The 72089-nt window shown below is 44.5% G+C and overlaps 1 long non-coding RNA gene across 1 annotated transcript; it reads right to left on the bottom strand.

Moving 5' to 3' along the window:
- Positions 1–55280: 55280 nt before the first annotated feature.
- LOC130369505 (uncharacterized) lies at positions 55281–55678 on the bottom strand. The gene is made up of 2 exons (XR_008892794.1): positions 55630–55678; positions 55281–55536 (listed from the first exon to the last, which is right to left on the bottom strand). It is a non-coding gene; the product is annotated as an uncharacterized LOC130369505 (long non-coding RNA).
- Positions 55679–72089: the final 16411 nt, after the last annotated feature.

Here is a 72089-nt window from a genome sequence, read left to right as displayed (position 1 = left end):
CACCCAACCTGGAGACAGACAGGGAGCGTTTTGTGGAAAAAAAAAAAGCTCTGTTTTTCGATTCCTGGATAACCCCTTAAACCTCTTAAGGACTCACGGCATACCTGTATGCCCTGAGCCCGGTCCCGGTGTGAAAAACGGCCGTGACCCCGCATTACACCGGGTCGGTCCCGGCTGCTAACAATATGCGGGACCCTGGGCTAACAGCGTGCGGCACCGATCGTTGTGCCGCGCACTGTTAACCCTTTAGATGTGGCGATCAAAGTTGATCGCCACGTCTGAAAACGAAAGTAAATGCTTCCCGGCAGCTCAGTCGGGCTGATCGGGACATCGCGATAAAATCGCAATGTTTCGATCAGCTGGGACGCAGGCGGAGGTCTCCTTACCTCTCTCTGCGGTGTCCGATCAGGGTTTCATTGCTCCAAGCCTGAGCTACAGGCTTGAGCAATCTAGCCCCTATCTCGCTGGCTTTGCAGGGATCAGCGTAGGAGATCAGTGTGTGCAGTGTTATAGGTCCCTATGGGAGCAGTTAACAAAGGTCATTTAACCCCCCTTTTCCCATAAAAAAAACTGTGTAAATAAAAATAAAAATTAACATATGTGGTATCGACGCGTGCGTAAATGTCCAAACTATAAAATGATATAATTAATTAAACCGCATGGTCAATGGCGTGCGTGCAAAAAATTCCAAAGTCAAAAATAGCATATGTTTGGTCACTTTTTATATCATAAAAAAATGAATAGAAAGCGATCAAAAAGTCCGATCAACACAAAAATGGTACCAAAAAATGAGCCCTCATAGCCGCCCGTACGCGGAAAAATAAAAAAGTTACAGGGGTCAGAAGATGACAATTTTAAACGTATAAATTTTCCTGCATGTAGTTATGATTTTTTTCAGAAGTGCGACAAAATCAAACCTATATCAGTAGGGTATCGTTTTAACCGTATGGACCTACAGAATAAAGAGAAGGTGTCATTTTGACCAAAAAATGTACTACGTAGAAACTGAAGCCCCCAAAATTACAAAATGAAATTTTTTCTTCAATTTTGTCGCACAATGATTTTTTATTACCGTTTCGCCGTGGATTTTTTGGTAAAATTACTAATTTCACTGCAAAGTAGAATTGGTGGCGCAAGAAATAAGCCATCCTATTGATTTTTAGGTGCAAAATTGAAAGCGTTATGATTTTTAGAAGGTGATGAGGAAAAAATGAAAATGCAAAAATGGAAAAACGCTGAGTCCTTAAGGGATTAACGGGTTAAGCAACATGTGAGTCCTTGTATGTGTTTTTGTTATTGGGTTGTACACCAAAGAGCATGGTTATGTTTTTATTTGAAATACCAATGTGTGCCCATAATGTGATTATGTATTATGCTTTATGTCTCATTTACCTATTGTCCCCTAATCCCTGTCATTCTTGCTATCACAGGTGGGAAAAAGCACATGAAGCAACTCTATCCAGGCTTCGGCCTTGGCAGCTCAATCCTTGTTTTGTTTCAAGGCCGTATCCCATAATATGGAATCAGGCTTTAACCTTCAATTATTATTGAATATCAATTGTGGGCAATATCACAGTATAGTCATGAAGTAAGCCAGATAATCCCCTTTGCAACATCACATCAGGACACATATACAATATAAACATCTCAATTCTGACCATTCTGAGTTTTCCCAAACCAACACTAGAGGGAGTTTATACATTTCAAGACAAAAAAAAAAAAAAAAGTACACAAAAGGTCCAGCTAACACTATAAAACACTTTTTGTATGTTCAAAATAGTAAACAAAAATTTATTTTAACAGATGGATTAGATGGAGGAAAAGTGCTATGAATAAATATATGAATAAATAATATATGTTGCACTACAAATACATTACGTACAGTATACAACTTTTACACTATAGAAAGGATTAGTAGCAGTATATAGATAGCTATACTCACATATTGAATGATCTTGGATACAAAAGATAATGAAAATCCACATGACCACATAGACTTCTACAGGGGAGAAACACCAAGATTTAATGAAAATATGCTATAGTCTCAACATTTTTGAAAAACTGCCCTATGAACATGTAGATAGCATCCAGCTGCCGTATTTGTCACCATAAAAACACTGTGCGCTCATGTAGCTTCTGCTGCTTTTTTTTATTTTTTGCTGTTTTTGCAAATAAAATAAAAAATCCAAATGGAAACAGCCATAGAATTCTACTTGGCAGTTTTTTGGAAAATTGCCACTGCAGTTTTTGAGTCAAAGCCAGAAATGTATTTAAAAGTAATAGGACATATAAAGGAAGGATTAATACCTTATGATGGATTCCCTTTTGGCTTTGGCTCAAAAACTGCAGTGGCCATCTTATAAACTGCCAAGTGGAAACACTTCCAAAGGCTAAGGATTGACTTAAAGCAGTACTCCGCCCCTAGACATATTATCCCCTATCCAAAGAATAGGGAATAAGATGTCTAATGTCTGGAGTCCGGCCTCTGGGACCCATGGGATCTCCATGCGGCACCCAGCGTTCAGAACATTATGTTAGTACATAATATTAGAACGCACGGAGATCACGGAGGTCCCAAAGGCCGGACTCCAGAAATTAAACATCTTATCCTCAATCCTTTGAATAGGGGATACGATGTCTAGGGGCGGAGTACCCCTTTAAGGATTTCTATGTAAGAAATGGGTAAAAAAAAATGTCTGAAAAAATGCCAATGCTAAACTCACTGGGCATTTGTTATGTAATTTTTTTTTCTCCCGCGGACTTCTACGGCAAAGACATGCCAGGATTTTGTAAAAAAAAAAAACGCCATAGTCTAAAATAAACATCCTGAGATTTTGGAATACTGACACTGAGCCCAAAACCTTTCAGTTAAAATCTGCCCACTGCGCTGTTTCAGCAAAAAAAATAATTTGCATAGCATTCATGCTGTCTTTTGGGGTGTTTTTTGCAGAAAAAAATGTAATTAAAGTGGAAACTTTATGGACGGCTTTGATTTTATGTTGGAGGGGTATACCCTTAAAGTTTTTAATAAATCTACGTATCTTCTCTGCTATGGTGTGGCTTCTGTGAAGGCCATTAAAGGGGTACTCCGGTGGAAAAACAATTTTCTTTTTTAAATCAACTGGTGCCAGAAAGTTAAACATATTTGTAAATTACTTCTATTAAAAAATCTTAATCCTTCCAGTACTTATTAGCTGCTGAATGCTACAGAGGAAATTCCTTTCTTTTTGGAACACTGATGACATCACGACCACAGTGCTCTCTGCTGACATCTCTGTCCATTTTAGCAACCGTGCATAGGAGATGTATGCTAAGGATATCATTCAACAACAATAAATACAGACTTATTATTATTAATATAATAACGTCAGCAGAGAGCAGTATGTTCGTGATGTCATCAGAGAGCATTCCAAAAAGAAAATAATTTCCTCTGTAGTATTCAGCAGCTAATAAATACAGGAAGGATTAAGTAATTTGTAATTTACAAATATGTTTAACTTTCTGGCACCAGTTGATTTAAAAAAGAAGAAAAAAAATAGTTTTCCACCAGAGTACCCCTTTAAATCTCCCTTTTCTACTTTCTTGACCAGCACTGTTTGCAGAAAACTTGTGGGGTTTTTGTTGACAGTGCTTTATACTTCTGTGTTTGCCTTTTGAAGGCCCCTATAATAGTTTATAATCTGCGGAGAGTGTTAGATCAGCACTATATTATAGGTAATATTACAGTAACCTGGTGCTGACAACAACATAGCTCAAGGAGCCATGTTTTGTAACCAATCCAGGTCCTATGGTCAAAAGCTTATGTTTATAATGTTTATACAGTATGGGGGGTATTTATCAGTTTTGCCTGTTGACAGTTTCTTTTTACCCTTTTTTTCCACTTTGGTTTTCGTGGACATGCACAAAATCTATCATTTGGTGCAAGTTGTTCGTAATTTTGGCTCAAATGTTGAAATCAGCTGTTCACAGCGCCTTTTACACAGAATTTACCGCCACAGAGGATGCGTATTTTACCCTGTAGAGCAGCCATTTCGGAGTCCCTCCTGCAGTATATCAGCAAGCGATGTGAGTTATTTTCTTTTGTGGGGTTTATAGCCACCATGTGAAATGGATTTTATTTTAAACTTGAGTAGTTATTTTTTTTGTTACTTTAGTGCAGTGGTCTTCAACCTGCGGACCTCCAGATGTTGCAAAACTACAATTCCCAGCATGCCCGGACAGCCGTTGGCTGTCCGGGCATGCTGGGAGTTGTAGTTTTGCAACATCTGGAGGTCCGCAGGTTGGAGACCACTGCTTTAGTGCTTACCTTTCCTGAACCTGTGTGGCCATGTCCAATGCTGGCTCAATGGAGGGTGAAGGTTCCTCAGGATAGTATTGAGCAGCCCTTTTTAATGTATTTTGACGCCTTTACATTTTCTTACATTGCTAAGTGTGTTTTCCAAGTGCAAAATTTCTTGGCGGTGATTTGCGCCCAAAAAACGGGATTCGCGCCAAAATTGATCGATTGGCGTAAATGATGAATTACTGACTAAAGCTGAAATCACACACAGGACCGTGTGATTTTGAGAAAGTTGTAAAAATGACAGTGGAGAAGATGCGCCAAACTTTGGCGCAAAAAGACACTGCGCCAAAGTATTGCGCCAAAGTTATGTTAAAGAAGACACATAAATCCTTTGATAAATACCCCCCTATATGTTTGTAATGTCATTCCAGCTCAATGCTCTAAATGATCTAAGTACAGGTAATAATTTCCACATTAAACTTTGTTATAATAATAAAAATGATGAAGAGGGCCTCATCATACACAGCAGGCTAACACATACTGATAGATTTATTGCTTTGTTAAAAATAACTTTGTTTCCTGTAAAAGGGTTAAAAAGTACGGCTGTTATCTGGTAGTATGACAGATATTTGTGTGACCTCGGACAAAGAGGCACAGCTGCTTAGTCCGAACAGATTTGACGTGGGGTCCCCACTGGGATTGCATTGAATGGGTCTCTACTAGCAGCTGCTTTACATAAGCAAACTAGTATATTGGGAATATCGCAAATAATAAAATATACCCCAAAAAAAGGAAGGATAAAATATGACATGTAGCATGGACATGGTCTAGAAGTCCTTTTAATTTGCAACTGTATAAGCATATAACATTAAAATGTTAGATTTTAAAATAATACATCTGTTATGTCTATGATTAAAAAGTAGCATGATGGCTAAAGCGCAACTTACAAAACAGCCTTCGAGGGCATGTACATCAGTTTTCCAAAGCTAGATATTTTTTTATAGCTTTTTTTAGCCTGCCCATTAGGTCACCACCATAAACTGCCCCTCTATGACCCATGGACCAGTGGGGATCTTATATTTAATGGCCTACCCCTGACTTTTTTAAGTCAAAAACCTGTTGCCCGTATCTGTAACTTAAAAGGGTTAGCCACTTTATGTATTTGAAATAAGAACATGTCTAGATATGGATAGCTATCAGGATTTTGGTCATAACTATTTTTTTCTTCATAGTCCTTTTTTAGTACTTATAAGCCTTTTTGTTTTCATGCAAATAAGGCTTAGTGCTCCAATCACAGCTCAGCTCTCATATATTAGTGAGCTCCGGTAACATGAAAGCTGAGCTGTGATCTGTCCTTCTGGGGAACAATTTACCAAAAATAAGAGACATAGGAGAGTGATCAGATGTTACCATATCCACTATACTGACAGACAGTACTTTAAAGTAGAGAGATCAATGTAGAAAAAATAATCTATTCTAGGCCAGAATAATTGAGCAGGAGAATAAAAGATATAAACCCTTCCAGTCAGGTTATGCACTCACCAAGGGTCAACTAAATTGGCCCACTCCAAGAGCAGGAGCCCCCATGGACATACTTTGTGGGGGCCACTAAGGGACATTATATTGTATGGAGGCACTTAGAGAACAGTACACTGTGTAGGGGAAATATATTGTGTGGGGCACTAAGTGGGAATTAAACTGTATGGGGACACTTAGAGGAAAAAATAATGTGATCTTAAAGTTATGTGGGCACCAAAAATTATCAGCAGCGTACCTACTACAATGTATGAGCACTCTAGATAGCGCTGAAATCCTCTAGTGTTTCACAGTAAGTAATAGTGCATTGTAGTAATGGAGCTTGACTCTGTTTTTGCTACCTGTGGTCCAGGCAGCATGAAACTCCTGACATAGTAACATAGTTCATAAGGTTGAAAAAAGACCATTGCGTTCAACCTATTCAGATCCCCCTTAATTACTTTCAGCACCTTTTATTGCAACCACTCTAGTTTCTCCATCACAGTTGCCTATAATTTTACACCCTGGGGTAGGTTTATTACTTCTTATTAACCTAGCTTAAAACTTGTCAAGGCAGATAGAGTTGCCAAACTTGGTTATAAAACTATGATTTACTCTGAAGCATTTCATGGTCATTTAAAGTTGGTATAATAAGGAAGCTTGTTTATGGTTTGGGCAACATGAAATTCCTGACAGGTTTCCTTTAAAGGGGTACTCCCGTGGAAAACATTTTTTTTTTTTAAATCAACTGGTTCCAGAAAGTTTAAACAGATTTGTAAATTACTTCTATTAAAAAATTCTTAATCCTTCCAGTACTTTTTAGGGGCTATATACTACAAAGGAAATGCTTATATTTTTTGATTTCTCTGATGTCATAACCAAAGTGCTCTCTGCTGACCTCTGCTGTCCATTTTTGGAACTGTCCAGAGCAGGAGAAAATCCCCATAGCAAACATATTCTGCTCTGGACAGGTCCAAAAATGGACAGCAGAGGTCAGCAGAGAGCACTGTGGTCGTGAGATCCTAGAAATCCAAAAAGAAAAGCATTTCCTCTGTAGTGTACAGCCCATGAAATGTATTGGAAGGATTAAGATTTTTTAATAGAAGTAATTTACAAATCTCGCAAAAAGGATATGGATACTGCTCTCACCAGCGCTGGAAACCTCACACACCTGTGCAGCGGACTGCCGGCAACGCCTCCGGCAACTCCTTATACTAGAAAAGAACTCCGTCCGGCACCAAAGTATGGGGTAAAAGGCTTGTCTTTATTTATTCAACAGCAGGATACATACAGATCAAGATGTCTGACGTGTTTCGCCCTTCACAGGGCTTAATCGTGAGTCTACGATTAAGCCCTGTAAAGGGCGAAACACGTCAGACATCTTGATCTGTATGTATCCTGCTGTGGAATAAATAAAGACAAGCCTTTTACCCCATACTTTGGTGCCGGACGGAGTTGTTTTCTAATTTACAAATCTGTTTAACTTTCTTGCACCAGTTGATTTAAAAAAAAGTTTTCCACGGGAGTACCCCTTTAAGGTAAGGGTGGATTGTGGTACCAAGACAGGTTACCAAACTTGGGGTTATTACGTTTGGTTAAAAGATGGTTTAGAGGTTCTCTTTTACCCATAAGTGTTCTTTTTTTTTTTAAAGTAACTTTCCAATAGAGGGCCCTATTACATGGAGTGATTATTGGCTGAATAGGTAGACCTTGCACTGTGTAATGGGGCCAGCAACCCCTTAAAAGATCAATGCTCATTGGCTGTACATCTCTCCATGTAATAAGGGACATGCAGCCAACCAGTGATGGCTGCTACAAGATAGCTGCTCGTATACAGCAAGCATCAAGCCATCTTATAGATTACTAGTATACTGTACCTTAGTCATTGGTCGAGAAGAATTGAGCAGCTGGTATCAATCCTGCAGTGAAAAGGGGTGTAAGAAATGGACACATGGCTCAATTCTGTCTTTGTCTTCTTTTTGTACATCAAGTAGCACCTGACTAAGTAGTCAATGCCTTGGGCAATCAGCAAACACATTAATTTAAATTGGATTGCATACATTTTGTCATGTGCCTGCATATATTGTCTTAGCTCAAACATAATTCTTTATTTCCTGCATCTGGTGAACTATGTTCCATTTGTAAAAATATGTTCTTATGGATTCCACATAGGATCTATAGTTGAGTAGTCTATACAGATCCATCCATACGGTGCGTGTGATACTATACAGAGAGTATACAGTGAGTACAAACATGCCCCAATGTATTCTATAGATAAAGCTGTATGTTCCCCTGCCGTGCTATCAACCATAAACCCCTACCTAAACACTGTTAAAGAGGATATCCTGGAAGAGAAAAACAGAACAATTTTATCATAGATTGCACCACTCCAGCTTGGCTCCATTCACTTAAATGGAACTGTGTCGCAATACCACACACAACCTGAGGACAAGATTACATAGTTACATAGTTAGTACGGTTGAAAAAAGACATACGTCCATCAAGTTCAACCAGGGAATTGAAGGGTAGGGGTGTGGCGCGATATTGGGGAAGGGATGGGATTTTATATTTCTTCATAAGCATTAATGTTATTTTGTTCCAGGAATGTATCCAATCCTGTTTTAAAGCTGTTCATTTACCTGCTGTTACCAGTTCCTGAGGTATACTGTTCCATAAGTTCACAGTTCACATGGTAAAGAAGGCATGTCGCCCCTTGAGACTAAACTTGGTGCTGTTTTTGAAAAAAAAAACATCCTGGATGACTCCTTTAACCTCGTGGCGACGCAGGGCATATGAGTATGCCCTTCATCCCCCATCCTTAAGGACTCAGGGCATACCTGTGTGCCTTGGTCCAGTTTAACGGGTTTAAACCGTTCTCACCGGTGGAGAACGGGTTATACCTGCTGAGTCCCGGTTGCTATGGCAGCCAGGACCCACGGCTAAAGCTGGACATGGCTGATGGAGCCGATGCCTGCATTAACCCTTTAGACGCCGCGATCAAAGTTGATCGTGGCATCTAAAGTGAAAGCAAAAGAATCCCGGTAGCTCAGCGGAGAGATGATCAGGACTATTGTGACAAAATCGCAATGTCCCAATCAGCTTACCGGATGACAGGGGGGTCCTCCCTTGCCTCCCCATCGTCCGATCGGCGATCTACTGCTCCATGTAGCATGCTAGTTACACTGATCAATTCTATGCAATGGCATAGCATTGAACAGTGTATGCAATCAGAAGATTGCATGTTTTAGTGCCCTATGGGGGCAAAAAAAAAAGTGTAAAAAATTTTTAATAAAAGTTTATTAACCCCTTCCCTATTAAAAGTTAAAATCGCCCATTTTTCCCATATTTTAAATAAAATAATGTAATAAAGAATAAAAATAATCATATGTGGTACCGCCGTGTATGTAAATGTCCGAACTATTAAAATATAAGGTTATCTAAACTGTACGGTCAATGACGTACTTGTAAAAAAAATACCAAAGTCCAAAATTGTGCATTTTTGGTCACTTCATATACCATAAGAATACTATTAAAAAGCGTTCAAAAAGTCCCATCAAAACAAAAACAGCCATCGGCTGTCCGGGTATGCTGGGTGTTGTAGTTTTGAAACCTCTGGAGGTCCGCAGGTTGAAAACCCTTTTTGTTTTGTACTCACCTCCCCTCGGTGGGAAGTTAGGGTGAGCTGGTCCGGGCCATCTATGCTGCAGGGACCGTCCGGTGGGGATGGTTAGTCATTGCGTGCTGTCCATTTTCACCGGTGGGAGGCCTCTTCTCCACGTCCCTGTGTGTTGTCGTCAAGGCAATGTCACTACTTCGGGGCCGAAGCGCGGAGAAGAGGCCCCCCCAGTGAAAATGGACAGCACGCAACGACTAACCATCCCCACCGGACGGTCCCTGCAGCATAGATGGCCCGGACCAGCTCACCCTAACTTCCCGCCAAGGGGAGGTGAGTACAAAACAAAAGGGGGGGGGGGCTGGATGATGACGAAGGCAGCAGTGGTCTTCAACCTGTGGACCTCCAGAGGTTTCAGTATCACAACTCCCAGCATGCCTGGACAGCCATTGGCTGTCCGGGCATGCTTGGAGTTGTAATTTTGCAACATCTGGAGGTCCGCAGGTTGAAGACCACTGATGAAGGGATTGACAGGCGGAGAGTTCACTCAAGTATAAGCCAAGGGGGGCGTTTTCAGCACGAAAAATCGTGCTGAAAAACTCGGCTTATACTCGAGTATATACGGTAACTCATTTGGGCCCTATTGTGATAGGTAAGTGTAAAAGTGAGTACAGAAGAAGAGTACTCCTTTACTTTGACTTTTCAAGGTCCCTTGTGCATGAAAGATACCTGAGGTTTGGAACACACAGTGGTTCATAACAAGAATAAGTGGCAGTGTATTTTTGAGGTGTGTCACAAGCTTTGTAAGCTGCATCAGTTTTTTGCCTTTCTCTTGATCAAAACTGTAGAATTATGTGTTGGATGCTTTTCTTTATTTATTTTTTAAACCTTATAAATGATGTAACCGTTTTATCCCCTCATGATTCAAGTCTTACAAGTCTTGTAAAATAAAAATAAAATAAATCATCCAAAGGTCCAGGTACCGAGGAAAATTTGAATAAAAAATTATGAGTGCTTTAATAAATAGGAAGTTCTGAACATACCGTATATACTCGAGTATAAGCCGAGTTTTTCAGCAAAATTTTTCGTGCTGAAAACGCCACCCTCGGCTTATACTCGAGTGAACTCTCCGCCTGTCAATCCCTTCATCAGTGGTCTTCAACCTGCGGACCTCCAGATGTTGCAAAACTACAACTCCCAGCATGCCCGGACAGCCATCGGCTGTCCGGGCATGCTGGGAGTTGTAGTTTTGAAACCTCTGGAGGTCCGCAGGTTGAAGACCACTGCGGCCTTCGTCATCATCCAGCCCCCCTTTTGTTTTGTACTCACCTCCCCTTGGCGGGAAGTTAGGGTGAACTGGTCCGGGCCATCTATGCTGCAGGGACCGTCTGGTGGGGATGGTTAGTCGTTGCAGGCTGTCCATTTTCCCCAGGGGGGCCTCTTCTCCGCGCTTCGGTCCTGGCCCTGGAGTAGTGACGTTGCCTTGACGACGACGCACAGGGACGTTCATGCGCAACAAAAGGGGGGGGGGCTGGATGATGACGAATGCCGCAGTGGTCTTCAACCTGCAGTTTACAACATCTGGAGGTCGGCAGGTTGAAGACCACTGATGAAGGGATTGACAGGCGGTGATGATGGAGGGGGGGATGATGACGAAGGCCACAGTGGTATACAACCTGCTGACCTCCAGTGGTTTCAAAACTACAACTCCCAGCATGCTGGGAGTTGTAGTTTTGAAACCTCTGGAGGTCCGCAGGTTGAAGACCACTGATGAAGGGATTGACAGGCGGTGAGATGAAGGGGGGATGGTGACGGGGGTCTGGATGATGACAGGGTGATGATGACGGGGGTCTGGATGATGATGGGGGCCTGGATGATGTATTTCCCACCCTAGGCTTATAGTCGAGTCAATTATTATTTTTTTTTTATTATTATTTTTTTTTTTTATACTCGAGTATATACGGTAATAATAATAATAATAATAATAATAATAATATAATAAAAAATAATAGTTGTTATTATAATTATTAATAATAACAACAATCAATGTTATTAGTATTATTACAATAATAATAATGAATAATAATATTTTTTACTGCACCTGACCTTTGCAAGGTGTCCTCCACATCCCAGCTTGTGATAACTGACCATACCCTAGCCGGATGCCATCAGTAGAATCAGACAGAAAGTGTTTCTTTTTAGCAAGTTGTGAAATATGTAATGTTATATTGCACTTGAGAGGATTTGTTAGGATTTCAAAACAGGATGTTTCTGACATGAGATGAAGTCTGAACAAGCAAGGTTCACGTATGGTACATCTTCCAGTGATGTCATTGCTTTATTATGCTTACGCTTTCTTTTCTTATAAAGCCCGGCTTTATGGAGCTTAGAGTTCTGCTTGCTTTAATAGCGGACACCTGCCATAATGAAAACAATCCTTGTCCCTAGCTTTATCAGAAGTGCTTATATTCCAATTAAAACATTTAGAAAATGCTTTGAGGAGGCTTATTGTCGGTGCCTGGAACCAATTTGTCATCACCTTAGGTAGCTTTTAAAAATTAATAACCTAATCATAACCTTTTCCTTGCCTGGGGTGCATGGAAGGGATACAAAAACAGCACAAAAGATCGACAGAGAGGCAACACTGGGATAAGCAGAAATCTGGGAATTGCCTGACACAACTGCAGGGATTTCATGTGGGAAATATTGTGCTCTAATAGCTGATTAAAATATGATATTAAAGAATAGCTTCATTTTTTTTGCATTAAATATTTTTAACTATTTTATGATATTTCTCTGATGAAATTGGATTCTCAAAGTGATTTCACATGGTTAGATCTTAGCTAAAAATATTGGCTCAGACTTTCTAATATGTTGACAAAATTATTAGACAACGTAAACTTAAACTAGACAGTCTTTAACTATGCCAGATTTATCATTTATTGTATCGTATTGTTTGATAAAGCTGTCACTTTCTTAGGCTAGTCTATGCTTAGACTATAGAAAAGATTGTACCTTTTCTTACTGTGAGCGATGTTAGTAAAGTTATTTCGCCATTGTTTAGTTGAACTGTTGGAGAGGCGGGAAGGAGGTGGGCCGTGGCATATTTGCCCACCTTTCTCACTATTTGGCTGAATTAGAAAACAGCAACAATATAAGATTGCACACAGCCCTAACTACTGGGTTCTGCAGCTCTTTACCTTGTATGGAGGTGACAAATGCATTTTAAACTGCACCAGAATCTTGCACCAGAATACTGACACATGTTGCATCTTAAGCTACACCTAATGTAGTGCACGTAAGCCATTTTCAGGTGCAAATGACATCAGAATTCTGGCACATTTTCAATTTCCTAAGTATGTTTAACAATCCACAACAAATTGTGAGCTCTGAAATCCATTCATTTGGTCCTTTACTTTGTCCAGATACTTAAAGGGGTACTCCATTGCCCCAGCATTCGGAACACTTTGTTCTGAACGCTGGGTACGGTCTGCAGGGGTCATGACTGCCATGCCCCCTCCCATAGACATTGACGTCACAACCCCCGCAGCCCATACCGAGCGTTCAGAACAAAATGTTCTAAATGCTGGGACAGTGAAGTACCCCTTTAAAGGCTGTGTAGATCATCATAGGTCTAAACCTATTTTTTTTACATGTTTAGCTTAGGAGGTCAGAGAAGCGCTATAGAATGAGCCTGCGATGAGCCTCTGACAGAATGAGAACAGAAAGGGGATCCTGGAGGTACCACATCAGGTACGGTGTTCTGAATTGTATTGCTATGCCACTACGGTATACTACAGCACCATTGTAGCTCCTGCTAAGCAGTGTTTCTGTTAGCTTTGACACTGGTTTGGTGCTTTAAAGAATTCAATTCCTAGTGGTCATGGGACCAAGTAAACAAGCAAAGGCAGAGGTACCCAGGCTTCCTTGCCAACACATTCTATGTTACATCTCACCCCTGCCAGAGATATGATGTTTGGGCAACCTGATTTGAATAATTTACTTCATTTTGCTATATAGTGTTGAATCGATTTTTCCCTTTCTGATATTTTAAATGCTTTTAATTATTATAAAAAAAAACAAAAAACAGATGAGGACAGTATAGCTTTATTTGACTATCATATGTCATCTAAGAATAAGGTATTCATTTGTTTTCCTCTAGATATTAAATAAAATAATTCTCAAATTGTGCGTCTTATTTTAGTTAACACCAATAATATTGATTATGCTGATAAGAATGAATGTGCATGTTAAGTGATTAACGTTTTTTTATTTTATTTTCTGTTTCTGTCTTTTTGGATAAATGTGTTAAACATGACATAATCCATGTAATCTATGCATATGGTCGTTTACACCTTATATAAACTCTGTTACATGAAAAAATGAGTAACTTAGAGATGTACGTAGTATCCAAGTTATAGTAAACACAGCTGTCTCTCCTTGTAAGACAAGCAGTGGTGTAACATGACCCGTCACCCCTGGACAGCTGTTACATCCTCATAGTTTAGAGAACACGTGTTTCCCTTCTGGGGTTGATGAAAGGTTCAAGGTGTAGAATGTGAATGAGAGGTGTGTCGCAGGGTCCGCACTCTGATTGGTTGTCTGCAGAGGAGTTTACTCTGATAGGCGTGTCTGACAGTGGAATAGTGATTGACTAGGCACCTTCTGTCATGTGGAGGCTGTAGCCTTCAGCAATATCATGTGATCTCCACAGACCCCGGTAACCTTTTGGTGCCTCTTCCTTCCTGAATGTGTTAATCAACACTTTGTCCCAGCCCCCATCTGGTCTTTCTCATCTTGTGTTAAGAGACTGAAAAACTGCTGGCTGCTACTTACAGAATGCAGGTGACAGAGGAATGTACAAAGCAAACCGCTCTAGAAAAGCAAGACAAACCCTTACGTAAATGCATGTCGATCCATATGAAAGGTCATAAGGCCTAAAGACACGAGAGGACAACCCTCCACATGTAGTTGTGTTCATTAGAAAGTAAATAAACATAGCTCAGGGTCAATTCACACTTGCATTCCAATGTACTTTACTTTAGCAACTAGTAAACTTCACTTAAAAATAAAAAGTAAAATAACAATACAGAATGCCGCCTCATTTTATAAACTTTTGATCAAAAAATTAATAAAAATAAGGCTGTTTTCACGGTAGTGGCAAAGTACTTTCATCAGATTAGACGAAAAGGAATTGCACAGCATGCAACATTATTTTTACTATCTTTACCATCGAAATGACAGACACCATAACAAAATCTCAGGGACCCCATTATAAGTCAATGGGCTGGGTCAGGAGTCATTGGTGTCTGATGTTTTTAACTCAGTAGTCTTGACCTGGGTTTACTGGCACAGTCTTTGAACAGGAATGTATAGTACAGACTCTGGACAGAAATGTAGAGTACACTACAGTAACAGAAATGGATGAACTCTATCAAGCACATTTAAGCTTTGTATTTTAAAGGGGTACTCCGGTGAAAACCTTTTTTCTTTTAAATCAACTGGTGGCAGAAAATTTAACATATTTGTAAATTACTTCTATTAAAAAATCTTAATCCTTCCTGTACTTATTAGCTGCTGAATGCTACAGAGGAAATTCCTTTCTTTTTGGAACACTGATGACATCACGAGCACAGTGCTCTCTGCTGACATCTCTGTCCGCTTTAGCAACCATGTATAGCAGATATATAGCAGATGTATGCTAAGGGCAGCATGGGGGCTCAGTGGTTAGCACTGCTGCCTTGCAGTGCTGGGGACTTGGGTTCAAATCCCACTAAGGACAACAATAAATAAAGTGTTATTAAAATAACATCAGCAGAGAGAACTGTGCTCATGATGTCATCAGAGAGCATTCCAAAAAGAAAAGAATTTCCTCTGTAGTATTCAGCAGCTAATAAGTACAGGAAGGATTAAGATTTTTTAATAGAAGTAATTTACAAATATGTTTAACTTTCTGCCACCAGTTGATTTAAAAGAAAAAAAGGTTTTCATCGGAGTACACCTTTAAGGCACACTTTCTCCAACACATTTGCATGTGTATGTGAGAGGGCATCAAAAACATGGCGATTTGACTGAATGTCATACTCAATAATCCATTTCCATTAGAAAACTAAAATACATAATGGATAAATTTGGTCCCATGCCTCTAAACATGGCTATCACCTTGCAGAAGTGCAGGTTCAAATATTTCACATACTGGTTTCAAGCATGGAAAGAGCTTGCTTTACATATTAAGGGTAGGGTCACATGTGCCGTATTTTGCTGTATATTTTCTACTGCATATTTTCTTACCCATCGAAGTCAATGGGTGGTAAAATCAACTGCAGATAATATGTGGCTAAATACGACACGTGACCCTATCCTAATTGTGCATTAAGGTGTATTTCACATATATCTTCTAGCAGGTCTTCTTTAACCCCTTAACGACGAAGGTCGTAAATGTACGTCCTGGTGAGGTGGTACTTAACGCACCAGGACGTACATTTACGTCCTAAGCATAACCACGAGCATCGGAGCGATGCCCGGATCATGCGCGGCAGGTCCCGGCTGCTGATCACAGTAATGGCGGACACGTCAAAATTAAATTGTCTGCGTCCTTGAGACCCAAATGGGCTGCGTCCTTAAGGGGTTAAATGACTATAATGTATCTCTACATTGTAACGCAATGTTCACTTCTTTTTGCAAACATTTCTTTATGAGAAGTATTGCATAATGTACAAAGTGATGTATAAACAGTTCTTGTAGAGGCCTCTTCTTAGTTTCTTTTTGTGTTTTCAAACTATGTACTAGGCTTATATTGTACAAACATGTATTAGATCGTTTTATTTTTAGTAACCATTTACAAAGTTGTCTTTAGGTATTTGGTTTTGCAGAATTAGGAAATTCCCTATGTGCTGTTCATGTGCATAGAGGCCTTGTTTACAAAAGGGAAAGAGGCCCTAGCAAAGTAAAGTAAATGCCATGATTTCTCAAAGTCATGATAACTATCCTCTAGTTCACTTTTTGATAAATGGATAGTACTGAATATTTCTTAACTAGTGTCAGATCAAATCATTTTACATTTTTAGCAGCAGAATATGTTTAAATATGTAAAGATATTTTAATATTCTTTACAGGTCGGATTTGATTGACAGCCAAGGAGTGGGGCATGTGCTGCCATACACTTCACCAGGCTATAACTAGTGATCACATTGAGTCTAAAAATGAGGTAATGCTTGGATACACTACATATGGGGCTGTAGTAATACAATTGAACTCTTGCTCTCAGTAAAGCCCAGAATGTACTGAGCTGGATTCTCACACAAAGATGACTGGGAGTGCAGTACAATATAAGTCAGTGTTACCCATATCCCCTTTCTTCTCTTCTCCCACTTTTTCTCCCAGATTTTTAGGTATAATTCATATCCTTTCCTATAAAAAAAAAAAAAAACACAGCTGTCCCGTCTCTGTTATTCCAAACAATGCAATCTTAAAGATTGAGGAAAACATTTTGGATGTTTGTGGCAATAATGTTAATTTTGGCCACCATGGAGTGGTAAGGGCCATCTGACAACAAAGTGGGATGCCAAGGTGGGATGCCACAGTGGAATGAGACACCCGAGGGCATGCTGGGCACTGTGGTCCCACAGCTCTGTAATGGTTTTGTCATTAGGTGACTACATTTGGGCCTATGAAATAAATTTTCACTGTAGACCCCAATAAATACGGTGTGGGACACCAGAGCAGAAAATGGAATATAGTGTTTATTTAATACTGTTGCACTATACTGCAGCTATATGCTAAATGAGTGGGACCCTGTTCACCACTACAACAAGTGTCCAGTAGATTAATATGAAACAGCAACGCTGTATTAGACTGTAACCCCTTAAGGACGCAGGACTTACCTGTACGTCCTGAGTCCGCTGAGTCCATAATGGGTTGGGCCCAGCACCTAGCAACGTCCGGGACCTGTGGCTAATAGTACGCGGCACTGATTGCAGTGCCGCGTGCTATTAACCCTTTAGACACAGCGTTCATAGTTGATCGCCGCATCTAAAGTGAAACTAAACTGATTCCGGCTAGCTCAGTGGACTGTTCGGGACCACCGCAGTAAAATCGCGGCATCCTGAACAGCTGTAGGACACGAGGAGGGTCCCCTTACCTGCCTCCTGGTGTCCGATCACCGAATGACTGCTCAGTGCCTGAGATCCAGGTATGAGCAGTCAAGCGGCAGAATCATTGATCAATGGTTTCCTATGGGATAACAAAGATCAATGTAAAAGATCAGTGTGTGCAGTGTTATAGTCCCTATGGGGGCTATAACTTTGCAAAAAAAAAAAGTGAAAAGAAAAGTTAATAAATATCATTTAACTCATTCCCTAATAAAAGTTTGAATCACCCCCCTTTTCCCATTAAAAAAAAACTGTGTAAATAAAAATAAAAATAAATATATGTGGTATCGCTGTATATTTGGTCACTTTTTATGTCATGAAAAATTGAATAAAAAGCTATCAAAAAGTCTGATCAATACAAAAATGGAACCGCTAAAAAACTTCAGATCACGGCACAAAAAATTACCCCTCATACTGCCCCGTTCACGAAAAATTAAAAAGGTATAGGGTCAGAAGATGACAATTTTAAACGTATTAATTTTCCTGCATGTAGTTATGATTTTTTCCCAGAAGTACGACAAAATCAAACCTATATAAGTAGGGTATCATTTTGATGGTATGGACCTATAGAATAAAGATAAGCTGTCACTTTTACCGAAAAAATGTACTGCGTAGAAACAGAAGCCCCCAAAAGCTACAAAATGGTATTTTGTCGCACAATGATTTTTTTTTTACGTTTCCCCGTAGATTTGGGGTAAAATGACTGATGTCATTACAAAGTAGAATTGGTGGCGCAAAAAATGAGCCATCACATGGATTTTTAGGTGCAAAAGTGAAAGTGTTATGATTTTTAAAAGGTAAGGAGGAAAAACGAAAGTGCAAAAACTAAAAAACGCTCAGTCCTTAAGGGGTTAATAAGTATAGCTAGGTAGTCTCCCCGCAGTCATAACCATCCATTCTGCTACCTATAACTTGCAAAAAACACACTTGGAAGGTATCTAACCAGAGGAAAAAGGGGGCACAGCAGGAACGGACTTCTCATACTAAGATTGTTGCACAGGATGTCGCTAATGCCTGCAGACTAATGCCCATAAGTGAAAGTGAAAGATGTACAACGAACACTTAAAGGGGTACTCGATGGGAAACTTTTTTTTTATTTTTTTTTTATCAACCGGTGCCAGAAAGTTAAACAGATTTGTAAATTACTTCTATGAAAAAAATCTTAATCCTTCCAGTACTTAGGAAGGATTAGCTGCTGAATACTACAGAAGAAATTATTTTCTTTTTGGAACACAGTGCTCTCTGCTGATTCACGAGCACAGTGCTCTCTGCTGACATCTCTGTCCATTTTAAGAACTGTCCAGAGCCGCATATGTCTGCTCTTTCCACCGGAGTACACCTTTAAGGTAAAAACATATGAACACATGAAGAAACATACTGGGGGAAATGTATCAAAAACTGTGCAGAGGAAGAGTGGTGCAGTTGCCCATGGCAACCAATTAGATTGCTTCTTTCTTTTTTAAAGATACCAATCTGATTGGTTGCTATGGGCAACTGGGCAAATTTTTTTTCTGGACAAGTTTTGATAAATCCCCCCCACTGTTTTTTCATTCTTGAGGTAAAATTAAGCACTCATTTACCCTCAGATTATAGAAACTCTTCTGCAGAGCATTGTACTTTTTGTTTCATATTAATCTAGTAGACCACAATATATTTATGCTGGATGTCACAGGAACTCATAGGCATCCCGCCAAGAATGGGAAACCTTTGAAATACCACATGAATGCAATGTGAACCTAGCTGTTCTGAATAGTCATATCTTACACACACTCTTGTCAATGTGGCTATGTGGAGAGTATTCCCATGTACAGTATCCTGCGCATTTTTCATGTGCAGGATTTGAAGCAGCATATTTGATTCTGTATTCAGTCATTTAGGGGTACTCTGCCCCTAAGCATTATATCCCCAACCAAAGGTCAGGGGTTAAGATGTCTGATCACGTTCTTCGGCGCAGCACCCCAGTCATACAGGGTACAGAGCAGACTGCACTCCATGCTGGATGATGGGCTACCACAGCAGTCATGCAGGAGTCCATGGCAGGAGGCGTAACGGCTACGTACTAGAAATGTATAGACATGAATGGAGGGGGCGTGGTGTAATGTCAAGAACATAGAAGCTCCAAGCTTCCGTGTTTAGAATGCCCCAGTGCTGGCCTGGAGATCGCAGGGGGTCCCAGCAGCCAGACCTCCTGATATCAGACATCTTATCTCCTATCCTTTTGATAGGGGATAAGATGTCTAAGGGAAGAGTACCCCTTTAAATTGAACTCTGCAGCAGACAATCTGCAACTTCAAATCTGCAGCATCAAATATGCATATCCTGTATGTGTGAATACACCCTTAGGCTAGGTTTATTCTAGCGTTTTCTGGATATCTGCCACTGCAGTTTTTCAGCTAAAGCCAGAAGTAAATTTAGAAAGAACGGAAAATATGGAAGGAAGGACTTATACCGTTCCTTCATGCTGGATCCACTTCTGACCTTGGCTCAATATCTGCAGTGGCAGATATCCAAAAAATGGCAGAAAAAAACCTGTGTGGAAATCTAGTTTTATAGGCCCAGATTTATCCAACTCTGTGAGAGAAAATATGGAGGAATTTTCCCACAGCAACCAATCACAGCTCAGCTTTCACTTTACCACAGCTTGTTAGCTGAGCTGTGATTGGTTGCTGTGGTGAAATCTCTCCACTTTTTCCCTCACACACAGATTGATAAATCTGGGCCATAGTGAGCAGATAAAGATTTCTACACTGAGCACAGTAATTCTGTAGAGGTGCTGAGTTGCAGCCATGTCCATGCTTCAGAAGCAGAAACAAGGCCTGTCTTCTCTACCACACCTCTACTGTCTGTGAGCTCATAGTAAAGTACTCTAGAGGAGATTCATCTAGCTGCTTCTTTTTCCTATAGCAACCAATGACAAAACAGCTTAAGCAGAATATAAAATGAAAGAGGAGTTGTCAATGGTTGCTATAGGCAACAGTCTGTCTTTTAGGCAGCTTCTCCTCCTCTGTGAGGCAAAATGATTGGGCACTGTAACTGGGGAACTGACTGGCACTTTGTTATTTTGACTGATATTGTGTCAGGTCAATGACTAGTATTGTGATATTGTATCTGTACCATATCACCTGAATTTTATCTATGGCCCCTGCCTGCTAATCACAGAGTAAGTTTGCTTACAAAACCACATCTTGCACTTTGATTTGTGGCCAGGGAATCGGCCATATTGGCTGCCAGATCATGTGACCACAACCTTACACACTGTACTGCTTATCGGATTTATTGATTGAGTAGAATAAGTACATCATTTGCATGTAACATGCAGGCCTAGTGTGTACATGACAGGCACAACTTCTGGGGGAAAAAACTATTTTCTGAAATTCTTTCTGAAATGTACATCAAAGATGTAACCATTTCAGGTTCTTCAGGCTGGGTTTACAACACGATTTTTACATTTGACTAGTTAACACTATTTGTTGTGGTTATTTATTGACCACTATAAATAAATCGTTTTCAAAATTAAATCAGTTTTTGTCCAATTTCCATCAGATTTTTGATGGAGTGGAGAGATGAGGATAGATTAAAGAGGAGAAAGAGTGTTTGCTGGTCCTCATGGGCAACATCATCTTCATCATGATCATCATTGTCACCTTGTGTAGGTTCCTTGTCCTCTATCCCTTCTACAGATTCCATCTCCAAATCCTTTTCCTCAGGTCCCAATTCATCATCCTACTCATCCAACTTATCCTCAAGAAAAACATCTATACTACCAATGAGGTGGTGTTGAGGAAGACCATTTTGGCACTGTAGGTAAAGGAAGGTATATTTAAAGGGGTTATCCAGGAAAAACACACACACACACACACACACACATATATATATATATATATATATATATATATATATATATATATATACAATAAGGTAGAAGCGGCACTCCAATATTGATAGAATCAAAGTTGTGGTTTATTCACACATCTGTGCAAAACAGCGATGTTTCGGCTTAACAATAAAGCCTTTATTAAGCATTGATAAAGGCCTGCTTGATAAATGCTTTATTGTTAAGCCGAAACGTTGCTGTTTTGCACAGATGTGTGAATAAACCACAACTTTGATTCTATCAATATTGGAGTGCTGCTTCCACCTTATTGAAAGTTTTTTTGGGAATTGGTCTGTTCCTGAAGCTGAGCACCCAGCTGGATCTGGAATCCATGTCACAGTACTCCTCTTGACTCAGTGTTAATAATAATAATAATAATAATAATATATTATATATATATATATATATATATATATATATATATATATATATATATGAAAAAGCACATACTGATACCAAACTACTGTATGGACCCGGCATACAGGTGCACGCTGCTAGGCTAAATATACATAAACAGAAGAATACAGCAGCACAAAGATACAGATAAAACATGGAATGCTATATTGCTACAATGCAAAAAATGAAAAAAATTAGGTACTTTGCTTACCATTTGGCCAAATAGCTTGGACCATCCCACCGCGATAAGGTGACCTCATTGGGATAGACCCGACACTGTGAATGTGCCTCTGTGCAATCAGTTACCAGGCTTAGAAAGGCTGGAACATCCAGCACCTTATAAGATGGGTGGGGTGCAGGAGCCAACATGGAGGTAGTCACTCCCCCATATGTATAACACAAAAAAGGATAAGTTGGCCAGCACATACTGATACCAAACTACTGCATGGACCTGGCATTGATATTGGTAGTTTGGTATCAGTATGTGCTGGCCTACTTATCCATTTTTGTGTTATACATATGGGGGAGTGGCTACCTCCATGTGGGCTCCTGCACCCCACCCATCTTATAAGGTGCTGGATGTTCCAGCCTTACAAGCCTGGTAACTGATTGCACAGAGGCAAATTCACAGTATAGGGTCCGTCCAATGAGGTCACCTTATCGCGGTGGGATGGTCCAAACAATTTGGCCAAATGGTGAGCAAAGTACCTCATTTTTTTTCATATTTTGCAATGTAGCAATATAGCATTTCATGTTTTATCTGTATCTTTGTGCTAGCAGTGTGCTGCTGTATTCTCCTGTTTATGTATATTTATCCTAGCAGCGTGCACCTGTATGCCGGGTCCATGCAGTAGTTTGGTATCAATATGTGCTGGCCAACTTATCTTTTTTTGTGTGTTATACTTATGGGGGAGTGGCTATCTCAATGTTGGCTCCTGCACCCCACCCATCTTATAAGGTGCTGGATGTTCCAGACCTTGCAAGCCTGGTAACTGATTGCACAGAGGCACATTCACAGTATAGGGTCCGTCCCAATGAGGTCACCTTATCGCGGTGGGATGGTCCAAACTATTTGGCCAAATGATGAGCAAAGTACCTAATTTTTTTTCATATTTTGCATTGTAGCAATATAGCATTTCATGTTTTATCTGCATCTTTGTGCTAGCAGTGTGCTGCTGTATTCTCCTGTTTATGTATATTTATCCTAGCAGCGTGCACCTGTATGCCGGGTCCATGCAGTAGTTTGGTATCAATATGTGCTGGCCAACTTATCTTTTTTTTGTGTTATACTTATGGGGGAGTGGCTACCTCCATGTTGGCTCCTGCACCCCACCCATCTTATAAGGTGCTGGATGTTCCAGACTTTGCAAGCCTGGTAACTGATTGCACAGAGGCACATTCACAGTATAGGGTCCGTCCCAATGAGGTCACATTATCGCGGTGGGATGGTCCAAACTATTTGGCCAAATGGTGAGCAAAGTACCAAAAAATTTTCATTTTTTGCATTGTAGCAATATAGCATTTCATGTTTTATCTGAATCTTTGTGCTAGCAGTGTGCTGCTGTATTCTCCTGTTTATATATATATATATATATATATATATATATATATATATATACACTGGCTCCAGAAAGTTAAAAAGATTTGTAAATTACTTCTATTAAAAAATATTAATCCTTTCAGTACTTATGAGCTGCTGTTGAGTTGTTCTTTTCTGTCTAAGTGCTCTCTGATGACACCTGTCTCAGAAACTGTCCAGGGTAGAAGCAAATCCCCATAGCAAACCTCTTCTACTTTGTGCAGTTCCCGAGACAAGCAGAGATGTCAGCAGAGAGCACTGTTGCCAGACAGAAAACAACAGCTCAATTTTAGAAGCTGATAATTATTGGAAAGATTAAGATGATTTAATAGAAGTAATTTACAAATCTGTTTAGCTTTCTGGAGCCAGTTGATATAAAAAATAAAGTTTTTCCCTGGAATACCCCTTTAAAAGCATAAGAATAGCTAACCAAAAGCAAACTTGCCTGCACATAGCCAGTACATCCCTGAACTTCTGATGTCTCATCTTAGGCTCCTTGCTTCCCTTAGCATATCAACCATGATGCCTTACAGTATACCCATCATGACTACCTTTACCAGTCCCACTAGTGCTATGCTCGACCACTGCTTTCATCTTCTCTACAACACATTCCATTGGTTGACTGTGAAGGCTTTCTCCTCCAGCTTTTAATCTCCAACATGATGGCTGCAATGCAGTGCATGGGGCTTTATTAGCCTCTTAAACCCACCCATATGTTGTGTCCTGTTGGCCTGGGAGCTGTATAACACATAAATGCAAGCAATGATTGGATAACCTGGGGTCATGTGATCTTGCTGATAGCTGTAAAGTATGCTGGGCTACCCTGACATCATTTCAGTGTTCCCAGTCTTTCTTCCTTTCATTTAGGCACCACAACGCCATGCGTTTCTTATCCCTTCTATTGTTATTACCACTGTTTCCAGATTCACGAGAGCCGAACCTAGCAATGTTCGAAAGTTTGGGAAGCCACTGTCACCCTAAAGTTCAGAGCAATATCATTGCTCTCATTCATCGCTAGTAGTTAGCAATTCTAAACCTTTTTCATAAGTCAATGAATCCTATCACAGCACTGAACAAAGGCCAGAGCCATTACCTATCCATTTAAAGAATGTGGCCTCATTGTAGCAGTGTGTGTTCTACATCCAACAAGTAGATGTTTGACTATTCAAAATCATTCAGGCTTTAATTCATGGCAGAACAAATGGGACCATACTCAACAGTCTGATAAGCCCCATCTGAGCTGGAGGGAAAAATGTATGATAAATATACAAACATACATTACATCAAATAGAATAACTCACAGATCTTCCCAATCTAATAATCAACACTCCATTCAATATAAATAGGGCACTTCTACAATTAAAATATTTATTATGGAGAAACCTCAGTCATTTCATTGCCGCTCACGTTAACTTTGTTTTTCTTTTTCCTGAGCATTGTTTGCCTTGAAAATAAATAGTATATACAAAGACTTTAGAAAGAATATTACATTTACTAAGCACCAATAAAGAGCTGTATTATACAGAAAAACATACAACATTAGCAAATGATGTTGTATCTATGACAGTAAATCCAAAAAGGACACATTTTTCTGTGAAAGGAATGCTTGTTCCCTGGCATGTTGTCCATTGCATTCCAGTTGGATTGAGGGGTTTAATCCCATGGATCAGAGGGAATTAGACATTCGTACATTGAAAACATCTATGAATGGGTTAATGTACTACACACTGAAATAGAAAACCCCTGCAGCAAACAAAATTAGTGTGCATGACAGCAAAAAGGTAAAATATACTTAGAATGGAGGCCTTCTTGGCTTCACACTAAATTTAAACTATACAATGATATGTATTTTCTATCTGTCGTGTCAATACTTTTCCATTTTCTATATTTTTCATGTGTAGTTTTCAGGTCATTTAATATAACACACAGACTTCATGTGTTTATACTATCATGTCTTTATACTTTTAGGGTACGTTCACACGTACAAGATCTGTTGCATGTTTTTTGCTACATATTTTGGACAGTTGATAGTGTTACCCATTAACTTCAATGGGTGGCAAAATCAGCTGCAGAAAATATGCAGCAAAAATATGCAGCAGATCCTGTACGAGTGAATGTACCCTTGGGATGATTTGTATGTCAGAAAGCAATTTCAGGTAATTGAAACTCTTGTGCAGTCAATTGCAGTATATCTGCACTAAATAGTGTGTATATATTTTTACTTATAGGTGGCCGTGATGTGGCTAGGGGGCTTGCACTTCATGATCATAAAGTACACTAACGACCTGTTAGTTTAATAAGTGTTGCTGAGAAGCATTAGATCATGTTGTGGATGTGCGACCATGTCTGTTTTCTCCATTTGAATTCACATTGTGTTTTCTATTCCTCACTTTTTGTTGTTGTTTTTACTTGGTCTGCACTCTGCCCCTCCCCCTCAGCCCAGCCCTATATAAATTAGCAGGACGCTGCACAGGGCCCTTTTCTTCCTGGCAGCCTCCCAGTCTGACTGGGAGCACATGGTAAGTAATCTTTTACATCTTGTTCACACTGGTGTGGTGCTGTGCGGCGTCCATTGCTGCCGTGGCACCGTGTCTATGGGGAGGCGTAGCCCTGGGGCTGGTTTGAGTGGCATTGGGGCTGCTCTACCAGTAGGTCGTTCACACTGTGGACACTGGTGTTGTGGCGGTGGAGGTCGCCGCCCAGTGCTTCACCATTTTATGATAGGGACCCACTACTTACAGGTGGTCATGACATGGCTAGTGGGCTTGCACTTCATGATCATAAAGTACACTAACGACCTGTTAGTTTAATAAATGTTGCTGAGAAGCATTAGATCATTGTGCATGTTGTGGATGTGCGACCATGTCTGTTTTCTCCACTTTAATTCAAATAGTATATATATCTGCATATATACAGACAAAGAATAAGTCAGCCAGCACTTTAGTTGATACCAAAGTATTATATGGACCTGGCCTACAGGTGCACGCTACTATGCTAGATATACAGCAACAGAAGAATGCAGCAGCACACTGCCAGCACAAGGATATAGGTGAAACATGAAAATGCAGTTAAAACATGGAGAGCTATACAGCTATGGTGTAATAGATGCAAATGTGAAACTATGAAATAGTGAGGCACTTAGCTCTCAAATTTGTCTCTGCCGGCGGTTAAATAGCTTGGACCGTCCCACCGCGATAAGGTAGCCTCCTTGGGACGGACCCTACACTGTGTATATGCCTCTGTGTGAACAGTTCAGTAAGCATGGCAGGGTCTGGAACATCCAAGACACCTTATATACACACCTGATAGAGGTGGGTGGGGTGCAAGGCCAACATGGAGGTAGCCACTCCCCACTATTCTTTGTCTGTATTGCACATACGGGGGAGTGGCTACCTCCATGTTGGCCTTGCACCCCACCCACCTCTATCAGGTGTGTATATAAGGTGTCTTGGATGTTCCAGACCCTGCCATGCATACTGAACTGTTCACACAGAGGCATATACACAGTGTAGGGTCCGTCCCAAGGAGGCTACCTTATCGCGGTGGGACGGTCCAAGCTATTTGACCGCCGGCGGAGACAAATTTGCGAGCTAAGTGCCTCACGATTTCATAGTTTCACATTTGCATCTATTACACCATAGCTGTATAGCTCTCCATGTTTTAACTGCATTTTCATGTTTCATCTATATCCTTGTGCTGGCAGTGTGCTGCTGCATTCTTCTGTTGCTGTATATCTGCATATATAGATATAGTTACATAGTTACATAGTTAGTACGGTCGAAAAAATACATATGTCCATCAAGTTCAACCAGGGAATTGAAGGGTAGGGGCGCACTATCTGCACTAGGTGAAGTAGAGCTTTACTATACAATATTCATATAAGTTGTTCGTAGTGGAGTTTCAGAACAATGAGTTGGATCATTGTTATCATTGCTTTTCCCATACTCCTTTGAACACCCAATTCCCTGGTCCTAGAGTAACAAGTGATAACTTTAGATTTCTTATTTATTCTTTCTCATTATATGTTCACACAGGTTTGCAAGGAACTATCTCTAATGGTGGAATACGTGGTTATGTTCTCGTGTAGATGTGAGTCAGTCCATAAAGCTTATTTACAGTACTTCAGTGTTCTTCACCTCTCCACAAGATTAAAGGATGCAGCCAAGTAGCAATGCTCTCATTACACTGTATTTATGGATCTAGAAAAACAAATTAGGGGTTTAGGTAGAAATCTGAGAAGAATGAAATAATGGACAAAATCCAGGATCACTTCAAATAAAACATGGAATATATTTATTAAGTGGAGCAAGATTCAAGACAAAAAGGGAATCTTAAAGTGAATGAATTACCTAGATACATGGTCTACCTGGCTCTGGTTTTGATCATTAAAGGGGTACTCCGGCGCTTAGACATCTTATCCCCTATCGAAAGGATAGGGAATAAAATGCCTGATCGCAGGGGTCCCGCCGCTGGGGACCCCCGTGATCTTGCATGCAGCACCCCAGACTGATTTTAACTGGGGTGCTGCATGCAAGATCACGGGGGTCCCCAGCGCCGGAGTACCCCTTTAAAAGGAAAATCTACATCTTAGGTCTCCAAATTGTGGACTTTCAGATGTTGCAAAACTACAACTTCCAGCATGCTCGAAGTTGTAGTTCGCAACAGCTGAAGGTCCGTAGTTTGGGCACCTAGGACCTAGATTTTCTTATCACTGATAAGAACCAGATACTGAAATATGTTCTATTTTAGAGTCTGTGTCTATTTTCTAAAGTTAAAAAAAAAGATTTAAAAAAATATATATTTTGCTTTCAAGCAGCATTTCATTGTGTACTTTACAGCAACCCCCTTAATATAGGCACAATAATTGACCCTCTTCACTTTTATGAGAGAGTTTTTTTTTTTTTTTGAGCAGATGTCATTGTGCAGGGAGGTGAAGGCTGAACTCTTAGCATCATCTATCGTAAATGTTGTCTCTTATCTATCTACTGGTGTAACCTTTCACAGTAACCCTGTCTGTGATGATAAGAACACTGCTGAAAAGTGTTCTGTACAGAACAAACCAAGTGCCGGCTGACAATTAGACCCAGTGGCCAGAATAAGAAGTGCATGATTTAAGAATTATTTCATAATATCAATAGTATAATGGAAAAGTAGAAGAAAAAATTCACCAGAAACCAGTTAAAAATATGTTAAAAATAAAAACTTGAGTTAAATGATAAGTAATTTTCTGATGACACGTTTCCTTTACAGCACAAATATTTGTGCCTTAGAAATTCCTAACCATAAAATAATAAGTCAACTGAGGTTATTTGGAGCAAGGGCACACTGACACTAAAAAATATTTGACACCGCACATGGAGTTCATATGTTTAACTTCTGTTCCAGCATTTAATTGTTACACCAGGACAGTCTGTATTTGATATATAAGGCATTGCATATGGCACCTGTGTTCTGGTCTAAATACAATACAATGATACTCGATGTAAGCAATGCTGTTATAACTGAACTTCACAAAATATGTTAAACTATAAATAAAAGCGATTATGCCCACTCTGGTTCCCCAAACCAATGAAAGTATTGGTGATCATTGTAAATAACGTGTAGTAGCATCAATTCATTATATATTATAGTGTGCATACACAATGCAGAATACTACTTTTCTTTTCCTATTGGTGCATATAGCATTGTACGAAAATCTTTGTAGCTCATTGTGCACCTCGTGTCAGTACAAGTAGTTTTATGCATGTAGTACTTGAGGCATCCAATGTATTTGTGATTACAAAAGGACATGAAAGGTCATGCTTTAGCATTTGACACTTCTAGCTATACACCAGGGCGGAAACTAGACACTGATGTTAATGTAGAGAAAATACCATACACTTTCCAGAATTCTATGTGTAGTTAATTCTTCTTTTTAGGGACAATAAACCTAAAGTCTCTCTCTTATCTATATTTGTTATATAATCTATTATATCCAGCAAGGAGACACAGAGAAGTATTTTTCTCTAATTCAAGAAAATGTTAAGCCTCATGATATTTTATTTCAAGTATTTCTGATATGTTCTAGTGACATTTATCTGTGTGTGTAAATTATTTTATCAGCATTAGGATCTTCTAATATGTCAGTCAGATATTTTAGAGAAAACATCCATGGAGGTAACAGAAGATGAGCTCCTAGGTCACCCATTCGGTACATTGCCTGGGGTTCCATTTCAACCACCACTTACCGGTATCTAATGTTCTGACCTTTCTTTCTGAATGACATTTCAGATGGTCCTTTGATTGGATTAACTTTTTTTTAAGATTTTTTTTTTGTAATATCCTATAGTCCGTGAAAGCAATTGTATGCGAACAATACTGAATGTAATGTATGATAATAATGCAATTGCTTATAGTAAATATAGTTATACATAAAGATAACAGGACAGCAAATAAAAATTGTTCTGGCTAACTTTGTACCTTTCCACTAAAGCCCCTGCATTGTGGTATACAGAGGCTTCTAACATTGCTGTTTGTGTTGTAATGCACTAATCGTTGTAGTTTGCTTGGTCAGGAGGCGATAAATATAGCAAGAGGTGGTTTTAAGATGGATGAACTTGTTGACTAAAGGTGATGTAGGTGCAATTTCTTGGAATCTCTTTGGTGGTCCACAGCAGGACATCTCTGTTCCTGAAAGCTTCTATTTAAATAAAAATGAAAAAAGTCCATTGTATGGCTGAATCAGCATTGCAATAAATGCCCATACCTTACTGGTAAAATGCCTTGCATTTATATTAAAACAAGAGGCCTGGTCTTTATTTCTGCCAATAAAAAGTTAAGGAGCAACCTCTTGGCATATGATGACGGAATGTGGTAAATAACCTCAAACACCCTGAGTGAAAAGTCCACCACACATCTACATCCCTTGAATAAAGCATGAACTCACAGACTTTGCCATTAAAAAGAATGATCCATGACTGTTTGCAAGGATGATGATCATCTTCTACTTAACATTCCATTTTACCAGGACCATTCTGCAAAAATAGCTTTTCTTTAACTGCATTTGGGAACTTTTTGCTTTCATATTGAAGGGCATAAGAAAACACCAATTTATTCATATCTGCTGTACAGGAACTAAGCTTAGAAATTTGACTTGTTTGATTTTTAGCAGCACTTCCATAATTTCTATCATTAAAAAGTACCGTATTTTTTGCTGTATAAGACGCACTTTTTCTTCCCCAAAACTGGGGGGGGAAAGTTGGTGCGTCTTATAAGGCGAATACACACCTATCGCGGCGGTCCCTGCGGCTATCAATGGCCTGGATCCACGGCTAATACAGGGCATCACCGCGATCAGTGATGTCCTGTATTAGCCGCGGGTCCAGGCCATCTGACGCGGCGATCGAAGCTGACCGCCGCATCTGAAGTGAAAATAACACTAACCTGGCTGTTCAGTCGGACTGTTCGGGACCGCCACGGTGAAATCGCGGCATCCCGAACAGCTTACAGGACACCAGGAGGGACCTTACCTGCCTCCTCGGTGTCTGCTCCGTGCTGGGATCCCCTGCATGGCCGGCGTCCTCCTTCGTCGTCATCACGTCGTTGCGCTCACCGTCCCGTCATCCAATAGGAGCGGCGTGCGTATCGGCGTGCGTATCGGCGTGCGTAGGGACATCATGGCGGCAATGGAGAGCGAGGATACCGGGCAGCAGAGACGTTCCGGAGCGACGGGGACACCCCGGAGACGCGGCGACAGCGATGGAGGGCGACATCCAGGGCAGCGGTGACGAGCGGTGACGGGTCCGGAGCGGCGGGGACACGTGAGTACTACCTCCTATACCAGTGGTCTTCAACCTACGGACCTCCAGATGTTGCAAAACTACAACTCCCAGCATGTTTGGACAGCCAACGGCTGTCCGGGCATGCTGGGAGTTGTAGTTTTGCAACATCTGAAGGTCCGCAGGTTGAAGATCACTGTCCTATACTTTACATTGTATTTGGTTCAGAATATTTATTTTCTAGATTTTTATCCTATAAAATTAGGTGCGTCTTATATGCCGGAGAATCTTATATGACGAAAAATACGGTATATACATTATTGTAGGGTTAAAGTAAGACATACACATTTTTAAGAGCTTGCTTGGGCCATTAGTGTAAGGATTTGTTAATTTCGTCAAGTTTTCTTTCCTTCTTGCCTCCATTGTTCACTCTTTCATGGGATAACCAGTCATACCCTAAACAAAATTGTTCTGAACCAATTTTATTTATTATGCTAAATGTGCCCATACACTTTAGTAGAAAAAAAATTGGCCAAATTGTCAGCCCAAGGAAGTATAAGAGTGCTTCCCAATTCCTAACAGACAGATGATGTTAGGGGAGAGAAGGTTCAGACGTGTTGGATTTCATCTGCCCATAGCTTATGTTCTTAGAGAAATAAGCCACTGCCAGAGCTGTATGGCAGTGGTTTACCCTTTATTTTAATGTGCAGAACAGATGTACATTTGGCCATGCCAAACGTTCATTTGTACGTGGAGATCAAGTGAAATAACTGTCAGCTGAACGAACTTTCGGCTGATAGCTATTGAAGATGTATGGCCACTTACAACTAGTAGTGGGTATAAAGTTAGCCATCACCTTTTTTATTAAAGGTTTAAAATAGTAAAGGAAGCAAACATATACATTAAAATCACCACTGGTTCAGCCATAAGCCCTAGTGTAATAATTATACACTCAAACCTTACGCAACTTACTCCCTTACAACCAAGGAGATGATAACATACATATAATTAAGACTTTATAGAAAATAGTTAGGGCTGGACTGCTACTCCTGTTATTTCTTTTAAGGAATACACAGTAGCTGACCAAAGCGACTACATATTGCTGGTCTTTTAAACTTAAACTGAAGGTAACTACTCCTCTCCCAAATCCGAAAAACCATTAAAGAGGTACTCCACTCCTAGACATCTTATCCCCTATCAAAAGCATAGGGGATAAGATGTCTGATGGTGGGGTCCCGCCACACCCACCTGTAACGGTTTCCGGAACCGCTGGATGCCCTCAGGCTAATACCATCCCGACCACGAGAACGGAAGATCGTGACGTCATGACTCTGCCCCCGTGTGATGTCACACCCGCCCCCTCAATGCAAGTCTATGGGAGGGGGCATGACAGCTGTTACAGGTGGGTGCCGCATAGTAGAATACGGGGGTCCCAAGCGGCGGGACTCCCGCCATCAGACATCTTATCCCCTATCCTTTGGATGGGGGATAAGATGTCTAGGGGTGGAGTACCCCTTTAAGGCCATGTTCAAACCATCCCCTGAGACAATGTATAACACTGGCCAAAGTGATGCCCAATGCCAAATATCCCCAGCTAATTCCTACTAAAGTGGGAATGATTTCCCGCCAAGTAACACCTCAAAGGAACTGCAGGGATTAGTGTAATCTCATGTGTATTCTCCCTAAAGTGTCTGGGATTCCATTATTACTTGACTCACTTCCTTCCTTTAATTTTAGCAATGCCCACACATATTGGAAATCTGTCATCATTCACTTCAAGGACTAAAGAAACAGTATAAGTCTTCAATTATTCTTTTAGCAATTGGAAAAATGCACTGTTTTAGCATCAGGAACAACACACCTTTGCCATGGCAGAGCTAGAATATTACTTTAGCACAGGTGACCAGGGGAAATAGCCTTAAACAGGCAATGCCAGCCAGGGATAGGTGGAGGACAAATTAGAGATGCATGCACTGTGGTCCTTTATGTTGCAGCCAGTGCACAGGCATAGCCCCCATGGGGAGACCAGGAGCTGCAGCCGTGGAGAAGAAAGGAGGAGAGAGGCCAGTGAAGGAAGCCCGAATGACCTGGTATAAAGTTGGAGCAGCTTAGTGGTGATGAGTGTCGGGACAAGCCACATGCCAGAGTATGCCAAACGACCACTTTAAAGATGTGCTTTAATCCAAATATGCAATTTTAAGCCTACCAAAACTAGCAGTTACTGAGACACCATGTATCAGTGTAAACAATAATTCTTCTAATGGAAAATTAATTTTCCCGACAACACAAAGGCCACAACCGCTGGAAATAATTCCAGGAACACCATATTTTTAGTAACCTAACCACACAGGAACTATTATTTCATTGTACTGTGCACCATCTTAAATTGCCAAAAGCTCCAAACCTGATTGTGCCAGCAGAGTCTATAAAAAATTGAGGTGTAAAGCTAAGTCATAACAAAGACAACTTGCCAGAATGGCTGACCATCATAATCACCCTTTAAATGTAACCAAATTGCCAGGTCATCAATCTTATAATTTGTTATTTTGACATGAAAACCTCTAATCCAAACAAGTTGCATATGTGTTCTTCCTTAGATTATGCTCCCATGGGCATTACCCCGGACACAAAAGCCAGAATGTTCAAGAAAGACTAAATATCCCTTACATTAGCCATAGACACATTAACTTGTCTATGTAGGTAAATTCTTTAAAATTTCTCATCTCAACGGATTTAAGTAAGTGACCCCTGTTTGTAAAGCTGTATAACCCATTGTGACCCAGTATATTGGGATAAGTGCGGGTGAACAGGGTGTCAGATTCTCTTCAAATAATCACGTCTTGATGCCCCATAACAAGAAAAATTTGATTCGCAAAAATGCGAATATCGCTGCGATTCGATCACGCAAATCGCTTCATTAAACTCCATTTATATAAACGCAAAAACATGCTCAAGAGTATGATATTTCTGCCTATATACTAAAAGGGGCTAGACCTGCAATTATTAAAATAACCCCTAAAGTGGAAATAATAATATTAATTTACAGCAGAGAGAATCCTTCAGATAAGTGTGGCACTGACTATCATAATAATCTATATAGACTCCAATTAGACAGATAATACAAAGAACAAGGGAGCTACTAACATTGGTAATTAAATAATTAATCTTTATTGAAATACATTATTCAAATACATAAAACCAGTTAAAAAAGGAGAAATCGGCAGCAAAAGGCGGCAATACCTGGGACATACAATAATTCAATACTAAGTACCAGTGTATGAAAATTATACTGTAGACACAGGGTGAAATGACAGCTTTATATAATCAAAATCATTGCGGCAAACAGCTTGGGATTGTTACGCCGAGCGCTCCGGGTCCCTGCTCCTCCCCGGAGTGCTGGCGGCGTCCTCTTCTCTGCAGCGCCCCGGTCAGACCCGCTGACCGGGAGCGCTGCACTGTCACTGCCGGCGGGGATGCGATCCCCGTAGCGGGACGCGCTCGCCCGTGGGTCGCATCCCAATCTACTCACTTGTCCCGTTCCCCGGCTTTCACGTCCTGGCGCGCGCGGCTCCGCTCTCTAGGGCGCACGCGCGCCGGCTCTCCAAGATTTAAAGGGCCAGTGCACCACTAATTGGTGCCTGGCCCAATCAGTGTCAATTAGCTTCCCTGCTCCATCTGTATATAAACCCACTTCCCCTTCCTGTCCTTGCCCGATCTTGTTGCCTCAGTGCCTAGTGAAAGCGTTTTGTGAGTGCCCTTACCAGTGTTACCAGACCTTCTGCCGTTGCCCTTGACTACGAACCTTGCCACCTGCCCTGACCTTCTGCTACGTCTGACCTCGCCTCTGTCTAGTCCTCCTGTACCACGCCAGTCTCAGCAGTCAGTGAGGTTGAGCCGCTACCGGTGGACACCCCCTGATTGCTACCGCCGCAGCAAGACCATCCCGCTTTGCGGCGGGCTCTGGTGAAAACCAGTAGGAACTTAGAACGGTCCACCGGTACGGTCCACGCCAATCCCTCTCTGACACAGAGGATCCACCATCAGCCTGCCGAATCCTGACAGTAGATCCGGCCATGGATCCCGCTGAGGTGCCACTGCCAAGTCTCGCTGACCTCGCCACCGTGGTCGCCCAACAAGGACAACAGCTGTCGCAGTTGACCGCCATGCTACAGCAGCTTCTGCCTCTACAGCAGCAACCATCTCCTCTGCCTGCTCCTGCTTCTCCTCCGCAGCAAGTTGCCACTTCCAGACTCTGCTTGTCCCTACCTGACAAGTTCGATGGGAACTCTAAATTGTGCCGTGGGTTCCTGTCCCAGTGTTCCTTGCACTTGGAGATGATGTCGGACCAATTCCCCACTGAACGGTCTAAGGTGGATTTCGTGGTCAGTCCTACCATTGCTACAATCCAGTCCTTCTTCACTGAAGTTTGTAGTGTCTTTGAGGAGCCAGCCCGGGCCTCCTCACCGAGACTGCTTTGCTGAACCTCGTCCAAGGGAGTTCTTCCGTAGGCGAATACGCCATCCAGTTTCGTACCCTCGCCTCAGAGCTATCCTGGAACAATGAGGCCCTCTGCACGACCTTCAAGAAAGGCTTATCCAGTCACATCAAAGATGTGCTGGCCGCACGAGAAATTCCTGCTACCCTATCTGAACTTATCCAGTTGGCCACCCGCATTGATATGCGTTTTTCTTAAAGACGCCAGGAGCTCCGCCAGGAAAAGGACCTTGATCTCTGGGTACCTCTCTCCCAGAATCCTCTGCAACCTACTCCTGTGCCTCCCGCCGAGGAGGCTATGCAAGTGGATCGGTCTCGCCTGACCTGAGAAGAGAGGTCTCGTCGCAGAGATGAAAATTTGTGCCTGTACTGCGCTAGTACCGAACATTTCCTAGTGGACTGCCCTATTCGTCCTCCGCGTCTGGGAAACGCACGCACGCACCCTGTTCACGTGGGAGTGGCGTCTCTTGGCATAAATTCTGCCCCTCCACGTCTGACTGTACCTGTGCGGATTTCTCCTTCCGCCAACTCCTCCTTCTCAGCAGTGGCCTTCTTGGACTCAGGTTCTGCAGGAAACTTTATTTTGGCCTCTTTTGTTAATAGGTTCTGTATCCCAGTAACCCGTCTCGTCAAGCCGCTCTACATTTCTTCTGTCAACGGAGAAAAATTGGACTGCATCACGAAAAAATTTAATTTCTTGTTCTACCCAACTGCACCTCTGAAGTCCTCCTCGGTCTCCCATGGCTCCAACGTCATTCTCCTACCCTTGACTGGACCACCGGGGAGATCAAAAATTGGGGTCCTTCTTGTAACAAACGATGCCTCACATCTGCTCCCACTTGTCTAACTCCTGAGGTTCCACCCTTACCGGTCCCTCCCAAGGCTTACCAGGATTTTTCTGATGTTTTCTGCAAAAAGCAAGCAGAGATCTTACCTCCTCATAGCCTCCTTCCTGGTACCACTCTGTCCCGTGCAAGTTCCACCGTCTGCCCCCCTCCCCATTCCCACTTCTTCTGGAGTTCCTGCCGTAGATGAAGTAACCCGAGACTTCTCCGTTATCTGGAAGGAGACTCAAGAGTCGCTCCCACTGGCCTCGTCTCATATGAAGGGACATGCAGATAAAAAGAGGGGGAGACCTAAGGGGGGGTACTGTTAGGCCGCTACCGGTGGACACCACCTGGTTGCAACCGCCGCAGCAAGACCATCCCACTTTGCATTGGGCTCTGATGAAAACCAGTAGCAACTTAGAAGCAGTCCACCGGTACGGTCCACGCTAATCCCTCTCTGACACAGAGGATCCACCATCAGCCTGCCGAATCCTGACAGGGCTAAAAAGCCTTAAAGTGCAAGTGCAGACTACGCTAATGCCACATATAAATATCAGTAAAAACTTAAAGCAACAACCGCAGTGTATACATACCAAAGATAGTAACGAATAGTACTAGAAGTCCCAGGATGCCGCCACCGCTACACGTGTTTCGGTCCACTGACCTTCGTTCGGGGGTGGGAATGCGGAAACAATGGTAGGCGGGATGACCCTGAATCACCTGCAGCATGCCGCCTATCAGCAGCCAGCCACCCCTGTGATGTCACAGCCCTATATAATCGGCAGCAATCTTGCGGCCAGTCACTTCAGCCTTTTATTGCAGAGAGATGGAAAGTGACAGAGAGCAGTGTGTGTTGCACAGAAAAGCATTTTTACAGCAGAAATTCCCCTCCCAGTCACTACAGCATTCTATTACAGAGAGGGACAGAGAGCAGTGTGTTGCACAGTGTGTTGCACAGAACAGCAGCTATTCACTTCAAGCCCAACCTATTCATAGAAAAAAGTGCCTCCAGTTGTTGCATAACTACAAGCCCCAGCATGCACAAACAGCAAAAAGGCATGCTGGGAGTTGTAGTTTTGCCACCAGCTGTGGCAAAACTACAACTCCCAGATTGCCCTTTGGCTGTGCATGCTGGTAGTTATTGCTTAGCAACAGCAGGAGACGAACAACTCACCTCCTGCTGTATCCTGCCACTGCCACTGAGGACGCTGCTGCCGCCGCCTGGGTGCCTCCACCGGGAACTCCAGGGACCGTCAACATCGATGCCAGGGACCCACAGTCATGCACTTCTTCACAAATTATATCTGACACCCCCAGTCAACAGTTGGTGGGTTCCTCAGGCACAACCCTGTCCTCCCACTGCCTCTGTTCCATGCTGTTCTCCCCCCCCCACAGAAGTATCTTATGCTGTGGGTTCAGCTCCACTATTTAGTGAGGACGATCTAGAGGACAGTCTGCAGCTACTGCCCAGCCAAGAAGTGGAGGAGATATCCGCCGCTTCCTCCGCTATGTGGGCAAGTCGTGATGAGGAAAGTGCCATGGGAGGTGGTGTTGCAAGTGTTCAGGCTCCTGAAGCAGACACTGTTGAGAAACCTGAGGAGGACATCAGTGACGTGCAGACACAGCTCGATAATGGTGAAGCCGATCGCATTTGGGAGCCGGATGCAGAAGGGGCTTCATCATCATCAGGAGAAGAGGGTTGCAGATTGCCTGTGAGGCAGCAGCTGAGCCAGCAAGGCGGTAGCATGGTTGGCAGTCAGAATTGTAACAGAAGTGGAAAGTCTGGAGCCAAACATGCCCGGGGTAGACAACCTACTTCGCCGCAGCCTACCTTCCCGGGAGGTAGTGAAACGGGTGCCTCGAGTCGGGGGCAGTAGCAGTCAATCAACGCTGACTGTTGGCGGGAAAATCAGCTACTCGGTGGTGTGGCAGTTTTTCATCAAGCATCTAGAGGAGGTTAACATGGCCACATGCAAGATTTGTTGGCATGAGGTGAAGCGTAGCCAGGGTCCCAATGTTGGCACCACGGCCCTGTGTCAACATATGCAGTGTCACCATGAAGCGGCCTGGGAGAACCGTAGCTTTGATGTGGCGGTCCAGCCTGCTGCATCACCCAGTGGCACATCGCTCCCGGTTTCAGCCAGCCAAGGCTCCACCACCTCAGCCGAGGGGAGCAGTGTGACATTCCCATCTTCTGTCACTCCAGATGCTCCTGCTCCTCCTACTTCGAGTCAGTCATTCCGCCAGCAATCCATCGGCAAAGCCATGTCTAAGATACAGCAGTATGCGCCCACTCATCCAACGGTGCAGAAGCTGAATGTACTCCTGTCTAATTTGCTGGTGCTGCAGTCCCTCCCTTTTCAAGTGGTGGACTATGCACCTTTCAGAGAACTTATGGCTTGTGCCGAGCTGAGGTGGAGAGTCCCAAGCCGTCATTTCTTAGCAAAGAAGGCAGTTCCTGCCCTGCAAAATTTTGATGAACAGAAGGTGGGCCAGTCCTTGAACCTGACGATGTGTACCAAAGCGCACAGCAGCGCCAATGTGGGGAGCTGTAACTACCGTCAAAACATGTTCTTTACAGCCCACTGGATGAATGTGGTTCCTGCCCAGCCACAACAGAAACTTGGACAGGTCACGCGGCTTCCGCATCCGCACTCTCAGCCTGTTGGTCCTGTGATAGTGTGTGACTCCGCCTCCTCATTCTCCACCGTCTCCTCAGCCTCCACTGCACGGACAAGTCTCAGTGCCCCTCCAGCATACCATGTGTGCAGGGCACGGCAGTGTCACGCTGTTCTTCACATGGTTTGCCTTGGTGAACGGAGTCACACAGAGGAGGAACTGCTAATGGAAATGGGAACCATGGTGATCGACAACGGGAAGAACATCTTGTCTGTGATGCGACAAGGAAGTCTGAGACATGCACCCTGCATGGCACACTTGTTCAATCTGGTTGTCAAGTGGTTCCTGAAGTGTTCCCAACCATCTGCCTGCAAGACATCCTAACAAAGAGAAGGAAACTTTGCATGCATTTCAGCCACTCGTGCACCGCAAAGCACACCCTCCTTGAGCTGCAGTGTCAGAAAGGCATCCCCCAACATAGTCTGATTTGCGACATTTCCACACGTTGGAATTCCACCCTCCATATGTCGTACTGACTATGCCAGGGGTCCTCAAACTACGGCCTGCCGGAGCGCATTTACCCGGCCCGCCGCGTGTTTTTGCCTTAGGACATCCCTGTGTTCGGAAAGATGCTTTCGGAACACAAGGATGCCTCTGTAAAATCCCTGCAGCCCGCGTTTACTTTAAAAACGCGGGGACCGCAGGGAGCAGGCACACGCAGCGATGTCACTGACGTCCCATGCGTGTGCCCATGGAAACCGAGCGCGGAGCAGCGGAGAAGCGGAGAAGAAGAGAAGAAGCAATGATGCGCGGGCTGGTAGTAGGTAAGTGTTTACCAGCGGCGCGTCCTTTCGGTGTTCTGACCACTGATCCTCCAGTCCTGCTATGGCCGGAGCAGTGGTCGGAACACTGATATGGGGCAGTACACAGGCATACAGCCTCCAGCCATACTTTATGGCTGGAGGCTGTATGCCTGTGGCGGAACATACTGCCAACGTAATTTGGGGGACTATACTGCCAGCCTAATGTGGGGGAACATACTGCCAGCCTAATGTGGGGGACTATACTGCACCTAATGTGGGGGAACTATACTGCACCTAATGTGGGGGACTATACTGCCAACGTAATGTGGGGAACTATTTTGCACCTAATGTGGGGGAACTATACTGCCAACGTAATGTAGGGGACTATATTGCACCTAATGTGGGGGAACTATACTGCCAGCCTAATGTGGGGGACTATATTGCACCTAATGTGGGGGAACTATACTGCCAACGTAATTTGGGGGACTATACTGCACCTAATGTGGGGGAACTATACTGCCAGCCTAATGTGGGGGACTATATTGCACCTAATGTGGGGGAACTATACTGCCAGCCTAATGTGGGGGACTATATTGCACCTAATGTGGGGGAACTATACTGCCAACGTAATTTGGGGGACTATACTGCACCTAATGTGGGGGAACTATACTGCCAGCCTAATGTGGGGGACTATATTGCACCTAATGTGGGGGAACTATACTGCCAGTCTAATGTGGGGGACTATATTGCACCTAATGTGGGGGAACTATACTGCCAACGTAATTTGGGGGACTATACTGCATCTAATGTGGGGGACTATATTGCACCTAATGTGGGGGAACTATACTGCCAGCCTAATGTGGGGGACTATATTGCACCTAATGTGGGGGAACTATACTGCCAGCCTAATGTGGGGGACTATATTGCACCTAATGTGGGGGAACTATACTGCCAGCCTAATGTGGGGGACTATATTGCACCTAATGTGGGGGAACTATACTGCCAGCCTAATGTGGGGGACTATATTGCACCTAATGTGGGGGAACTACAACCTAATGTGGGTGAACTATACTGCACCTAATTGGGGGGGGGGGGCTGCAACCTAATGTAGGGGAACTACTACCTAATGTGGGGGACTATACTGCACCTAATGTGGGGGAATTGTACTGCACCTAATGTGGGGGAACTATGCTGCCAGCCTAATGTGGGGGAATTGTACTGCACCTAATGTGGGGGAATTGTACTGCACCTAATGTGGGGGAATTGTACTGCCAACCCTAATGTGGGGGAACTGTATTGCCAACCCTAATGTGGGGGAACTACAACCTAATGTGGGGAGATCTATACTGCCAACCTAATGTGGGGGGAACTGTGCTGTGTACTTAAAGTGGTAGTCCACTAATAGTATATATAAGTGTGCATAGAAATTTGTTCATGTTTTGTTATCTATAGTCCGGCCCTCCAACGGTCTGAGGGACCGTGAACTAGCCCCCCGTTTAAAAAGTTTGAGGACCCCTGGACTATACGAACAGAGAAAAGCCATCACTGATTTTTTGATGATCCAAGTGGATAGGGGGACTCCACTGTGTAACTTCAATGTCAACCAGTGGCAGCTCATACGTGACACCTGCCGTTTGCTCAGGCCCTTTGAGGAAGCCACATTATTAGTTAGTTGCCAGGATTATGGGATGAACAACGTAATTCCACTGCTTCATCTACTACAACATGTGTTGGAAACAAATGGCTGATCGGGACACTGGAGATGTGGTGCCTACTAGAGATGTCATAAATTGTTCGCCAGCGAACAGTTCCCGGCGAATTTAGCATGTTCACGTTCGCATCGCTGGGCGAACATATGTGAAGTTCGATCCGCCCCCCATACTTTACCATTGCAGTAAACTTTGACCATGTGAGTCAGAGTCAGCAGACACATTACAGCCAATCAGCAGCAGTCCCTCCCTTCCAGACCCTCCTACCTCTTGCACGGACGCCATTTTAGCCTCATTCAGCATGCTGCAGGCTTAGGAAGTGGAGGGTCAGAGAAGCTGCTCCTGCTGTATAGGGAAAGCGATAGCTAGGTTGCTGCTAGGTGGTGTATTCAGGGTCTAGTTTACTTCTAAAGCACTAGTGTAACATCTGCTTTAAGGACAGCACCCAAAAAAGCCCTATTTAGGGCTGAAAGATATCAGTCCTGGTTGGGAGGGAACTGCTGATTAAAAGGGGTACTCCAGAATCAAACTTAAGTTCCTTCAAGCAACTAACTACTACAGTATTCAAAGGGCTGAAAGATATCAGTCCGTGTGTCTTGCAAGTTGCAACAGCTGGAGGCACCCTGGTTGGGAGGGAACCGCTGGTTAAAAGGGGTACTCCAGTATAAAACTTAAGTTCATTCAAGCAACTAACTACTACAGTATTTATAGGGCTGAAATATATCAGTCCGTGTGTTTTGCAACAGCTGGAGGCACCCTGGTTGGGGACCACTGCATAAAAGGGGAACTCCGCTGGCAAGCTTTTTTTCTTTAAAACAACTAACTACTACAGTATTCAAAGGGCTGAAAGATATCAGTCCGTGTGTTTTACAACAGCTGGAGACACCCTATTTGGGGACCACTGCTTGAAAGGGGAACTCCGCTGGCAAGCTTTTTTGCTCATTGTCACACTAGTGCAAATCACATTAGGTGTGACAGTTGTGCAAATAAAAAAAAATACCTTTTTTGGCTGTTAAATAAAATCAGTCATCACTGTCAGTTCACGTCACAGTTGACGTTTTTTTTGCCTGCAGGGCAAATTGTGTCACCCTAGTGCAAATCACATTAGGTGTGACAGTTGTGCAAATAAAAAAAATACCTTTTTTGGCTGTTAAATAAAATCAGTCGTCACTGTCAGTTCACATCACAGTTGCCAGTTTTTTTTTGCCTGCAGGGCAAATTGTGTCACCCTAGTGCAAATCCCATTAGGAGTGATAGTTGTGCAAATTAAACAAAAAAAATACCTTTTTTGGCTGTTAAATAAAATCAGTCGTCACTGTCAGTTCACGTCACAGTTGCCATTCTTTTTGCCTGCAGGGCAAATTGTGTCACCCTAGTGCAAATCACATTAAGTGTGACAGTTGTGCAAATTTAACCAAAAAAATGACAGGCAGAGGAAGGCCACCCCGCAGGGGCTGTCGTGGTGCTGGGATTCCCTTTGGCCCTAGAATGGCCAGTGTTCAGAGGCCACGTACCATGAACCCCCAAAGTTCTGAGGACTTAGTTGACTGGCTATCACAAGACACCCAATCTACTACAGCTTCCGCTCGGAACCTTGACGCACCATCCTTCTCCTCCTCTAGCTTAGCTTTGGGCACCTCTCATGCTACTACTTGACCGCCTGGCGCCACCACCAACACTAGCACCGCCGCAGCTTTACTTGATCCGTCAGAGGAGTTATTTACACATCAGTTTGAAGACATGAGTGATGCGCAACCATTATTGCCAGAGGATGTAGTTAACAGGGATATATCTCAGTCAGGCAGCATTACACACATGGACGTACGGTGTGATGATGTTGTACCCGCTGCTGCTTCCTTTCTTGAGGTGTCAGATAGCGGTGAAGGTGTTGATGATGACGTTGTGTCCGTGGATGCCACGTGGGTGCCCGCTAGAAGAGAAGAAGAGGGGGAAAGTTCAGTTGGGGAGACAGAGAGGAGGAGGAGACGAGTTGGAAGCAGGGGAAGGTCGTCGCAAGGAGCTAGTGGCACAGTCAGACAGCATGCATCGGCATCCGGGGTCATCCAGATGGGAGGCCAATCAACGCATGCTATTGCCACCCCCAGAATGCCGTCATCGCAGAGCTCAGCAGTGTGGCATTTTTTGTGTGTGTCTGGCTCTGACAACAGCGAGGCTATTTGCAACCTGTGTCAGAAGAAACGGAGTCGTGGGAAGTCCAACACCCACCTAGGCACAACTGCTTTGCGAAGGCACATGATGTCACATCACAAACGCCTATGGGATCAACACGTCAGTACAGGCAGCACACAAAGTCAAAGCCGCCATCCTCCTCCTGGTCCAGCATCTTCAGCCAGGTCAACCACTGCTGCCCTTCTTGCCCCCTCTCAACCATCCGCTTCTCCGTCTCTCGCCTTGAGCAGTTCCTGCTCATCTGCCCACAGTCAGGTGTCTGTCAAGGAGATGTTTGAACGCAAGAAGACAATGTCTCAAAGTCACCCCCTAGCCCGACGTCTGACAGCTGGCTTGTCGGAACTGCTAGCCCCCCAGCTTTTACCATACAAGCTGGTGGAGTCAGAGGCCTTTAAAAAATTTGTAGCCATTGGGACACCGCAGTGGAAGGTACCCGGCCAAAATTTTTTTTGCACAAAAGGCAATCCCCAACCTTTACTCCATTGTGCAAAAGGAAATTATGGCATGTCTGGCACACAGTGTAGGGGCAAGGGTCCATCTGACCACTGATACCTGGTCTGCATTGGGTAAACCTGGTGATGGCTGCCAAGCATGGAATGCGTGGCTCTGCAAAGGAGTTGGTCACACCGCCACGACTTGCAGGCAGGCCTGCTGCCACCTCCTCTACTCCTCCTACTCCATCTTCTTCCATAACATCCTTGGCCGTGTCCTCTTCCACTGCTGTGTCTTGCTCCACATCACCGGCACCCACCCAGCTCCCCAGGTGCTATTCCACATCCCGGATACGGCAGTGTCATGCCATCTTGGGGTTGACTAGCCTCAAAGCGGAGAGTCACACCGCACCAGCGCTCCTGTCGGCCCTGAACGCACAGGTGGACCAGTGGCTGACTCCGCAATAACTGGAGATTGGCAAGGTGGTTTGTGACAACGGAACAAATTTGTTGGCAGCATTGAGGTTGGGCAAGTTGACACATGTGCCGTGCATGGCACATGTGTGTAATCTGATTGTACAACGCTTTGTGCTCAAGTACCCAGGCTTACAGGATGTCCTGAAGCAGTCCAGGAAGGTGTGTGGCCATTTCAGGCATTCCTACACGGCCATGGCGCACTTGTCAGATATCCAGCGACAAAAAACCATGCCAGTGAGGCGCTTGATTTGCGACAGCCCGACACGTTGGAATTCAACACTCCTAATGTTCGACCGCCTGCTCCAACAAGAAAAAGCTTACTAGGCTCATGCGCAATGCCTGTAGGCTCATGCCTCCTTTTGAGGAGGTGACAAACCTGGTCAGTCGCACCGAAGGCACCATCAGCAACATCATACCGTTTGTTTTCTTCCTGGAGCGTGCCCTGCGAAGAGTGCTGGATCAGGCAGTAGATGAGCGTGAAGAGGAAGATTTGTGGACACCATCCCCATCAGAAACAGCCTTATTAGCATCGCTTGCTGGACCTGCGGCAATGCTGGAAGAGGATTGTGAGGAAGAGGAGTCAGAGGAGGAATGTGGCTTTGAAGAAGAGGAGGAAGACCAACCACAGCAGACATCCCAGGGTGCTCCTTGTCACCTATCTGGTTCCCGTGGTGTTGTACGTGGCTGGGGGGAAGAAGATTATACCTTCCCTGACATCACTGAGGACGAGGAACGGGACATGAGTAGCTTGGCATCCGTCCTTGTGCAAATGGGGTCTTTCATGCTGTCGTGCCTGTTGAGGGACCCTCGTATAAAAAGGATGAAGGAGAACGACCTGTACTGGGTGTCCACGCTACTAGACCCCCGGTATAAACATAAAGTGCCTGACATGTTACCGTATCACAGCAAGGCGGAAAGGATTCAGCAGGTCCAAAATAAATTAAGAAGTATGCTGTACACAGCGTATAAGGGTCATATCACAGCACAACAGGGGAAGAGGTGAAAGTAATCCTCCTCCTCCCACGAACACGCCGGCAAGGACAGAATGCTGTACAGACATGTTTTTGATGGAGGACATGCAGAGCTTTTTAAGTCCTATGCATCGCCACAGCCCTTCGGGGTCCACCATCAGAGAACGACTTGACCGACAGGTAGCAGACTACCTGGCCTTAACCGCAGATATCGATACTCTGAGGAGCGATGAACCCCTTGACTACTGGGTGTGCCGGCTTGACCTGTGGCCTGAGCTATCCCAATTTGTGCTCGAACTTCTGGCCTGTCCCGCTTAAAGTGTCCTGTCAGAAAGGACCTTCAGTGCAGCAGGAGGTATTGTCACTGAGAAGAGGAGTCGCCTTGGTCAAAAAAGTCTGGATTACCTCACCTTTCTTAAGATGAATGAGGGATGGATCCCGAAGGGACTGACACTGGGCGATACATTTGACTGAACAAGGCCTGATCAGATGAGCTGCCTTGGGCTAAAAATGGTCCACATGCTGCTGTATTTGAACTCTGAATGCCGGATGACTTGCGTGACTTATCCGCCACCAACTAGGGTTCAAGCCGCAATGTTTTAGGGCACTTTCTGCCTTGCGAAACAAACAGAAATTCAGCGGCTGCAACAATACCAAATTTTCCAGCCAGGTGTACATGCCTAATTTTTCAGGACTCTGCTGCTGCACTTGTTATGGTGCTGCAATTTTTATGGCCGCTGCTACAGCTGCGGCAATACCCAATTTTTCATCCATTTGTACATGCCTAATTTTTCTGGCCTCTGCTGCTGCACTTGTTATGGTGCTGCAATTTTTCTGGCTGCTGCTACAGAAGCGGCTGCAACAATGCCAAATTTTTCAGGCATGTGTACATGCCTAATTTTCCTGGTACTCTCAGCTGTCATCTCAGTCCATTTTAGCAACCGTGGATATTAGATGTATGTTAAGGGTAGCATGGTGGCCTTGCAGCGCTGGGGCCTTGGGTTCAAATCCCACTATGTGCTGCCTCAAGGGGGGAATCTAACTATGTGATGCCTTAAGGGCGGCTCTATGTGCTCCCTAAAGGGGGCTAAAGCATTTTATTCCAAACCATTTAGGAATAATAGGTGATTTATGCCCTTTATGGATTAAAACCAGACTCTGCATCAACTATGTAATTTTCCATGGGAGTTTTGCCATGGATCCCACTCCGGCACGCCACAGTCCAGGTGTTAGTCCCCTTGAAACAACTTTTAAATCACTATTGTGGCCAGAAAGAGTCCCTGTGGGTTTTAAAATTCGCCTGCCACATCTCACGGCCACATGAGCCCTGTGGGGGTTCAACTGGAGAAGGAGGAGGAAGGGGAGGGTCACAGTGGAGTACAGTTTAGGTTTCGCCAAATGGGCAGTTTTTCTAGTAATCTCACAGGAGAGGAGGAGCAGGAGCAGCCAGAGGAGCTAAAGGGTTATGAGGACGAGACAGGGGACCCGGACACATCGTGGCAGTATGCAGTGGAGATGGAGGCTCACTTACTTGCATAGTGACTGCCAAATTGTATCCATTCGGCAGCAGGAGGACTTCTGGCTCTCCACCTTATTGGACCCTCGCTACAGGCACAAAATGGGGGCCTTTTTTACACCCACTGAAAGGGAGAACAAACTGACCTACTACAGAGACATCCTATGTAGTCAGTTGTCCGATGCCTTTCTGCGCCATCGTCCATCCTCTCGCAGGTCTGACTCAGGGGGTCCTCTGCGCTCACCTTCCACTGCCATGGCTGCTGGGGAGGGGTGGGGTGGCAGGAGCAGTACCAGCTCCATTAGCAGCAGCCTGAGTCTACAGTCGCTGAGGAGTACCTTTCTTCACCCGCATAGTGAAGTAACTCATCAGCAGCAGGTAGACCTGGAGCAGGACCTGAACCAGCAGGTGGTGGCATACCTTGACATGACCATGTCAACACACCTTGAAGATCCGCTGGACTTCTGGGCAGCCAAACTTGATTTGTGGCTGCAACTAGCAGAGTTTTCACTGGAAAAGCTGTCCTGCCCGGCCATTAGAGTACCATGAGAGCGGTTGTTAAGTGTGGCGGGGCAATAGTAACCCCAAGGAGAACCCATTTGTCCATGAAAAATGTGGAGAGACTGACCTTTGTGAAGATTATTCAGGCATGGATCAGCCAGAATTTCCACCTACCAATGCAGAGTAGATTGACCATGGTGCCACACCAACACTTCACACATATGGATAGTGCTAAACATATTTAAAGTGCTGCTCCCCCGCTATGGACCTTCCTCCACATCAGACAACAAGTAGATATTTAGGATATGCATTACATAAAACTTAACTTTTAATAATATTCTTAGGATAAAATATATGTACCCAGAAAATATATCTACCCACATTTTTTTTTAAATCAAACAAAAGGAAAGGTGTGCAAAAAATACCATGTACCACTTACACCACCAAGTATTGAGGTGATGCAAAGACCTCTAAAAGGTGGAAGGGAACAATGTATGGTCCATTGTAACAGGTGGGGGTAAAAACTTACTCTCGCAATATTAACCCCTTAACCTCCCTGGCGGTATGATTCTGTCTGGAAATTTGTACCAAAAGCGGTACAATTTTTTTAACTGAATTTCACATCTCCCTTCGTCCATTTCACATCTCCCCCGTCACATTCCCCCTCCCTTGTCACATTCCCCCTCTCCCTTGTCACATCCCCCGAAACATTCTCCCCCCTCCTTGTCACATTCTCCCCCCTCCTTGTCACATTCTCCCCCCTCCTTGTAACATTCTTCCCCTTTGTCACATTCCCCCCCTTGTCACATTCCCCCCCTGTCACATTCCCCCCCCCCCCCCCTTGTCACATCCCCCCCTCCTGTCACATACCCCCCTTTGTCACATTCATCCCCCCCCCCCCCCCCCCCCCCTTGTCACCTTGTCCTGCAGCAAATACACTAGGTTTGCCGGCAGATTTCAAACCTAGTGTATTTGCTGCAGAACAAGCCCTTTCCCCTTCAGCCAATCACAGGCTTTACACCACTGCGGCCTGTGATTGGCTGAAAAGTGAAAGGTCCTAGAAGATGAATAGTGAAGAGAGGACACCCCGGGCTGCACGGAGGGGAACGGCATCTGCAGGGACCGGGACTAGGTGAGCAAAAGGTTTTTTTATTTTACTATTTCTTTCTTTTACACTTAGCTCAGTGTTTTTCTAACAGGGGGCCTCCAGCTGTTGTGAAACTACTACTCCCAGCATGCCCGGACAGCCTTTGGCTGTTCGGGCATGCTGAGAGTTGTAGTTTTGCAACAGCTGGAGGCCCCCTGGTAGGGAAACACTGACTTTTAGTATTTTTCTTTACCTGCTCTGGCCGGCCCCCGCAACGGGAGCCGACCCGAGCAGATAATCGCATGTTTTCCCGGGGGCCGCATCACTATATCGCATTGCTTTTGCGATATATCGTGCAGCCCGGCCGGGAACTCTGTAATTCTACCCCGAGCGTGACTCGGGTTACCGATCCTGGCAGGGAAAATTAACCCCGAGTCATGCTCGGGATTACCGCTCAGGAGGTTAAGGACCAAGCCCATTTTGGCCTTTAGGACTCAAACAATTTAATTTTTACGTTTTCATTTTTTCCTCCTCGCCTTCTAAAAATCATAACTCTTTTATATTTTCATCCACAGACTAGTATGAGGGCTTGTTTTTTGCGCGACCAGTTGTCCTTTGTAATGACATAACTCATTATATTATAAAATGTATGGCCCAACCAAAAAACACTATTTTTGTGGGGAAATTAAAAAGAAAAACGCAATTTTGCAAATTTTGGAAGGTTTCGTTTTCACGCCGTACAATTTATGGTAAATATGACATGTGTTCTTTATTCTGAGGGTCAATACGATTAAAATGATACCCATTATTATGTACTTTTATATTATTGTTGTGCTTAAAAAAAAATCACAAACTTTTTAACCAAATTTGTACGTTTATAATCCCTTTATTTTGATGAACTCTAACTTTTTTATTTTTCCGTATAAGCGGTGGTATGGGGCTCATTTTTTGCGCCATGATCTGTACTTTTTTTTGATACCACATTTGCATATAAAAAACTTTTAATAAATTTTTTATAATTTTATTTTTTAATAAAATGTATTAAAAAAGTAGCAATTTCGGACTTTTTTTTTTTTTGTTCACGCCGTTCACCGTACGGGATCATTTTATTTTAATAGTTCGGACATTTACGCACCCGGTGATACCAAATATGTCTATAAAATTAATTTTTTAAGCTTTTTGGGGGTAAAATAGGAAAAAACGGGGGAAAAACTTTTACTTTTTTATTGGGGGAGGGGATTTTTCACTTTTTTTTTACTTTTACTTTTACATTTTTTTACATTTTTTTTTTACACTTGAATAGTCCCCATAGGGGACTATTCATAGCAATACCATGATTGCTAATACTGATCTGTTCTATGTATAGGACATAGAACAGATCAGTGTTATCGGTGATCTTCTGCTCTGGTCTGCTCGATCTCAGACCAGAGCAGGAGACGCCGGGAGCCGGACGGAGGAAGGAGAGAGGACCTCCGTGCGGCGTTCATTCAAATCGCGCACTGCCGCAGATGCCGGGATCTGTATTGATCCCGGCACCTGAGGGGTTAATGGCGGATGCTGCGAGATCGTGGGCGTCGGCCATTGCCGGCGGGTCCCTGGCTGCGATCAGCAGCCGGGATCAGCCGCGCATGACACGAGCATCGCTCCGATGCTCGCGGTTATGCACAGGACGTAAATGTACGTCCTGGTGCGTTAAGTACCACCGCACCAGGACATACATTTACGTCCTGCGTCCTTAAGGGGTTAATTCCCTTGGCAAGTGTTACTCGACCTAAAAAGGGCGGCCCCACACAGGAACCTCTCCCTATTTCCCCCTACAAACACTGCCATTGCCACTGAGTTTATTTTTAAAGTGAGTGATGATAGCCAGGAAGGGAATTAATAGGGCGAGAGTAGGGCCTTACAGGGGAAGTTTTTACTCCCACCTGCTACAATGGACAACACGTTGTTCCCTTCCACCTACCTCAGCATTTGATTGCCCCCCCTACAGTGTCCATTTTAGGACAGCGTCATCCGTCAGCCGTACCTCGCTCATCCTTCAGCCAAAACTGCATCCCGACTCCTCCCTCAGACAAATCACTATCAGTTTTCAGCTGAAACTCCCTCATCCTTCATCGAAAACTGTGAAGTGTGCAGTCCCGCTCCACTGTTTAGACACACTTCTTTACAAACCCTAATCCTCTCATGTACCCAGCTTTTCCCGATTCCTGCAAAACAATCCTACACTCTCAGCTTTTCCCCTATTCCTGCCAAACCTACAGTTATGTACTCAGCTTTTCCCGATTCCTGCATAACCTACAGTTATGTACTCAGCTGTAGGTTTTTCAGGAAACGGGAAAAGCTGAGTACATAACTGTAGGTTTTGCAGGAATCGGGAAAAGCTGAGTACATAGCTTTTCCCGATTCCTGAAAAACCTACAGCTATGTACTCTGCTTTTCCTGATTCCTGCAAAACCTACAGTTATATACTCAGCTTTTCCTGATTCCTGCAAAACCTACAGTTATGTACTCAGCTTTTCCTGATTCCTGCAAAACCTACAGTTATGTACTCAGCTTTTCCAGATTCCTGAAAAACCTACAGTTATCTACTCAGCTTTTAACAATTCCCGATAAACCTACAGCTGACTACATAACTGTAGGTTTTGCAGGAATAGGGGAAAAGCTGAGAGCGCAGGTATGTTTTGCAGGAATCGGGAAAAGCTGGGTACATTAGAGGATTAGGGTTTGTAAAGAAGTGTGTCTAAACAGTGGAGCAGGACTGGACACACCTACGCTCCCATCAACCAATCACAGTATCTTTGCTGGCAGCCAATCACAAACTGTCTGTGCTAGCAGGTCTGCCGTAGCTCTGCTGACTCAGCACTTTCATTTTCATCTGAGGTATGACAGACTTAAGGATGACAAAGGTTTTGAATGACGCCTGACAGAGGAGGGAGGAGGTGGGACGCAGTTTTGGCTGAAGGATGAGCGAGGTACAGCTTGACGGCTGATGCTGTCCTAAAATGGACACCGTACCCCCCCTGCGATAGCGCTGCAAGGGGGCGATCCACCCCGCTGGACCACCAGGGATGATTTAAATGTCCCTTTAGACGCCGCTGTCAACTTTGACAGCTGCGATTTAAAGGGTTAATAGCCGGCTGCGGCAATCGCCACATGTCGGCCATTAACGCCGGTCCCCAGCTACAGGAATCAGCTGGGGGCTGGCCGGTATGACATGGGGTCGAGTCGGGAGCCCGCGCCATGCAACGGTTGCCATCTCAGGACGTGCCGGCTCGTCCTTAGACGACAACCGGTTAAACAACCACCTCTCAAAAACTGAAACATTGCGCTGGTTGATTAAAAAATAAATAAAAAAACAGCCTTTTTATTCTGGCGCCTAGATTCAAAACAAAATTTGTTAAAGGAGTACTCCGCTACTTTACTCCTTATCCCCTTTCCACAGGACAGGGGATAAGTGTCTGATCTCGAGGGGACCCTGCACAGCGCCCTGGCTCCCTTTGCACATGCAGCAGGGTTATTTACAGTGCTAGTGTATCTCTGGCTCTTCAAAACACCTGTGGGGTGTTAAGGCTCCATATACCCCTTGTTACATTCCGTGAGGGGTGTAGTTTCCAAAATGGGTTCACATGTGGGTATTTATTTTTTTGCGTTTATGTCAGAACCACTGTAAAATCAGCCACCCCTGTGCATATCACCAATTTAGGCCTCAAATGTACATGGCGCTCTCTCACTCCTGAGCCTTGTTGTGCGTCCGCAGAGCATTTTACGCCCACATATGGGGTATTTCCATACTCAGGAGAAATTGTGTTACAAATTTTGGTGGTCTTTTTTTTCCTTTTAATGCTTGTAAAAATAAAAGTATGAGGCAACACCAGCATGTTAATGTAAATTTTTTAATTTTTTTACACTAACAGGCTGGTGTAGACCCCAACTTTTCCTTTTCATAAGGGGTAAAAGGAGAAAAAGCTATTTCTCCCGAGTACGGAAATACCCATGTGGCCCTAAACTATTTCCTTGAAATACGACAGGGCTCCAAAGTGAGAGAGCGCCATGAGCATTTAAGGAGTAAATTAGGGATTGCATAGGGGTGGACATAGGGGTATTCTACGCCAGTGATTCCCAAACAGGGTGCCTCCAGCTGTTGCTAAACTCCCAGCATGCCTGGACAGTCAGTCCAGAAATGCTGGGAGTTGTTGTTTTGCAACAGCTGGAGGCTCCATTTTGGAAACACTGCCTTACGATGCGTTTTTCATTTTTATTGGTGGGGACAGTGTAAGGGGTGTATATGTAGTGTTTTACCCTTTATTATGTGTTAGTGTAGTGTAGTGCAGTGTTTTTAGGGTACATTCGCACTGGCGGGGTTTATAGGGAATTTCCAGCTAGCAGTTTGCGCTGCGACGGAAAATTTGCCTCTGCTCAAACTTGAAGCAGGAAACTCACTGTAAACCCGTCCGTGTGAATGTACCCTGTACATTCATATGGGGGGGGGGCAAACCTCTAGCTGTTGCAAAACTACAACTCCCAGCATGCACTGACAGACTGTGCATGCTGGGAGTTGTACTTTTGCAACAGCTGGAGGCACACTGGTTGGAAAGCCTTCAGTTAGGTTCTGTTACCTAACTCAGTATTTTCTAACCAATTTGCTTCCAGCTGTTGCAAAACTACAACTCCCAGCATGTACTGATCGACGAAGGGCATGCTGGGAGATGTAGTTATGCAACAGCTGGAGGTATGCAACTACAACTCCCAGCATGCCGAGACAGCTGTTTGCTGTTTGGGCATGCTGGGATTTGCAGTTTTTCAACATCTGGAGGGCAACAGTTTGAGACCACTATACAGTTGTCTCTAAACTGTAGCCCTCCAGATGTTGCAAAACTACAACTCCCAGCATGCCCAGACAGCTTTTTGCTGTTTGGGCATGCTGGGATTTGTAGTTTTGCAACAGCTTGAGGGCTACAGTTTGGAGACCACTGCACAGTAATCTCCAAACTGTGGCCCTCCAGATGTTGCAAAACTACAAATCCCAGCATGCCCAGACAGCAACCTGCTGTGTGGGCATGCTGAGAGTTGTAGTTTTGCAAGATCTAGAAGGCAACAGTTTAGAGACAACTGCACAGTGATCTCCAAACTGTAGCCCTCAAGCTGTTGCAAAACTACAAATCCCAGCATGCCCAAACAGCAAACAGCTGTCTGGGCATGCTGGGAGTTGTAGTTTTGCAACATCTGGAGGGCTACAGTTTAGAGACAACTGTATAGTGGTCTCGAACTGTAGCCCTCCAGATGTTGCTAGGCAACTACTCACCGGCTTCCGTAGGATCCATGGAGCCTGCCGCATGTCATCGCCGCAACCGAGGATCGCTGCTGGGCATTGCCGCCGAAGGTAAGTGACCTCCGGCGCCAGTCACCAACGGTTCCCCTGCTCTGGCCGGACAACAGTGGTTGGGCAGAGCGGGGGGGGGTTTGGGGGAGCGACCGAATGTTAACCCCCCGGCCCACGATCTGCTATTGGTCGACCAATAGCAGGGATAGGAGAGGTGGCACCCCTGCCACCTAACTCCTATCCTTTCAGGGGGACTGGGGGTGTCTTGGACACCCCCGATCCCCCTTATTTTTCGGGTCACTGGGTTAGCGGAGACCCGTATGACCCGGAATTGCTGCAAATCGCTGGTGTGAATGATCGCCGACATGGGGGGGGGGGGGTCTCAGGACCCCCCTGGGCATTGGCACGGGATGCCTGCAGATAAATATCATCAGTCAGCCCGGCCCGGTCCTTGTCCGGTGCGGCGTGGTCTTTAAGGGGTTAATCTTCTCCCTTTGTGCTGAGTGTGCTGAGCTCCTGTGTGTGAGGGAGAAATCTTCACCAATCAGAGCTCAGCTGGCAGAGGGAAGGGGCGGGGTTAGCTCTCGCCTCTCCATCTCTACATGTCACAGCCCAGGGGGCTTAGATAAATACCAGCCATTGAATTGCTGGTATTTTTATATTAAAAATACTGGCAGGGTGTCTAAAATACCAGCTGTGCTGGGAAAATACCAGTCAAGTGGCAACCCTAAGTGTGTGACATGGTTGTAATAATTATTGGGGAGATTTATCAAAACCCGTGCAGGGGTAAAAGTTGCCCATAGCAACCAATCAGATTGCTTCTTTAATTCTTAACAAGACCTCTGAAAAATAGAAGAAGTGATCTGATTGGTTGCTATGGGCAACTGGTCAACTTTTCCTCTCCACAGGTTTTGATCCCTGATTGTCTTCATATATAGGATGAGAATCTTCTGACACAGTGAGTAGCCAACCATTTCTGGGCATAAGACATCAGAACTTGCTGGGTGCCCTTCGGTTGCCTGGACAACTGTACCCCCCAGCATCAGCCGCCTCTCACCTCATCACATGATACAGACCGGGCAGCAGTTTTGGACACTTCTGTCATCCACATTTTGCTAACACTATTTTTCACACACAGAAATTAAATAAATGAGTCGAACAAGTCAAAGAACAGTTTAAACAAAGGGGAACTTTATTTATTATTTACCAAAATGTTTGTGTAGGGATTTTATGTAACCTCCATCACTCACAAAGAGCGGACAGTAACTAACTCAGGACAGGAAAAACCTCCAGAGGGGAGGAAACCTGTAGGGAATCCATGGCTACTGTACTGCCCTTCCTCTGGGCATACTAAAGGAGGTTACCTCTAGAATTTGGGCCAATGTGTCCGTGTATGTGCTGCCCCACAGCCTGGAAGGTGTGCATCTAAGATAGGAAAAGAAAAGAGAGATTAGTTACATGTTTATTATAGAAATGCACATGGAACTGCACTAAAGACCAAAAAGATGTGATACTTACCAGTCACAGGCGGGTATGAATGTGTATTCCTAGGTTCCTACAGTTTAGGCCCCTCACTGATGACAAAGGTCATGACATCACATGTGTGACCTCACGGGAGTTCTATTTGAGTAGTGCTGCTTTCTGATTGGCTGAAAATCCAAAAACCTTTTTAACATATTCTGCATGACTTATCTCAGGGATTTTTGGCAATTTTTATTAAAATGGCTGACTCCCTGTGGGTACATTATATTTGTTTCTCCTAACCAGACACTCAGTATTTGTAATATCATTTGGTGACCCTAACAGTCTGGGCCCATAGGTTTCTTACACAGATCACTGCGGCTCTGGCAGGCTCAATGGGGGAGATTCATCAAGACCTGTCCAGAGAAAAAGTTGCCCATAGCAACCAATCAGATCGCTTCTTTCATTTTTGAAAGGGCCTCCAAAAAATTAAATAAGCAATCTGATTGGTTGTTATGGACAACTCAGCAACTTCACCTCTGGACTGGTTTTGATAAATCTCTCCCAATGGGCAGCGCTGGCTGGGACATCTGACGTTGTGATATGGAGTGGAAGGATATTATTCGTCAGACGTCCCGGCTGCTTACTGATTTAAAGTGGTTGTGGCTCCTGCTGCCAGTTCAAGATCAGGCAGCATAGGCCGAGATTGACATACTGCATCAGTGACCCCCTGTGGCTGTCCAGCAGTTGCAAAACTACAACTCCCAGCATGCCCTGACAGCTTTAGGCTGTCAGTGTCAGGGTATACTGGGAGTTGTGGTTTTGCAACAGCTGGACAGACATCTGTTGGAAGGGGGGGGGGGGAAAGATGAAGCTATGTGGGCTTTGAAAAAGGCCACACATAAGCTGTGTTTGAAGAAAAACAGTCACCCGTTCACCCACACTAAACCCGAAACACTTGGTTATGGTGTGGGTGCTGGTCACGTGAGCGCTTGTGCCTACTGAGCGCTCACATGGCCAGCGCCCATGAATATTCAAGTCCAGCCGGCGGGCCGCCTCCAGCATTCAATTCAGTGCAGGAAGAAGCGGGCCTTCAGAGGGACACCGCGCCGGACTACAGGTACGCATATCGGTCAAAGAGCTCGCATCGGTCTCATGTTCACCTGCACTATAACTCTGTGTATCGGGTTTTGTGTGACTGAATGGGTAACAGTTTTCCTTTAATCCCAGTCTAAGCCTAGGAACAGACGCAATTTTAGTTTGAGGTTTTTTTTTAGCCCAAAAAAAAAAAAAGAAAAAAAAAAGCTGCCCCCTCATTTCATTTCTCCCAAGATGCCCTTGTGGTGTGCCACAGGGTGTAAAGGTGTGAGGTGTATGGGGCTTTATGTGGTGCAGCATGTCTGGCACTCGGGTGCTGCCCGAGGGCCCAGGCCTGAGGAAGGGGAGTCTGTCGCTGCCAGCACATCTCCTATGCCGGGTGCGGGCCCTTTAAAAATGACTGCAGGGCCGTAGAGGCTGGGGGCTGCTGGGCACGCACGCCTTCTCCAAGACCCTGACGTCTTCCTGCCTCCGACCCTGCTATTACATTTCTGACACTGACTATGGCCTCCTCATGACTTCTCAGCACCGCGGAGGGAGAGAACTGGCTGCGGAGTGAAGAGAGCGAGGACGGGGAAGGAGGAGGTGAGCTGTGGAGATGGGTGTAAGGGAGGGGTGGGGGTGAGGAGATCTGTGTGAGGAGACCGAGGAGGGGGGGTGGAAGGGGAGATGTGTGTGAGGAGATAGGGGACGGGGGAAGGAGGAGGTGAGCTGTGGAGATGTGTGTGTAAGGGAGGGGTGGGGGTGAGGAGATCTGTGTGAGGAGACCGAGGAGGTGGGTGGAAGGGGAGATGTGTGTGAGGAGATAGGGGACGGGGTGGAGGGGATGAGGGACAGCATGGCTTGGAACATTCCTGGACAGTCCATTAATATTGAGGATTCTTAACATTATCCAGTAAAGTGAAATTGTACAGGACATTGTTGCTGCAATCCAGAGGACAGTGTAAGCTGAGATACTAGCTGGGGAAAAGCACCTGAGGTGTAGCTGGGACCAGTGGATCCACACAGGCCCGTCGCTACCGGACCGGTAAACCAAGCAATTGCTTGGGGCCCCGAGCTGAGCCGGTGCTTGCCCGTCCTGTAGCGACGGGGCACTTCGGGGGGCCCGCACATTTGAATGAAATTACCTTTTTGTACAAAGCGTGAGGGGAAAAATTCAAATCGGCACCGGACAGGTCAGGGGCTGATTGGAGTAGAGACGTCACGTGCCCCGCGTAGGCACGCACCTCTACGCCAATCACCTGACCTGTCCCTGCTTACGTCCCCACACGAACCTCCAGCATCCTCCGTGCAGTGACAGGAGCAGCAGAAGAAGACTCACACCGCTGCAACGATCCCCGGCAGGGTAAGTAATCTGGCGCGGGGGGGGGGGGGGGGGAGGATTGTATGGTGGTTAGGGGACTGCAATGGTGATGAGAGGTGTGTGTGTGTGTTGGCGGGGTATGGGGGTCATGAGAGATGCAGGGGGGGTATGGGGGTCATGAGAGATGCAAGGGGGGTATGGGGGTCATGAGAGATGCAGGGGGGGGTATGGGGGTCATGAGAGATGCAAGGGGGGTATGGGGGTCATGAGAGCTGCAGGGGGGTATGGGGGTCATGAGAGATGCAGGGGGGGTATGGGGGTCATGAGAGATGCAGGGGGGTATGGGGGTCATGAGAGATTCAGGGGGGGTATGGGGGTCATGAGAGATGCAGGGGGGGTATGGGGGTCATGAGAGATGCAGGGGGGTATGGGGGTCATGAGAGATGCAGGTGGGTATGGGGGTCATGAGAGATGCAGGGGGGGGTATGGGGGTCATGAGAGATGCAGGGGGGGTATGGGGGTCATGAGAGATGCAGGTGGGTATGGGGGTCATGAGAGATGCAGGGGGGGGTATGGGGGTCATGAGAGATGCATGGGGGGGTGTTATAGGGGGGATGAGAGGTGCAGGGGGGTGTTATGGGGGTGATGAGAGGTGCAGGGAGGGTGTTATGGGAGTGATGAGAGGTGCAGGGGGGGGTGTTATGGGGGTGATGAGAGGTGCAGGGGGGTGTTATGGGGGTGATGAGAGGTGCAGGGGGTGTTATGGGGGTGATGAGAGGTGCAGGGGGTGTTATGGGGGTGATGAGAGGTGCAGGGGGTGTTATGGGGGTGATGAGATGTGCATGGGGGGTGTTATGGGGTGATGAGAGGTGGGGGGGAGTTATAGTAATGATGAGGAGAGGTTTGGCGGGGGGTTATGGGGGTGATGAAGACACAGAGGATAAGAGGGGGTATATATATGTATATATATATATATATATATATATATATATATGATGTGTATGCATGTGTGGCAGTATTGTATTCAGTGGATACAGTGCGTGGCAGTATTATATTCAGGGTACAGTGTGTGGCAGCATTATATTCAGGGTGCAGTGTGGGGCAGTATTATATTCATGGTACAGTGTGTTGCAGGATTATATTCAGGGTACAGTGTATCGCAGTATTATACTCCAGGGTACAGTGTGGGGCAGTATTTTATTTAGGGTACACTTTCTGGCAAGGTTATAATGATTACTGTCTTCATGCAGAGGATGAGGATCTGGCAAGGAGCCAATGATGTCTGGATGTCAGACTCTGCAGGGAAGATGGAACTGGAGGAAGACCTGGTCTCTGGACCAGATGAAGAAGAAAAGATAACAGAAAAGATGTCACTCAAGTCAGAAGACGTCACTCAGGTCACTGATATCATTGTGTATTCTCCTGACTGTCCCATCAGAGCTGTAGTCACTTGTTAGTTCTGCAGTGATGATGAGTAAAACTGTGTCCAATCTGTGTCTCTCCAGCTGTTACAAAACTACAACTCCCATTGCCAGAGGCTTTTCAGACATAATGGGAGTTTTAGCTTTCCAACAGCTGGAAAACCACTTTAACCGAGGTGATCGGTGGGGGTCTCAGCAGTCAGACCCCCACCAAAAAAATGGAACATTGCTGCACCTAATGTGGGGGGGAACACTGCCTACCTAATGTGGGGGGAACTCTGCTGCACCTAATGTGGGGGGAACTCTGCTGCACCTAATGTGGGGGGAACTCTGCTTCACCTAATGTGGGGGGAACTCTGCTTCACCTAATGTGGGGGGAACTCTGCTGCACCTAATGTGGGGGGAACTCTGCTGCACCTAATGTGGGGGGAACTCTGCTGCACCTAATGTGCGTCGTATCGACGTTCGCTCACGTTGCGCTCCCAGAATTCAAGGGCTGGCATTACTATGTCCTGACGCCGGCCCTAGAGAGTGATGTGCGTGAACATCAAGGGGGGGGGCCTCCATGTCCATTTTGCTTGGGGCCCCCAAATTCCTTCAAACGGCCCTGGATCCACATCCCTGTAGCTCATGGTTCTGTATTAGTACAAGGTTCTGCATAAGGACTTAGCAGAACAATCTTATGTTCTCACAGGCGCCAGCACAGAGAAACATCATTTAATACATGGAGGCACAGTCTCTTAATAATAACAGGAGGTTACCTGTTAGGTGGTGGTGGGGGCGCAGAGATGTGTGTGTTAGAGAGTAGCTCCCGTCATCTATATATTTTTTATATAGACCCCCCTTTTTTTAAATAGACCCCCACCCCCTTTTAAAGTGTTTTTCCTACCTTCTAAAGTGTTATATTGCTGTCTCCAATCCTGCTCACTGAGGCCGAGCAGGAAGCCGACTTCGGCCCTTACCTCATCTATGCTGCACTCCTGTGTTTTCCTAACATGGTGCCTACAATTGTTTCACAACCACAACTCTCAGCATGCCCTGACAGCTATTGACTGTGAGGGCATGCTGGGAGTTGTAGTTGTGAAACTGGAGGCAGAATCTTAGGAAAACACTCAGGGCAGGTATATATATATATAGTTTAGCATATAATTTGGCCACAGAATCATCTGAAGAACTCCAGGCTGTGTCATTCAGGTAGGTAGTACCCGCTATCCAAAATCTTTGGTTTAAATTTCTTAATTCATCTTTTAATCTTAGGGATTGTGAAGGCCTAGTGCCTACTCATGCTGCTGGCAACTCCGGCCTGTGCCATTTATCCACTATATGGTCTCCTCATGCTGCCAACACCTCCACGCTGTGCTATTCATCCACTATATGGTCTCCTCATGCTGCCAACACCTCCACACTGTGTCATTCAGCCACTATATGGTCTCCTCATGCTGCCAACACCTCCACGCTGTGCCATTCAGCCACTATATGGTGTCCTCATGCTGCCAACAACTCCACACTGTTTCATTCAGTCACTATATGGTCTCATGACACTGATGCCACCTCCAGGCTCTGTAATTGTGCTGCTGTGCGGCAGTGATTCTAAAAGCGATGCCGGTAATCTGCATGTTATTCTGAATAACAGTGTTATTTCACTACCCCAGCACACTCCATATACATTTTAGAACACAGCAAAGTGTTCTATACCCCTATAGATTCGCCACAAAAAAATTCAGAACGAAACAAACTTTATCGGAAAATTTGGTGAATCGACCGAATCGAATTTTAGAAAAGTTCGCTCATCTCTAGTTGCCATCTCAGGACGAGCCGGCTCGTCGTTAGACGACAACCGGTTAAACAACCACCTCTCAAAAACTGAAAAATTGCGCTAGTTGTTTAATTTTTTTTTTTTTAAAAGCCTTTTTATCCTGGCTCCTAGACTCAAAACTAAATTTGTTAAAGGAGTACTCTGCTACTTTACTGTGGTGGCCACAGGTGAGGTCCGCAGCCACCGCTACGCTAGGATTAGCTACTTGGTTCTTGGGGGGGTTATGAACCCAGGGTCGGATGGTATTAACCCTTAATGTCACGTGACGCCACTGTAGTCTTGATATTTCCCTGGGTTATACAGGTCCGGGGAACTCCGTCTCCCCACAGGCTAGTAAGGAAAGAATTGACTCCACACTAGGTTGCAGTTTAACGGAGGCTTTAATAACTTGAAGATAGGTGGTACAATCTCCACAGCGCTCAACCAAAGTCTCCCAAAAGGTTTAACAGACAGTCTTTAGAGGACCACACAGCTTGCAGTGCCTGCACTTGATATTACATATATGCTTGGCTTTTATGGCCGGACTAGTATTTGTAGGTCTGCGCTATATTAGGCTTGAGATTAAAGTCACTTACTGAAGGGTCAGTAGATTTGTGGTTTTCGCCGGAAGATAATGAATTGTCCTTTAGGAATTCTCTGATCAAGGCTGAAGTAAAGGCTTGCTATTAGTTGGGGTTACTTCATGCTTTTCTTATCTCCCTCTCATCTTTGCTCTCACTCCTCTGCGGATTCTCTCTGCTACTCCGGAGCTTCACCTCCTCTGAACTTGCTCGGAACTCCACTCTGTACTCTGAACTCCACACCACTCTGAACTGAATGAACTGCTTTACTCCTCTCCTCCTCCACACCTACTCTACACAGGAAATGCCACCCCTTATAAGGGCACCAAAGATATGTGACCAAAGTTGCTTTTCAACTCGAAAAGTAAATTGAGTTTGGTGCTAAACACTTTAGTACAACCTCCTATCAAAAAAATGCACCAGATGTGAAAATATAAATAAAATAACAAGCTTTATTAAACATATATAATAATTGAATAAAAAACATAAATAATGAGAATCAGCAATAGCCAGAAAAATGTGCAATGATCTAATAAAGACTATTCTCTTAGAGGTTTGCCATTACCAGTTAAACACATACTGCAGAGAAACACTGCGACATTAAGTACACATAGAAAAGGCAAACACAAAATGAATGATAATAAGAGAAGAGAGACAACGTATACAGGTGATCTATTGGTGCACTGTGGGAGCCTGAGAAAACTAGAGACAAAAGTGTGTTGGTATGAGACCTGAAGGAATCAACAGGTGCATCCATAGCAACATCACTGCACTAGAGAAATACACCAGACCACGGAAGGGAAGAGATGGTAAACACGCTGCCACAGTGCATCCGGAGTCACCACCCTATACTCACATAAGAGATCACACACAACCCCTACGACGTTTCGCTACCCGCTTCCCTGACGAATGTCTCAGTGTTTCTCTGCAGTATGTGTTTAACTGGTAATGGCAAACCTCTAAGAGAATAGTCTTTATTAGATCATTGCACATTTTTCTGGCTATTGCTGATTCTCATTATTTGTTTTTTATTCAATTATTATATACCTTTCCCTTATAAGGGCAGGCTAAACTAAAGCCCATTGGCCAGGCTGCTGTGGATCATAGAGTTGTCTGTATCCCCTTTAGGATTTACAATAAAGTTAAATACAAGTAATAACATAATATAACACCTTACACAAAAGTTTAGTCTAGCCCTCAGTCCTCCACTCTCACATACCCTGACTAAGCATGAGGTTGCTAGGAAACATACTTAAAGCTACAGACAACTAATAACTGATTGCTAAGTTATAACAGTGCAAATACATATTAGAAATGGTTAAGTCCATGCAGGGGAGCCCCCAGGACACTGGAGGTCTCAATCTGACAGGGCCTAAAATACCTTGACACAATGTACCTTTACTGGGACACCGCATTACTCCTTATCCCCTTTCCACAGGACAGGGGATAAGTGTCTGATCTCGAGAGGACCCTGCACAGCGGCCTGGCTCCCTTTGCACATGCAGCAGGGTTATTTACAGCGCTCGTATATCTCTGGCTCTTCCATAGAGATGAATGTGCTAGGAGAGCACCATGCAGGAAATCGTGATGAACACTGATGACAAAGGTACTTACCTTGTCCCCAGTGGCGTAACTATAGAGGTCGCAAGGGTCGCAATTGCGACCGGGCCTCACAACCAGGTACACCCTTGGTCCTTAAGTACCAGTGAGCATCAAACTTTAACGAAAATTCGTCAAAACACCTGTGGGGTGTTAAGGCTCACTATACCCCTTGTTACATTCCGTGAGGGGTGTAGTTTCCAAAATAGGTACACAAGTGGGTATTTATTTTTATGCGTTTATGTCAGAACCGCTGTAAGATCAGCCACCCCTGTGCATATCACCAATTTAGGCCTCAAATGTATATGGCGCTCTCTCACTCCTGAGCCTTGTTGTGCGTCCGCAGAGCATTTTACACCCACATATGGGGTATTTCCGTACTCAGGAGAAATTGCGTTACAAATTTTGGTGGTCTTTTTTTCCTTTTACCGCTTGTAAATGTTTGTGTAATTTTTTTTATTTTTTTTACACTAACAGGCTGGTGTAGACCCCAACTTTTCCTTTTCATAAGGGGTAAAAGGAGAAAAAGCTATTTCTCCCGAGTACGGAAATACCCATCTGGCCCTAAACTATTTCCTTGAAATACGACAGGGCTTCAAAGTGAGAGAGCGCCATGCGCATTTGAGGACTAAATTAGGGATTGCATAGGGGTGGACATAGGGGTATTCTACGCCAGTGATTCCCAAACAGGGTGCCTCCAGCTGTTGCTAAACTCCCAGCATGCCAGGACAGTCAGTCCGGAAATGCTGGGAGTTGTTGTTTTGCAACAGCTGGAGGCTCCTTTTTGGAAACACTGCCTTACGAAACGTTTTTCATTTTTATTGGTGGGGACAGTGTAAGGGGGTGTATATCTAGTGTTTTACCCTTTATTATGTGTTAGTGTAGTGCAGTGTTTTTAGGGTACATTCGCACTGGTCGGGCAAACATCTAGCTGTTGTAAAACTACAACTCCCAGCATGCACTGACAGACTGTGCATGCTGGGAGTTGTACTTTTGCAACAGCTGGAGGCACACTGGTTGGAAAGCCTTCAGTTAGGTTCTGTTACCTAAATACAATATATATGTGTATATTTGTGTATAGTACACATATATGTTACAGTACACGCTTATGCTTGAAATTGTGGATACACCTACCTGGCTAAAAGAAGATGATCAAACTGTAAGTGTGGTATAATTGTTTGTAGGGTTATTCTTTAAGTTGTTTTTTAGGGTGCACTAAAAAAATGTGTGAGATTATATATATATATATATATATATATATATATATATATATATATGTATATTATTTATTAACCGTATTGTGTACATATTAATAAATAAATGATACAGTACTGAATGTACCTATAGGTATGATTATTTATAGGAGTTCCAGCGTGTTCCAGGAATTTAGCTGTATTAGTATATTATTGGTGGTGAAATCCTGTTGTTTGGCTGGTGGCACTACAAGTCAAAATGTCCATTTAGATACGAGCAGATCTAACTGAGACGTACAGGATAGATGTCTAGTTCACTTATAAACATATACCTATGAATGTGCGCAGAATATTGGACTTATAGTGCAATCACTTTAAAGATTTTACTTGCGTTTTTGTGCGATTGTTTTTCTTGGCGGCGATGCCCGCACTTCCTCTTGTTCTGAGATGTTGCGGAGAGTGCGTATCCTTTTACCAAAGATCCTAGTTGGGGATTGCGGGAGTATGCCCCGGCCGGTGGCGTTCTCTACCGTGGTAGCCCCGGTTCGCGGTTTGCTGGAGACCGATGTCGTGACGTCACTACGGTACAGGATTAGATTCAAGATACCTCCAACGCGTTTCAGAAGCGCGGCTTCCTTCGTCAGGGAGATGTTACCTAACTCAGTATTTTCCAACCAGTGTGCTTCCAGCTGTTGCAAAACTACAACTCCCAGCATGTACTGATCGCCGAAGGGCATGCTGGGAGATGTAGTTATGCAACAGCTGGAGGTATGCAACTACAACTCCCAGCATGCCGAGACAGCTGTTTGCTCTTTGGGCATGCTGGGATTTGCAGTTTTGCAACATCTGGAGGGCTACAGTTTAGAGACCACTGCACAGTAATCTCCAAACTGTGGCCCTCCAGATGTTGCAAAACTACAAATCCCAGCATGCCTAAACAGCAAACAGCTGTCTGGGCATGCTGGGAGTTGTAGTTCTGCAACATCTGGAGGGCTACAGTTTAGAGACAACTGTATAGTGGTCTCAAACTGTAGCCCTCCAGATGTTGCTAGGCAACTACTCACCGGCTTCCGTAGGATCCATGCAGCCTGACGCATGTCATCGCCGCCGCCGAGGGTAAGTGACCTCCGGCGCCGGTCATCAACGGTTCCCCTGCTCTACCCGGACAACAGTGGGTGGGTCTCAGGACCTCCCTGGGCATTGGCACGGGATGCCTGCAGATAAATATCAGCAGGCATCCCGGTCCTTGCCCGGCGCGCCGTGCGCGGGGTTGACGGAAATTCCCACAGACGCACAGGTACGCCCTTGGTCCTTAAGTACCAGGGAGCATGGGCGTACCCATACGCCCGTGGTCTTTAAGGGGTTAATCTTCTCCCTTTGTGCTGAGCTCCTGTGTGTGAGGGAGAAATCTTCACCAATCAGATCTCAGTTGGCAGAGGGAAGGGGCGGGGTTAGCTCTCGCCTCTCCATCTCTACATATCACAGCCCAGGTATTTATATATATATTTATTAATATTAAAAATACTGGCAGGGTGTCTAAAATACCAGCTGTGCTGGTAAAATACCAACCATGTGGCAACCCTAAGTGTGTGACATGGTTGTAATAATTATTGGGGAGATTTATCAAAACCCGTGCAGGGTAAAAGTTGCCCATAGCAACCAATCAGATTGCTTCTTTCATTCTCAACAAGACCTCTGAAAAATAGAAGAAGTGATCTGATTGGTTGCTATGGGCAACTGGTCAACTTTTCCTCTCCACAGGTTTTGATTCCTGATTGTCTTCATATATAGGATGAGAATCTTCTGACACAGTGAGTAGCCAACCATTTCTGGGCATAAGACATCAGAACTTGCTGGGTGCCCTTCGGTTGCCTGGACAACTGTACCCCCCAGCATCAGCCGCCTCTCACCTCATCACATGATACAGACCGGGCAGTAGTTTTGGACACTTCTGTCATCCACATTTTGCTAACACAATTTTTCACACACAGAAATAAAATAAATGAGTCGAACAAGTCAAAGAACAGTTTAAACAAAGGGAAACTTTATTATTTACCAAAATGTTTGTGTAGGGATTTTATGTAACCTCCATCACTCACAAAGAGCGGACAGTAACTAACTCAGGACAGGAAAAACCTCCAGAGGGGAGGAAACCTGTAGGGAATCCATGGCTACTGTACTGCCCTTCCTCTGGGCATACTAAAGGAGGTTACCTCTAGAATTTGGGCCAATGTGTCTGTGTATGTGCTGCCCCACAGCCTGGAAGGTGTGCATCTAAGATAGGAAAAGAAAAGAGAGATTAGTTACATGTTTATTATAGAAATGCACATGGAACTGCACTAAAGACCAAAAAGATGTGATACTTACCAGTCACAGGCGGGTATGAATGTGTATTCCTAGGTTCCTACAGTTTAGGCCCCTCACTGATGACAAAGGTCATGACATCACATGTGTGACCTCACGGGAGTTCTATTTGAGTAGTGCTGCTTTCTGATTGGCTGAAAATCCAAAAACCTTTTTAACATATTCTGCATGACTTATCTCAGGGATTTTTGGCAATTTTTATTAAAATGTCTGACTCCCTGTGGGTACATTATATTTGTTTCTCCTAACCAGACACTCAGTATTTGTAATATCATTTGGTGACCCTAACAGCCTGGGCCCATAGGTTTCTTACACAGATCACTGCGGCTCTGGCAGGCTCAATGGGGGAGATTCATCAAGACCTGTCCAGAGAAAAAGTTGCCCATAGCAACCAATCAGATCGCTTCTTTCATTTTTGAAAGGGCCTCCAAAAAATTAAATAAGCAATCTGATTGGTTGTTATGGACAACTCAGCAACTTCACCTCTGGACTGGTTTTGATAAATCTCTCCCAATGGGCAGCGCTGGCTGGGACATCTGACGTTGTGGTATGGAGTGTAAGGATATTATTCGTCAGACGTCCCGGCTGCTTACTGATTTAAAGTGGTTGTGGCTCCTGCTGCCAGTTCAAGATCAGGCAGCATAGGCCGAGATTGACATACTGCATCAGTGACCCCCTGTGGCTGTCCAGCAGTTGCAAAACTACAACTCCCAGCATGCCCTGACAGCTTTAGGCTGTCAGTGTCAGGGTATACTGGGAGTTGTGGTTTTGCAACAGCTGGACAGACATCTGTTGGAAGGGGGGGAAAAAGATGAAGCAATGTGGGCTTTGAAAAAGGCCACACATAAGCTGTGTTTGAAGGAAAACAGTCACCCGTTCACCCACACTAAACCCGAAACACTTGGTTATGGTGTGGGTGCTGGTCACGTGAGTGCTTGTGCCTACTGAGCGATCACATGGCCAGCGCCCATGAATATTCAAGTCCAGCCGGCGGGCCGCCTCCAGCATTCAATTCAGTGCAGGAAGAAGCGGGCCTTCAGAGGGACACCGCGCCGGACTACAGGTACGCATATCGGTCAAAGAGCTCGCATCGGTGTCATGTTCACCTGCACTATAACTCTGTGTATCGGGTTTTGTGTGACTGAATGGGTAACAGTTTTCCTTTAATCCCAGTCCAAGCCTAGGAACAGACGCAATTTTTGTTTGAGGCTTTTTTTTTAGCCAAAAAAATAAAATAAAAAAACGCCACAAAAAGCTGCCCCCTCATTTCTTTTCTCCCAAGATGCCCTTGTGGTGTGCCACAGGGTGTAAAGGTGTGAGGTGTATGGGGCTTTATGTGGTGCAGCACGTCTGGCACTCGGTTGCTGCCCGAGGGCCCAGGCCTGAGGAAGGGGAGTCTGTCGCTGCCAGCACATCTCCTATGCCGGGTGCGGGCCCTTTAAAAATGACTGCAGGGCCGGAGAGGCTGGGGCTGCTGGGCACGCACGCCTTCTCCAAGACCCTGACGTCTTCCTGCCTCCGACCCTGCTATTACATTTCTGACACTGACTATGGCCTCCTCATGATTTATCAGCACCGCGGAGGGAGAGAACTGGCTGCGGAGTGAAGAGAGCGAGGACGGGGAAGGAGGAGGTGAGCTGTGGAGATGGGTGTAAGGGAGGGGTGGGGGTGAGGAGATCTGTGTGAGGAGACCGAGGAGGGGGGGTGGAAGGGGAGATGTGTGTGAGGAGATAGGGGACGGGGTGGAGGGGATGAGGGACAGCATGGCTTGGAACATTCCTGGACAGTCCATTAACCCCTTCCCGACCTATGACATACCTGTACGTCATGGGTGGCAAGGTGTTCCCGACCCATGACATACGGGTACGTCATGAACATTACTGCCGCTACTCGCGGCATCCCGCAGCGCCCGGAAAGATGGTGGCTATCACTGATAGCCAGCCATCTTACCGTGCGACCACGGGGGGTTTCGCCCCCCCCCCCCCCAGCGATCGCTGCTATCAGCTGGTCAAATCTGACTAGCTGATAGCAGCGCGGTGTGTGAGTCCGGATCACGGGGATCGGGACACACACCGCTCTGCTAAGTGTCCCTGACCCGTCCCCCGGCGTCACTTACCCGTCCGAGCGGTGTCCCGAGCGAACCCGGCGGTCCCGGCGTCCTCCATGCGGTCCTGGCTGCGCTGTGTCCCGGAGGTGAGTTTCCGGCAGCAGTGCGGCATCTTCATTGGCAGCAGTGAGATCGCCGTAAAGCGATCTCACTGCTGCCTTTGAGAGTTTCAAAACTGCAACTCCCAGCATGCCCAGACAGCCTTTGGCTTTCTGGGCATGCTGGGAGTTGTAGTTTTGCAACATCTGGAGGTCCACAGTTTGGAGACCACTGTATAATGGTCTCCAATCTGTGCTCTTCCAGATGTTGCAAAACTACAAATCTCAGCATGCTCAGTCTGTCCAGGCATGCTGGGAGTTGTAGTTCTCTAACATCTGGAAGAGCACAGATTGGAGACCATTATACAGTGGTCTCCAAACTGTGGACCTCCAGATGTTGCAAAACTACAACTCCCAGCATGCCCAGACTGCCCAAGCATGCTGGAAGTTGTAGTTCGGCAACATCTGATCCTTCAGATATTGCCGAACTACAACTTCCAGCATGCCTGGGCAGTCTGGGCATGCTGGGATTTGTAGTTTTGCAACAACTGGAGGCACACTAGTTGGGAAACATTGTCCGTTTCCTACCTCAGTGCCTCCAGCTGTTGCAATTGTTGCAAAACTATAACTCCCAGCATGCACTGACAGACCATGCATGCTGGGAGTTGTAGTTTTGCAACAGCTGGAGGCACACTGGTTTGGAAATACTAAGTTTGGTTGCAAAACACTTGAAAGTTTATTACTTAACTTAGTGTTTCCAAACCAGTGTTCCTCCAGCTGTTGCAAAACTACAACTCCCAGCATGCACGGACAGCCAAAGGGCATGCTCGGAGTTTGCAACAGCTGAATGTTTGCCCCCTTCCCCCAATGTGAATGTACAGGGTACACTCACATGGGCGGAGGTTTACAGTGAGTGCTGCAAGTTTGAGATGGCGCAAATTTTGCGCTGCAGCTCAAACTTCCAGCGGCAAACTTGCTGTGAACCTCTGCCCATGTGACTGTACCCTAAAAACACTACACTAACACTAACCTAAAATAAAAAGTAAAAAACATTACATATACACATACCCCTACACAGTCCCCCTCCCCCCAAAAAAATGAAAAACGTCTGGTACGCTACTGTTTCCAAAACGGAGCCTCCAGCTGTTGCAAAATAATAACTCCCAGTATTGCCGGACAGCCATTGACTGTCCAGGCATGCTGGGAGTTTTGCAACAGCTGGAGGCACCCTGTTTGGGAATCACTGGCGTAGAATACCCCTATGTCCACCCCTATGCAAATCCCTAATTCAGGCCTCAAATGCGCATGGCGCTCTCTCACTTTGGAGCCCTGTCGTATTTCAGGGCAACAGTTTTGGGACACATATAGGGTATCGCCGTACTCGGGAGAAATTGCCTTACAAATTTTGGGGGGCTTTTTCTTCTTTAACCCCTTATGAAAAGGTGAAGTTGGGGTCTACACCAGCATGTTTGTGTAAAAAAATAAATTTTTTACACTGACATGCTGGTGTTGCCCTATACTTTATTTTCACAAGAGGTAAAAGGGAAAAAAGACCCTCTAAATTTGTAACGCAATTTCTCCTGAGTATGGAGATACCCCATATGTGGGCGCACAACAAGGCCCAGAAGGGAGAGTGCACCATGTACATTTGAGGCGATTTGCACAGGGGTGGCTGATTGTTACAGCAGTTCTGACAAACGCAAAACAATAAATATCCATATGTGACCCCATTTTGGAAACTACACCCCTCACGGAATGTAATAAGGGGTGCAGTGAGCATTTACACCCCACTGGTGTATGACAGATTTTTGGAACAGTGGTCTGTGAAAATGAAAAATAAAATTTTTGATTTGCACAGTCCACTGTTTCAAATATCTGTCAAACGCCAGTGGGGTGTAAATGCTCACTGCACCCCTTATTAAATTCCATGAGGGGTATAGTTTCCAAAATGGGGTCACATGTGGGGGGGGGGGTCCACTGTTCTGGCACCATAGGGGCTTCCTAAATGGGACATGCCCCCCAAAAACCCTTTCAGAAAAACTCACTCTCCAAAATCCCATTGTCGCTCCTTCCCTTCTGAGCCCTCTACTGTGCCCGCCGAACACTTTACATACGCATATGAGGTATTTCCTTACTCGAGAGAAATTGGGTTACAAATTTTAGGGTGATTTCTCTCCTTTTACCCCTTGTAAAAATTCAAAAATTGGGTCTACAAGAAAATGCGAGTGTAAAAAATGAAGATTTAGAATTTTCTCCTTCACTTTGCTGCTATTCCTGTGAAACACCTAAAGGGTTAAAACACGGACTGAATGTCATTTTGAATACTTTGGGGGGTGAAGTTTTTATAATAGGGTCATTTATGGGGTATTTCTAATATGAAGACCCTTAAAATCCACTTCCAACCTGAACTGGGCACTGAAAAATTACGATTTTGAAAATCTTGAGAAAAATTGGAAAATTGCTGCGGAAATTTGAAGCCCTCTGGTGCCCTCCAAAAGTAAAAACATGTCAATATTTTTATGCAAACACAAAGTAGACATATTGTATATGTGAATTAATATGTAATTTATTTGGAATATCCATTTTCCTTTCAAGCAGAGACTTTCAAAGTTAGAAAAATGCTAAATTTTCATGAAATTTTTAGATTTTTTACCAAGAAAGGATACAAATATAAGTGAAATTTTACCGATAACATAAAGTAGAATATGTCACGAAAAAACAATCTCGGAATCAGAATGATAAGTAAAAGCATTCCAAAGTTATTAATGTTTAAAGTGACAGTGGTCAGATTTTCAAAAAATGCCCAGGTCATGAAGGTGAAAATGGGCTGGGTCATGAAGGGGTTAATATTGAGGATTCTTAACATTATCCAGTAAAGTGAAAGTGTACATACATATATATTGTACAGGACATTGTTGCTGCAATCCAGAGGACAGTGTAAGCTGAGATACTAGCTGGGGAAAAGCACCTGAGGTGTAGCTGGGACCAGTGGATCCACATCCCTGTAGCTCATGGTTC

Source organism: Hyla sarda, chromosome 4 (genome assembly GCF_029499605.1).
Source record: "Hyla sarda isolate aHylSar1 chromosome 4, aHylSar1.hap1, whole genome shotgun sequence".
NCBI classification, from domain to species: Eukaryota; Metazoa; Chordata; class Amphibia; order Anura; family Hylidae; genus Hyla; species Hyla sarda.
The sequence above is the reverse complement of the archived record's forward strand: the minus strand, read 5'-3'. Positions and strand labels throughout refer to the sequence as shown.